A 68,331-nucleotide genomic window follows, 5' to 3' on the forward strand; every position below is an offset into this window, starting at 1 on the left:
GAGCACAGGGAGATCAGGTCTGTGATCTGTTGGTGTGATGCACTGAAGTTTGTCTAGACAAAGGGCAAGGCAGCTTTGAACTGGGTGGTGAAAGAAATGACACAAAACACACTTACACGATAGAAATGGAGGAGAAGTGCCACTTCTTTGCAGGCTGAAGGGGTGATGACAAACATTGCTTCTGCTGGGATTCAGGATGCTGTGTCCATGGACCCAGAAGGAGGCTGGGAGAAAGTCAAGACTGGATGAAGAACCAGGTCAGCTCAATATGTGTGCCCTGGATGAAGGACAGATTTGCAAACCGAAATGGGAGAAGTGGAAAAGTTCAGCATCAAGGATAATGCAGCAGAACAATGGAAGAAGGCAAAGGATGAGCTGGATCAGGAAAATGTGGGAGGATCTGAGGTTGCTGAAGTTCCTCTCCCCAGGAGAGCGTCCGAGCCATTTAGCTGAGGAAAGCTCAAATAAAGCCAGAATTTCTTCTGGTCAAGACAGGTTGAAAATGCTGGCATAGGTTAGTCACAAAGGTTTTGAAATGTAAGTAAGTATTGAAATATAAGTTCTATTTCCTAATCACAAAAGCTTCCAGAGAGGCAAAGAGGAATGAGAGAAGGCATACCGAAAAGCAGACAGCCAAGCACCAAGTTTTGCAGCTCAGTGACCAGAGACTCACAAAGAACTTGGCAGAGGGGGACAGAGCTGTCCTCACAGCTTTGAAGGCACAGTCAGGAGAACAGAGGGCCCTCCAGCACCCCCAGGAGAACCGGGGGTGAGGATATGCAGGGTACCATTGGGTGACATTCCACTGCAAAGCCAGCAAGACACCCCCATGGGCAGGTGATGAAGTGTTTGGAACAAAGCAATGAAAACACCAAGAAACTCCGGTATGTATCAGCAAGACCCTATGTCTATACCTCTACAGCGCGGCAGCGCTCAGAGCATTAACTTTATATGAACTACAGTGCTTGCTTCAAATCACCAAGCAAGGAGACACAAAATGATAGAGGTGATGCATGCTGTAGAGTGGACCTCAGGCTGATAAGCTCTCATGGGCTTGTCAAGTTGGGCTCTGTGGTACTGCTTGAGCTAGAAAATGTTGTCATACTGAAATAACCCACACCCCTGTACCTGTAGGGATGCAGAGCTAGGTCTGAAGGAAAAAGGGGAGGAAGGGTGGTGCACAAAGAGCGATGACAACATGGGCTCAAGTTGAGAAGCAGCCCCTGTGCATTTCTACACCCTGTGTGAGCCCCGGGCAGTTCTTGGCAGAGCCACAGCGTGCATCTCCTCACACTGATGCTGGTACCAAACAGAGGTAGTTGCAACAAGAGGGCTTCAGACCTGGTAGTCTTGGTTCTGCAGCAGACTACAGCTTGGGGCCACGTAATGCAGGTAATGCAGTGCTGCATGGGAGATGTGTGGGGAGGAGCTGTTTCTGGAGAAATTTGAATCAGTTCCTGGAGAACTTGAGAATTAAAGGAATAATCAGAATACAGTTCTGAATAATTTATTGGCAACCCGATAGCTTGGATTTTTACCCTAACAGACCCAGTCATGCTGAGGCAGGGTTTGTGTAACTTCAGGCTGAATGCTGGGGAAGGAAGTTGCGTACCATACCCGGGGAGCCCCAGTGGTGTGGGACAGAGGGCAAACCATGCATTAGGTAATGCAGACAAGACACAACCAAGATTTGAGGTGGTAGGATGGCTTGTGGCATCCCTGACAGGGCCCGTAGTGCAACTTCCCCACCTTCTAGGAGTGAAGCTGGCTGCTCAAGGTCAGCTCACCGATACAGGCTGTTGTTAGGAAAGACCTGGAGGGACCCTCAGTAAGGGTTCTCCCCTCTTTTGCTTGGCAACTGTTTTAAGCTGAGGCTCTCATTCCTGGCTCTTGCCTGAGCTACACTGCAGCTGTGGCCTGTACCTGGCCATGTACCCCACTCATCTGGAGCCACATCTGGTGACTTGTCTTCCTGGCTTGAACTGGGATCTGCCTCATACCCATTGACTTGTCTGATGGTCTGGACTGGTGGCTGATCCTGGCTACTGCCCACAAACTGCTCTGCTTGCTTTGCTCAGGTATGGTGGGACGGGGCCCTGGCTGGGGGGGATCCTGCCCCGATGGCTGTGTTATCACACTTGGCTCCTGGCTCCCTGTCCCTTATGGAGCAGCCGGCCCCCGCAGTGCCCTGGCAGTCTTCATTCATTTCTTATGAACCACTTCCATAACTGTGGAGACACAAGTTGCTTTACAATCATGGCTGGGAATATCTGGAACAACAAGTTGGTACACGACTCCCTTGCAGCTGTGACAGGAGACGGCCACAGCAATACTGCCATTGGGGTGGAGGTGCCCTTGGTTTGCTCAGGGAAGGCATGATATTCAACATCCGCAGCAGCCCCAATCCTTTGGCAGGCCAAGACTCTAAACCAGGATTCCCAAAGTATGCAGGACATGGCATGTGGGCAGTCCAAAACACCTGTGGCCGTCCTGGACAGATCCCACCAATTTCAGAGGTAGTTCCCAGCCATTGCTGTGCCATCATGCACCGGGCATTGCAGAGCCTCCTCTGGAGACCAGGAGAGCTTCCCCTTCGGAGGAAGGCAGGAGCCATTGGGCCTGACAGACCGGCCCAGAGGCCTGCAAAGCTGAGAAGAGGTGGAACGGGGAAATGCTTCCCCTCAGAGCTGAGGTGGCAGATGGGCTTTTGGTGCTGATCTGGAGCTGCTGTCCCACCCCAGCTTGGCATCCCACTGATTAACTGGCCACCACGAACAGGTCTAAAATCGCTGAGGACTATTTACAACTACCAAGGTACATGCTGTGGTGGAGCTGTTGCCTCAGCTGGAGTGAAACAGAGGATGCCTTAGGGTTTCTCCTAATTTAATGTCTTTAGTTGGCGCAGGGCTGGCAGGGACGAGGTGTGTGGTATCGTGCCCACGGGTGGCAAAAGGCACTCTCAGTTCCTGTAGAACTGTGTGGCTCTGACACTGTGCTCATGGGCAGGGGTGTCTCGGGAGTCCAAGCAGCTATTTCACCACCTCTGATGGCGTGAAGCCAGACGTTTCTCCAAAATCCGATGCTTCCAGCTCCACGCTTTCAAGGAACACAGCTTGGCTTTAATCCTTAGGTTTCCTCCGCGCACCCGTATCTCCCCGCTGACCCGTCTTTATCTCCGAACACGGGCTGAGCGAGAAAGCCGGGGACGCCGGCGTTTTCGGGCACGGCAGTTTTGCGCGTCTCTCCTCCGGGGCCGGTGCCCCGCGCCGTGCGCGGCCAGGCGGGAGCCGTGTTTATGGAAGCACGGATGCCTCCATCCCTCCCTAAGCCCACCTCCCCCAGCGCGGCTGGAGGCGAAGCGGGGCCGGGGCCTGCCCCGCCGGGGCGGCCCTTCTCGGCGCGGGGGCGGGCGGCGGCGGCCCCAGCCCGCCGGCGGGCACCGGCCCCAGCCCGCCGAGCAGCGGCCCCGCCGCCGGCGGTGCCGGCTTTTTGGCATCCCTAATCGCGGCTGGCCCCTGTGATTGGCTGCGCGGCTCTGACCCCGCTCGGGCTCCCGGCTGGGCGGATAAAAGGGGCCTGAGCCGGGGGCTCCCAGGCATTCCCGGAGCGGGCACCAGGGACCGCCGGCCGCAGCATGACGGGCAAAGCGGGCGCGGCGCTGGCCCCCAGCCTGCCCGGTAAGCCTAAGCCCGACGGCGCGGCCGCCGCCCCGCCGCCGCCGCCTCCGCCGCCCCCCGCGGCGGGGGCCAAGCCCAGCTCCGGGCCCACCCCTCCCCGCTGCACCGGCTTCGGCATCCAGGAGATCCTGGGTTTGAACAAGGAGCCGCCGTCGCACCCTCGGGCCGCCCTGGACTCGCTGCCCGCCGGGCACCTGCTGGCGGCCCGCTCCGTGCTCAGCCCCGCCGGCGTGGGCGGCGTGGGCATGGGGCTGCTGGGGGCCGGCGGCATCCCCGGCTTCTACACCCAGCCCACTTTCCTGGAGGTGCTCTCCGACCCCCAGAGCGTCCACCTGCAGCCCCTGGCCCGGGCCCCCGGGCAGCTGGACAGCAGCCAGACGGCCAGCTCAGGTAGGCACGTCCCCGGCCCCCGGGGACCCCGCCGCGCCCCGCCAGCGCCGCCGACCGCCCCCGGCACCCGGCGCCCCGGCGGGAGGCCCGCTGCCCGGCGGCGGGAAGGCGATTTCGTTTCGGTCCCGAGGAGGAAGAGGAGGGGAAGGGCGGGCGGGCGGGACCGTATTCCCCCCCCCGCCGTCCGGGGCTGCGGCCGCGGTGTGATGGCGCGGCCGGGGGCGCCTGGCCCGGGGGTGCGCGGAGCCCCGGCGGAGCGGCCCCTCCGCGGCCCCGGCGGCCCCAACTCGTTGCCGGGGAATTAGGGGCCGCTCGGCATCCCATTCCTAGACGGCAAGAGCCGCCCGCAACCCTGCCCGCGGGCCCCGCTCCCAGGCTGCCTCGGGTCCCCCCGGGGCGGCAGGCAGCGGCGGCAGGCAGCAGCGCCCGGCCCCGGCCCTGGCCGCGGCCCCGGGGACAACCCCCAGCCTCCTCCCGGGAGCGGCCGGCGCCGTCTGACGCGGTGCCCGGCCCGGGCGGTGCCCGCCGCCCCCTCCCGCACCACGACCCGCCGGGCAGCGCGGCGCCGGGGCCGCGGGTGGCGGGGCGCCGCGGGCAGGAACGGGGCCGGAGCGCGGGGCCAGCCCCGGCAGCCGCGGGGCACAACGGCGCGCATCGAAATGCGGGTCCCGGTTCCCTCCTTCGGCTGCTCCTTCGGGGCAAAGGCGGCGCCGCCCTGCCCTTAACACCCCCCGGCCGGGGCACCCCAGGGGAGCGGGGGGGCTGCGGACAGACACCGGCTCTTCCCGGGATTTTTTTCTTTTTTTTTTTTTTTTTTTTTCTGGTAGCTCCATGAGCATCAATTTTTCCCTCCCCGCTCCGGTGTTTCTGCGGGGAAGTCCGGGATCCCCGGGCTGGGGCTGGGGCAGGCGGCCGCAGGTGCCCGGCCGCGGGGAGGGGGCTGCAGCTCCCCAATTTTCCTACGGTTTTGTTGTGCTTGCCGGGCTCTGCATTTTAGCAGCGAGACAACAGCAGCCCGAGCAAACGACTCCGGGGGGAGAGAGGGGAGAGCGAGAGCCCGGTCCCGGCCCGGAGCCTTCCCTGGCGGGGGCGGATCACCCCGAGCCTTCCGGACCGGGACCGGGACCGGGACCGGGACCGGCGCCGGGACCGGGACCGGGAGCAGCGCTGGGGCCGCGCCGGGCTGGAGGAAGCGGCCGGCGGCGCGGCCCCGTCCGCGGCGCGATCGCAACGAAACCTTCGGCTGGAGCCGCCGGAGGGAGCGGAGCCGACGGGCCCGGCCCTGCCCGGGGGTCCCCGGCGGGGAGGGAGCCCAGGCCCACGGCCGCTGCCTGTCTCTCCGCAGATTCCGAGGATGTCTCCTCCAGCGACCGGAAAATGTCCAAATCCTCCCTAAACCAGAGCAAGAAACGAAAGAAGAGGCGGCACAGGTAAGCTAGCGGCCGCCACCCCGCCGGCTCCCGCTGCCCCCCTCCCCAGGGCACCGGCAGCACAGAGCCCCGCCGCCCCGGCGGGCCCACCCCGCTCCGGCCCGGAGCGAAATACCCCTCCCGGCAGCGGCCGCCGGAGAGCCCCGGTGCCCTTGCGGCTTCTCCCCCGGGCCCTTTCCTTTTTTCCTTCTCCCTGTCCAAAATCGGATTTGGGGACTTTAGGGAGAGAGGGGATCGGCCACAGGTGTCATTTTATTTAATTTTTCTGGCTCCGGATCCAGCTATGCCGAGCTGCAAGCCCGAGCAGCCTGTGAGCGTTTGGGTGGGATGTGGATCACCGGTGTTCAGGGGGAAAAAAAAATCATCAACCTCTCCGAAATCATCAAAAACGTCCCCTGCTTCGCACATAGCAATCTTAATATTGGCTGTCAGCAAGAGAGAATTTCTATCAATGATTTAAATATTGTATTACCTGTAAATAAATGTTTTGCCAATAGATTAAATAGTTGGGAATCAGCCACAGCCTGCGGAGAAGCTGAAGAAGGCTGGAGAATTGGTTAAAGAAATGGAGATCCACTTTGGGAGATCCGGAGGGGATTTGGTTTCCCCTCGGGAACGGTCAGGGTAATAGACCTTGCCTGACTTCTCCCACAGTTAAAATGGAGTTGGATTGTCTGTGCCTTATAAACAGAAACGAAAAATCCCGTGCTGGGTTCTGGCATTGCTGTGGCCGGAGAGTCAGGACAAAGGAAGGCCAGACACCATCCACAGAGGGTGATTTAGGAATAATTAAATCAATCCTGCCACGATGCAGGAAGGGTGGATTAAAAGATGCCCCAGTGAAAGCTTAGCAGGGTGCAGGGTGGAAGGAGACCGACTATCCCAGGAGACGTCCTGCTATGCGTGCAACAGGAGGCTTGGTCTGGGGGGCTCATCCCAAAGCCGGGATCCCTTGCCAGGCAAATTCTCCCAGTTTGGGTGCTCTAGAGTAAATACAGGTTCGTTTTCTTTGTGGACTGGACAGGGCTGGGTGAAAACACAGCAGGGGCTGGTGTACAGGTCATAGTCTGGATGGGAGAGAGGAAACGAAATTCAGATTTGTTTTATTTTCAGTTCTAGACAGAAACAGACCTCTAACGTTTAGCTGTAGTTGTATATTGTGTACTAAATGGTTAAGACCTCTAGTTGTACCAAGAAAGGACTGGGAGATGACAGGCCAATAGTCTGCAAATAGCTGCAGAACAGAAACACCAAAAGGGATGGTGGATTGTGTATTGCAAAAGGCACAGGCGCTACCCAGGGATGAGAGCTAAAAGGGGAAAACTTCAGCTGAATGTCAGGCAAAACCATCCCGCCAGTGAGCCTTGCTGGGCTTCGGCACTCTTGTCGGGAGGGTGGAGGGGAATTCTTGAAATCTAAACCAGATCAAAATTGCAATAATTTTTCCTGGGGTCCCAGAGAGAGAAATACACGAGTTAATGTGCGTCTGTTGTCCCTAGAGTTCACAGATTTGTCAGAGCTGAAGGAAAACTGTTTGAAAAGCGAATGGATTTAGGAGTGAATTTAAAGAAGGGGTTTTGATTGCAGGCAGGTCCCTTGCATTTGCATGCTGCTTTTGTTAGTAATGTTATCGATCTGGTGGAATCCTTTTGATTCTGAATAGCGGAGGATATTTCTGAGATTTTCTGTTTATGCTCTCTGGAATTGCAGGTCTTTTCTGAAATTTGGATTTTTTTAGAAAAAGATTTTTTTTCCTTTTTCCTTCCCCCTTCTGGGAGCTACATGCTTCTTAGTTTGATAGCATAGTTATACATTTACCTTGAACAAATGCTGCGATTCGTTGTTTGGGTTTTTCTTCTGCCATTGGAGTGTTGTTAGTTTTTATAAAAAATTGCATTTTGTGTAGGGGGGGGAGGGCGTTGGAGGGTGGGAGTTTTAACCCTCGGGGGAGTGGAAGTGATCCGAGACCTCTCATCCATCCCCTGGAGAAGGGCTTTCATCCGTCTCGGCTTTCCAGCTGCTGATTTTTCAATCTGGTTGTCCCGAGCTGAGAACTGGCTTCGCAGAGGCAGGTTGGGCTGCTGCCCGCCCAGGGCGGTCCAGGAGGATTTCCAGAGGATAATGGGGTAATGCAAACTGGCAGGGAGCAGCTAATGGGATATCGGAGTGGAAGCAACCAGGGTAAAGGCAGAGGAAGGGAGCTGGCACTGGCTCTCGTGGGGAAGGACTGGTGAAAAGCAGTGGGGAGCAGAGTGGTTAAAACCTTTGGAGGATTCAGCTGAGAATGGAGGATCGGGGCTCCAGGGGAGGATTCTTTACTCGTGGAGATCGAAGAGGCTAAGGACCAGCAGCTGGGGAAGGGCTCAGCACCCCTCCAGACGGGTGCTGAGGGGATGCTGCTTTATCTCAGCGTGACTATCAAAGGGTTAAGAAACCTCTGGATGCAAGAGGAGGAGGGGGAGGTGGTTTTAAGCCAGGCCAGGGGTGGGTGCGCTGTTGTAGGGGGGGTGAGGGATAAGGACACCCCCAGGATCCTTACAAGAGGCAGCAGAGTCCGAGATGTGAGAACAGCTGCCATAGCTGCTGGTTGTGGGTGCTTGCTGCTGGGGAGGGACCGTCTCCAGAGGCAAGTCCCTGAAAGGGAAGGTGATTTGTAACTGTTTAAAGCGCTGTCTTCTGGCATTTTCTGGTTCTCCTTTCACCCTGGCACCTGACCTTTTGTGCACAGAAGCACAGGAGATGAGGGAAAGCTGTGCCTTAGCAGGTTACCCAGGTTTCTCTAGCTTCTGCGTCCATTTCTCTGACTCTTCGTCATCTTTGCTGCTGCTTCTTCTGTTTTTTGATCAAAGAGTTTTACTTCCCTCAGGACAATCTTCACATCCTACCAACTGGAGGAGCTGGAAAAGGCCTTCAATGAGGCCCACTATCCTGACGTATATGCTAGAGAGATGTTGGCCATGAAAACAGAGTTGCCAGAAGACAGGATACAGGTAATCATATCTCTCAGAACCCCTTGTCCTGCTCCTCTCAGCCACGTTCATCCCTCCCTGAAGAAAAGGTAGCGGCAGGGGAAGGTTGACATTGCTCTGAATAAACCTCCCCAGGCTGTCCACTCCCCTGCTCTCGATGGGTAGGCAGCCAGATCAGCTGTTCCTGGCAGATTTGTATTTGGTGTTTGTATGTCGATGTGTGCTGTACATGGTGTGTGGTACTGGTGATTCGGGGGGCATGTAACAGAGGGAATCCTAAATCATTGAAGGGAAACTGGTGTGCAAGGGAAGACTGCAGTGTTTTGAGATCTTAGTGGTATAGGCAAGAAGAGAGCCTCCTGGAGACCGGGTCTGGTTGGGCAGTGTGGGAGGGAGAGAGCTCATCTCTGCTCTTTTGGGCACAGGAGGATGCACAGGGATGTCGTAGGCAGCTAGTACCGCTGTGGGTAGGACCGCAGCGTGGGAATGATGGGTGAGTCCCAGTGAGGTGTTTGTACCATCTCTGCACATTCACTGCATTTGCCTCCTCGAGTGAAGCTTCCCTGAAAGTTTCTGGGGATAATTTTTTGTTAATGATTTTTAATGTTTGGGGTTTAATTGCATGCCAGTCCTGTCGTGCCACTGTGAGGAGGTAGAATGAGGCTGTGTGGGGTATCACCACTGTGTGGTGAATCCTCCGGCGGTAAGAGCAGCCTGAGCCACAGGGCTGTGCCAGCACCAGCCTTTGGTGTGCATGGCAGCCAGTATGCAAGCAATCATTACAGCACAAAAAGCCGGAGAAGACTTAGAGCGGCTGTGTACAGCGTGGGAGGCACAATGTGCCTGGACAGATCAAACATGACGTTCACAAGGGTGGACTCCAGCAGCTTCTGCTGCTTCTCTCCTCCCCATGGCCCGCTCCCGCCAGGTTGCTGCATGAGGCACAGGGCTGTAATCGCCAAGCCTTGAACCCATTTTTGCTGGTGCAGGTGATGTTTCTTGGCTGTCTGGGCGTTAAACTGGCCTGGTCCCCTGCACAGTGGCAGTGGCTGACCTCTGTGGCTGGTGCATAGCAGTTTCTACAAGAGGCATTGGCCTGACTGCCACGTGGTGTTGGGAGGGTCCTGGTTTCCCTGGTTCCTCCTTCTGCTCAGTCCCTCCTGCGTGCCCAGCACCCGCTGATCTGTTCCTTCAGCCTGTGTTCTTTTTTTACTAAAGAGACTGCCCAGGAGGCTGCTCCCTCGTGGGTTTGGAAGGTAGCTCAGAGGGCATTTAGCAAGATAACGTGGATGCTGGAAGCTGCTGAGGCATGACCCTGTGCAGGGACGGGGATATCCTCCCAAACAAAAGGGCAGCCCTTTTTCCCTCAGTCCTGAGCCACCCTCACCACCCTCATTCTTGTGCTCAATCAAGAGTGACATTTTTATAAAAGCAAGTTGGGCTTCTTATCCTGTTGTGCTGGCAGGGCTCCTGCTGACCTAACAGCTTGTAGATAGCCTGCATGCTGACAGGATTTCCACTGGTCTTCAGAAATAATGGCCCATCATCTGAAATCCTACCTGACGCATTAGGATTTTGCTCTGAGCAGCAGGCCATGATGCTTTGCCTCTAGAGAGTGAGATGGATGGAAGGTCACTTCTCCACTTGTAACCCTGTAGGACATCAAGTCAAGAGAGGAGAGAGCTGTTGGGAGTTTAGTGTTGCCTGCACCCACCATCTGATGCTGGGCTGGGAAGAAGATCCTTTGATTTCCCATAAAGGGCCTTTTCGAGGAAGAGGTTCATCTAGTGGCACAGTATATGTTGAGCTGCAGAGGCACCATTTCTCTGGCCAGAGCTGAGGGCCTTCACTACACGTGAGGCGGAGGAGATGTTATGGCAGACAGCGCAGAGCTGGACACTGCATGTACTGCTTCAGCATCTGGAGCATCCTTCTAGTGCTGAGTCTCAGTGGTTTATCTGATTTGGGAGTGAAATAGTGGCTAACGTATCTTAGCTGTCACTGACTTGCTGCCAGCATGTCATTCTGCAGCTGGCTAAGGAACAACTGTCTACTCTTCTGTACTGCAGAGTCTTTAAACCTAGGAGTGCTCCTTACTGTGACCCTTCTGCCCTAGAGATCAGGTTAAACTTGGACAGCAGAAGCACCCCATGGTGTGGCTGTTCTGAATATCAGGTGTTGCTAATGGCACATGTATTCCAGGAGAAGGTGTTTGTGAGTAACACTTTTGCTTATCCTGAAAGGGGAAATGATGAGAAACAGCAAAATTTCTGTGATGTCTGTTGTGTGTGAGCATGAGCACCCTGCCAGGGTGAGCATCAGGGTCACGGAGTCTTGAGCACCACTGATCTTTCCAGTGGGTCAGCACCCGATTGTCCCTTACCACATCTTCTATGAAGTTTCCTTGTCCATACTTTTTTGTGTGTCACAAGCCGTGACAAGATGATTCCCAGCCTTGGTCATGCTTCTTGATATTTCACCTCATGTTCCTTTTCAACTTCAGCCCCTTTTGTATGACCCTAATTCTTTCTCCCTTGTTATGATGTTCACACTCTTTAAATAAATCTAAGCTATTTCTTCTGGCTGTCACTTCTGGTTTTCTTCATCACTTAAGCAAGCTGTGAAGATCTTTTCTTAAATCATTCTTCATAAATCACATGCTAGTCTCTTAATCATGTGGTTGTTCTTCTGTGAAGCCCATCCTGCCTGTCAGTCTTCCTGGAGATAAGGGACCACACGCCTACAGCTGCACACTGGCTGTGTTCACACCAGTTCAGCTGGACTTCTGAGTCCTTGCAGAAGCAGCCTTGGATTAGCACTGGTCTACTTGCCTCCATATTTATTTCTTTCTATTTATCTAATTCAGTCACTTCAGGTTTTTTTAGACAGATTTTTTTTATCCTCAGGATTTTCCCTTCAGTGTTCTGGGTTTCATATGGCACTTAACTTTGGCTAACAAGCATAACACAGCCCTACCTGCTCTGGCACTGGCAAGAAGTGGATGTTAAAGAAGAGTATGAGAGCAGGGCATCTGTCTAGTGATACTTACTGAGTACTTTGACAGCCTCCTGGGATTTTGGACACATGTAAATATCTTAATATCCCTCAGCAAGACATTCTGCAGCAGAATTGCACAAGTGAAGTAAATCTTGCTTTGAATCTATTAGCATCATTTAATGCCCCTTGAAAAAGACAGCTGACAATTAATCTTTATTCCCTTCTTCATAATATTTATAATTTCACATCATTGTATTTTTTTTTTCCTTGCATAAGTTTCTATCTGCTCAAGGGAGCTCTATATTTTTACATTTTCATTGTAGCTTGCAGTTCCTCCCATTGTTCAATATTGTTCTCTCCCTCTTGTAGGTCATTAATGAAAGTGTTTTCTAAGATTGTTGTGAGCATCACATACTGTGGACTTTCACAGCATTTCATGTGGGTTCCCACTGGATCCACACCTAAGAGTGATATCTACCCCTTATTTTCATTCATGGAATATTTCTCAGGAGGTAGTAGTCAAAGAGAAAGTAAATCACCTATGAAATTCAATATGAAAGTGAAATTCAAAGAGTACAATTGAGAGAATGATATATAGGAACTGCTTGCATGTAAAACCTTCAGCAGAAAACTACAAATAGCCATCAGAGGCCAAGAAAGTTATTGGTTTGAGAGAACATTGAATTCAGGAAAAAATATTCAAATCCTCCATTTAAAGAGAAGATGAACGTGTATTTTTTTTTTCAAGGCAGCGCTCTTTCACATTGCATGCATCTTCCTTCTGTATTGAGCTGGCTGCTCCTGGAAGGAACATGAGCATCCTCCCATTGGGCAATGTGGGAAAAGAATTTAATTTTCCTAGTGAGACACTTTGCACAAGTCAGACCAGATGTCACTGTGGCCATTTGGCAAGATACTTGAAAAAGACTACGTTAAGTAATGTATTTGAAAGAATATTCAGAAGAGTTGAAGTGCTGCTATTACAATAAACCCAGACTGTTCTGTAAAATCCAGTTGAGGTAAGTAGATTCCTGTGGGGAGGTATATCCTTAATAGACAACTCGAAGTACTCAAAATGGCCTCAAGCTGACAAGTATTCTGACACCTGGCTTAAATCAGTGTGTTTCTCGTAACATAAACTCTTAGGTGTAATGGGTAGATTTTAGATAAGTTATACCTATTGAATTTATTAGTATGTGACAGTTCCAGGCTTTAAAGACCCAGTATCTACAATATTAAAGCTCAGTAACAGTTTGATTTGGGATTATTGAAATGACTGTGTATGTTTGTCATTACAGTATGTCTCTTACTGATCAAACAAATCAATTAATCAGTTCAGTATTTTCAAAAAATAAGATCCTGACTGCCATTGTGGGGACACTAGATTCACCTTTTAAGGGAACTAATCAATTAAAAATGAGAATAAAAGTGCTAAAAATTGTCAGTTCTTGTTGTTAAATGATTGGATGGTAATTACATGGATGAAGAATTTTGGGACAAATAAAATTGCTTACGTAAGCAAAAGGAACCCCAAGGAGATGCTGGTGCTGTATGTGAGGAGTGGGGATAGTCTGTGTATCCAGCAAGCTTTGTCAGGCAGCCAAGAGGTACATTTTGGCTAAGAACAAAGCCAACTAAAAGTCTAATTGAAAATGTATTGTTTTAGCTGCTATCAGATTAACACATTTCAGTAACACTGTGTGGCCTGTTTAGGAGTTGAATGGGGATGGAGGAATTGGGAGGGGTGGTCATTTGGAGGGAAGCATTTGTACCAAGATTATTTTTCCAGAACAAGATGCTTGCCTCAGTTTTGCATAAATGTTCTGTATTTAGAGGTGAACGTAATTTGGAAAGCCCTGAGGAACCTGTATTGCACTGAGCAGGAGCTCAGGAGTGAACCTGCAGGGTCCCCTCAGGAACAATGATAGAAAGTATGAAGGAAAAATTGGCTTTATGCAGCTTTAGCAGCCCTGGCTTCTCCCCCTCCTGTCAGCTTTTCTTGCTTGCTGCAGAGTGAATTGTAGTCCTAATCCCATGGTGTAAGTGTGGAATGGGGATGATTGCTCCATGCAGTTGCTGATCTTTCCTGAACCTGTGCCTGGAATGGCCGCCAAGGGATTTCTTACTGCTGCAGAAAGTAGTGGTGGTGTTGGTTTTTCTAAGCTTATGCTTGTCACTATTACTCTCAATAAGAAGTGAGGACCTGTCTATTCTAGCTAAAACTTTGGGTGGCTCTCACACTTGGGAGAAAGGGCAGCATGAGGCACAGTGCCAGCGACTTCCCACCTGTATCTCTATACAGCATGTTCATGGAGATCATGTTGCTGGAGGGAAGTTACCAGAGTGATTAGTGTGGTTGGAGGTAGATCACCAAGATTACCAAGGTGATGGAGAAGCTGAAAGTGTTGCTGCTGTCTGAGCCAACCATTTCAATATCTTAATTTTTTTTAAGAACCCTGCAAGCCCTGCAAGAAGTTAATCATGAAATAGAGCTGAGCAGCTAATGCTGGCTACCTTTGCCAATAATTCCTGAGCACTGGGGCAGGCCACGGCAGTATGATACCAGATAAGTGTCATTAACTTCCCCTATGCTTTTAGAAATGTAGGAAGTGTACAAGTGAGAGTAATAAAACTAATCAAACTTACTGGCTTGATGAGAATATTGTTATGAGTGTTTCTCATGGCGTATGGTGCGTCTCTGCCTCCATGTCTTTAATTGGTATGTGAGGAGTTCATCCACTTTGCTGCCTCTTCAATAACGTGCTTGTTTAGTTGATCTAAATTCATATTAATTTCCATTTTTCAATTAAGAGTTATTTAATTTGGCCCTTTCTGTAATGGAGTGTTTTCATTACCCTTTATCTATGGCCCGTTTTCAGTCCATGTGCTAGAACTTTGTTTACAAGTTAATTACCAGAGCTGCAGACAGAGGGGCTGGGTGATGGGCAAGAGCAGGGGCCCTGGCAAGCCTTCCCAAAGGGATTACTGTCTGAAAAGTCTTACACTGCACGCCTTTGGACAGAGGAAGAAAATGTGGCAGGAGACAGGAAGGAAAATGGAGGGCCGGGAACATCTCTTCAGCTTACTGTGAAGTGGGGACTCTCCTGCTCGTTGCTAGACCATGCAGGTTGCCTGCCCAGCTTGTGGGATTTACCCTGCTACAGCTGGGGCTGTAGGTGCAGTTTAAAAGGTGTTTTTTAGTGCAGAGATGGAGGTATAGAGTTATGAGTATTTTGTATACCCAGGTACCGCTTTATCCCTCTATGTTCAGTCCCTGAGTTGCTTCAGCCACTGACCAATTTTCTAAATGGGACAGGAAGAAAAATAAAACCAAACTTGACTGTCCTTGCCTTCTGCTCTGTTTCTTGCAAGATGTTTATGGCTGTCACAGCATGTCCCCATGAGGGACAGTGTGGTTTTGGTGTGCTCCTCCACAGTATCTGGAGGGAAATGGGGCTTTGCAGTGACAGCTCCTTCCTTGTTCTCTCCATGGTTTGGGGACACCATCACTGAGGGTCAGATACCTTCAAGTGTTGGGGCACTCAAGCTCCCCGCGAGAGGAAAGACAGGCAGGCAACACAATATGCCATAGCCCACTGCTGGGGAGTGCCTTGTCAAGGACTTTCCCCATTGTGGCCAGGACAATGAGGAATGGCTCTGCAGGCTTAATGCCAGGCTGTGACAACTCAGACTGTCTTCCCCTCATTTATCCCCCTGTTTTCTTAACAACAGTAGTTTAAGGGTAGCACTTCTCTGAGTTAGCCTAGGCACTGGGGTTCCTTGATCACTTAAGCTCTTCTGGAAATGCTACCCTAAATCTGTGTGCTGGGAACACTTGCATTCACTCCTTCTTTTAATGATGAACTTTCTTTTCTCTCCCCTGATACTGCTGCAGTTTTCTACAACTGATTTTTAAAAAAATAATTGGGCAGCCCAGCAAGTTCAATAGTTAATTCCCCTCCAGCCTTAGGATGCCTGACAGAGGGACCAGCTGAGTGTTGTGTGTTCAGGTTTTCCTTTAATGACCCTTTATCATAAAGTTTTCCTCCTTTCCTGATTTTGAATAGAGATTTTTTTAACAGTTCAATAACGCAGGCACTTTAGAGACACGGTTAATTTACTCTCCCCTTTATTTCTTAATGGATCTATTTTTCTCTGTACTGTTTATCTTTTACCCTGATAGATCTCAAGAAGTTGTTCTCATTCTTCTCTGGCAGCACGAACCTCCTCTGCCTTTTCATTGTCCTTCTTTGCGGGTGTTCTGTGAGCCAGGTTTTGCACAGGCCTCTGCAGAAATATAAAATAATACTACCATCTCCCTCATGCACCAAGCTGTTGAGAAGTCTAGTCCTCAACAGACTTACAGATGACCCTGATCTCCCTACATGCGAGGCTGGCAGGTCCTTCTGTGGAGCAGAAAAGAGAAACTGAGTTGGAAAACAAACTGTTGCTACAATATCCTACAGCAAAGGTGGCTTCCAGAGACCACCTTCATCAGAGGCTGTGAGAAAGCATTAGGCGCTCTTCTGTCTACTCTGAGCAGCACAGCCCTAAGAGCAGCAAGAGATGTTCAGTTTAGGACCTGCCTGGTGTGAGAAGCACGGTTTTCTCCCCACTTTCTGTTTCAGTGGGTTTCTGTTAGGCTCCTGACTGTCTGAGCAAAGGCAGAGCCGAAACTTTGGCTGGTAGTTATTAGAGCTTTCAGCTGCAGCTTTCTCTCCAAACTCATAGCAAGGGAATGCAAGTGAAGCATTGCTTATACCTGGTCACCTTCCTGTGACTTGTATAAGGGCCCATGGCACGCATGGTGCGTATTCATAAACACGGGGATTATGTCCCTTTCGTGGTCTAGAAGTAACCTACTGACTGACTCCTGCCTGGCTGTTGGAGCCGACCTGCTACAATGTGGATAAGCAGCAGCACTTTGCAGGCTGGGTTAGCCCGTACCAGTGGTGTTCAGCCAGGCCAGTGCAGCCAGGCTGCCCACCCATGCCTCTGGGAAGCTCTGGCTCACCTGCAGCTGTGGGGTCTGCAGGGTATGCCACTGGGGGAAATACCTTCTCATCCATGCTACCCTTTCCTCTCTAAAGGCACTGCTTGGCTCACCCAGAGGGAGGCTGAACTGTGAGTGTTGTTGGGAAACAAACCCTTGGAAGGATCTAGCCAACCCATCCATGTAAATGTACATGATTAGTATGTATGCTAGTCACTCCTCTTAGCCAGACGTGCCAGTGATGTCCATTCCAAGATAATTTGTTTTATGTCCATCAGGTATTTCTGTTATCTCTAGGTCCCTTCGCATCTTTGGCTTCACTGCCATCCTTCCAACTCAGAGTCTCCCATGACTGTCACTACAGCACCCCACCATTTGTTAGTTGGTTGGATCAACTTGTTGAACTTATTTGATGACCATGACTGAGATCAAGGCTTCAGTGGCTAAGTGACAACTGAGGGAGGGTCCCTGCCTGGGAGATCTTAGCTTGGGTGGGCTAAGCATACAGGATACCTGGGAATGTGCTGGTGAGCTCAGATGTACTGCCCTGGTGCGAGCAGCATCCACGAGCATGTTGTGTGTCACCAGATCTGCAGGTCACACCATTAGCTGTGCTGTGCACTAGCCCGAGCTGACAATGTTGGCTGCAGGCGTCAGTGGCACAGCAGCAGCCAGTGCCTGGAGCATGAGTCTTCTGCAGCTGTAAGGTGTCGTATGAAAACTCCTGGAGTCATGAATTAACCAAAGAAGGTTAAGGGTACAGAGAGCTGAGGAACATTTAGAGCCAGGAGTGGACACATGGTAGGAGTAGAGTGCTGAAGGGCCACCCCAGTGCAGCCAACATAACTGCCAGTCCTGACCTCTTGGGTGGTGGTCAGGGGACAGACTGCTATTCTGGCCTGCTCTTTGGCTCTGGTGGTCCTCCTCCTTCCCCAGATTCAAGAGAGCCCAGTGAAGGATTTGCTGAGGTTGGGTGATTAGATACCTCTTACTGCATGAGTCAAGGAATTGGAAACACCGTCCTTACCATGTGTCTTCCTACGGGAAGATTGTAAAGGACTGCAACTTTCTCCTTTTGATGCTCAGTCCAAGCTGCTGCATGGAAACTTCCTACAACATGTTACAACATTTTACAATACATAACACATTTCCGTAGATATCTTCCAGCTAATGCTTCAACGCACCAAGAGTTCCCGTGCATTGGTGAGCCTGCACTGTAGCCTTCAAGGGGGACTCTGCGGGCTGTCCCCACGCACCCAGGGATGGGCTTGAGCCTTATCTTGGGAAATGGTGGGCACCAGGTAGTGCTGCAGCCACCATCTCCTGCTGGGGCACGGCCTCTGGCTCCTGCGTTTTTTTTGTGGAGAAGGCCAGAGTGCACCTTTGCCCTTCGCTCTGTGTGTACTGATAAACGAAACGGCAACATGCAGCTGCTTCTGGCATGTAAGGGACAGCCCCAGAGCACAGGCAATGCTCCACAGCCTTTGAGGAAGGCTGGCATCCTAAGCTCTGATTTTGGTGCCCGTTGAAAGGCATCATGAAGGGGATGTTACATTTCTCCTCCGACTGCCCTGACTCACCTTGCTTTAACACAAAGGTGATAATATGGTGTGTCCCCGCTTGTTCACAGAGTGCATTGCATATGGATGTTTATGAAGACCTATGCTAAGGTTTCCTCTGTGCCAGAGGACCTGCAGAACAGTGTTAGAGAGGGAAAAGGAGGCAAAATGAAGTTATACAGGCAGGATAGCAGCTTGGTTAATGGAGCCAGGCATTGTGAGCACTCAAAGGATGGATGTGCAGTATCACGCTTTGTGATGATGACAAATGTCTCCCTGGGTTTGTGTGGACTAGGATGATGGGAACACTCTTGCCAGCTTTTCTGTGACTATCATGCACCCACAACCCTGATGTTTTTCCTGTTTTTCAATCAGCATGTTAGGAAAAGAGGAATTTGGGTGTTTATCTGCCTTGTCCCAGCATCTGGCAGCCTATATGGGGCTGTAGCTCCAGCTGAGCTGCTGGTCAGCTGGCATCATGGTCTGACCATGATGAAGTCAATGTCTCAGGGATGCGTTTGCTCTGCAGATGTGTTGCACAGATCAACTGTGTGCTGAACCACTGATCTCGCTATACCTATCATGCACATCGTGTGCACACTTGTTTTATTTTGGGAACATGGGAGCTCTGCACCTGATTAAGTTCTCCACTTTTTGAAGGTAACAAGTGAGAAAACATGTCGCCATGAGGTGGCAAGGCCAGGTGAAAACCCCAGATTGGCCAAGGGCACAGAGTTTAAGACAGGTTGAGAGGGGTTTTACAGCTTTGGCTACGTAAGTCAGATAAATTCCAACAAGTAGCTATACTTGGCTCACATAGTGCTTTTAAGAGCAGGATTCAGAGGCAGGCCTCACCTGCAGGACGGGTGGCATGGTAATAGCATGTACATTTTTGCTGGGTGCCGTATTGAACCCGTATTCAAAGTATCCCCTGTGCTAGTTTAGCTTAGAGGAGACCCAAGCTTGGATGAACCATCATGTCTTTGCTCGAGAGGGGTGAGTACCATCTCACAGCTCATCTCGGTACGTCTGGTTGGACCTGTTAGCTGAGTAGGTCAGACACGACTCCAGCTATTACCAGGAAGGGCTCTTGCCATGCTGTGTATGGGAATTGCTCTTTCTAATGTGAGCTCAGAAAGCTCTTTCCCAGTGTTTAGTAAGAGGAGGGATGATGAGTCCTGCGATCAGCCATGCAGCCCATGTGCAATCTTTACTGCTCTCATTTAACTTCATACCCACTTTACACCAGCCATAGAAAGTGATGCCACTATAAATGGTGCCAATAATTTTGACATTACATTTGAAAAGACAGCAATAAACCATTTCCAGGCATACACAAGTGGTGCAGTCTCTACCAGCAGCCTGGGGACAGGAAGCTTTCCTGGGGTGATTGCTACAGAGGAGGTGTTTGGGGAAGCCCCAGGACCTGGTCAGACCCTACACTCCTGTGGCAATTCATTATAAAGCTCCAGGGCCCCTGAGTGCAGATGGGGACATGCTCTGAGGAAGATATGAGGCTTTTCTTTGCAGTGCTAACATCCTCTGACTGAACCCAGCCAGGGCCACTGGCCCTGTCCCATACGAAGATGAGGGCATTGCTTTTTTTTCAGAGGAGGTTTTTGTTTTGACTACTCTCATTGTAGAGTCTTGGGTTGGGAAGGAAGAAGGTAGAAAGGCAGATGTGTGGTTGTAAGGAGGAACTGAATGTTGAGACAGCAGCAGGGCCCTGGGCATGGAGGTGAGCTGGAGGTGTTCTCTGGTCTGCAGCTGGACCCACCAAAGGGCTTCAACTGGGGAAGTGACAGGTATGCTACTGGGCATGATTTTAGGAGCAGCGTTCTGCTGTGAGAGGGATAGCAGGTTTTTCTAGTCCAGGACAGGGGAAACCAGTATGCAGGCAGAGGTGTGAAGAGCTTGCACTGAGAAACAGAGCTTCTCTGTGCCAGTGCTTTGCTGTGCGTACAGTGAGGTGACAGGATCTGTCCAGAGCAGCGCAGTGGGGAAAGGAACATAAGCAACTACAGCGTGTTGGTGTAGATGCCTGGATGTTTCCCATGGCAGTAAATGCCACAGAGGGAAGAGATCTGGTGGATGAACGTGAGAAGTTCAGCTTCTGCACAGTTCAGCCCAAGATGGCTGGATCCCTGGGAGAAGAGTGTGGTGCTGGATGGACATGAGTGTGTTGGATCAGAAAGCCATTAGCACCATCACATCAGGTGGGACCATGACAGCAGATTACAACCCAAGGCAGTGTCACAGGAGAAGTCCAGAAAGCTCCCAGGCTGCCTGGCTGGGCAGCACAGGGTTTCTCTGCTGTGTCCTCACTTGAAGAGCTCAGTATCAGAAATGGCTTCTTTGCAGGGATCATACAGAGTGACAGTTCAGCTCCCCAAAGCTGAAGGTTTGCACCACGGGAATTGTCAGAGAGCAAAGAAGATACGCCTGTTAGTCCATGGGCAGGGGAGATAGTCTCAGTGTTGCTGCTGAGTGGACTTGGGATTTTGTCCCTTGCCTTAGTTGCTGGTTTGCCAACAGCCGTGTGCAAAGGCAAGTGCTGGTGGGGCAAGTGCTGGTGTGTTCATGTGTCTGTGCATGTGTGGACGTGCATTTGCTTGTGGCCATCTAGCGGACATTTCAGCATGCACTGCTTTGGGCTGGGACCATCTTGTGCTCCATAAAGCTTGTTACTTGAAAGGCCCCTGTTGAAATGCTATGTCAAAGGCAGTATGTGAGATTTAGTGAAGCAAAAATTCCCCATTATCTAGCTTGGAATCTTCCTTTAAGAGATGAGGAATGCTTGGGCAGGGAAAATAACATTTTTTTATTAGAAAGACAAAAAAGGCCACTACCAATTCTCCTGTCTGTGTGCCCCAGCTTGGAAAGTAGCAGCCAAGAAAATGAGTGTAACCAGTGAAAATTTTAGGTTGAAACAATACAGAAACAATACACAGTAACACCCTAGATGCCTTAAAAGATCCCTTTGCTAATTCAGATTCCTGGCTCATGGCCAACCTCAGGGAGATTTCTCTCTTTAGCGGACAATGTTTCAGGAGCTGATTAGGTAAACAAACTAACTAATATGATGAATGCGGATAACAAGGACACATTGAGTCTCACATCCCTTTGCAAAATGAGAGATTCCTCCTACTACAATTTGCTCTTCTGCATCATCAATAATCCGAAGAAGTATCGGTCATCATTTGTGATTCAGAGGAGGAAACTGGCAAGAATAACCTTGCCAGTCTTGACTCCGAAACACTGCAACCCTGCGGTTGAGCACAGAGTGCCTCAACTTTTACTGGTTTGGGCAGCGGGCACTGAGGGTGAGAATTAGATGATGATTAAGGTTAGAAACATCCCCATTTATAAGGCTTTGCAATACTGATTTTGGTGAGGGGGCCTCAGAAGAACAGGCATATGGAACAAGGATCCAGGAGATGGCACTGAAGGTGTTGGTGTTTGCTGCTATCTTGGTTCATAGGCTGTGGCTGCTCTTGGAGGAGCCAGTGTCAATGTGATGTGCCCAGCAGGGTTAGAGTGTGATGCTCAGCTCTGACCAAATGATAGGGATTGAGTTGATGGGCAGATCCTCTCTGAGCGAGGTGTTATGTTATCACCCTCTATTTGCCTGCTGCATATTGAGAGCAGGTTTTGCAAGGTGAGAAGCTTTGGTCTTGCAGCTTTTCTATGCCTAGAGGACCAAAACCCATGGTTATAGAAGAGCCTGCAGTTTCTGCAGGCATACCCGACTTGCAGCATGCAGTGTGCAGTGAGCATCGTCTTATCCTGCTGCCAGTGGACGGAGGGAGTCTGGCAGCCTTGTCAGAGGCATGCTTTGGCTGCTGCCCCCAGCTCAGCCATGGCAGTGACCACCACAGATCCAGCCCTTGGTGTGCCAAGGGTGGCACTTGTAGAGCCTCAGGAGCAGACCAGGAGAGGGCTTTGGGCTGCTAAACAGCAAATATGCATGCGTGGGCTGAACTTAGATGCTAACACATCTGGTGGATAGCAAGACAAACCTGTCCTCTGTTGTCCATTTTTTGAGGGTAGGGTTCCTGGAACAAGCTTCCTATGTTTCACAGAGGGTGCTTGTGTGATAATAAAAAGCTGTAGATCATCTTAAGATGTAGCACATTGGTCCAAAAGACACCTCTGCACATCAGATTGTGATAACTTTGCACAAACATCTGACGTGTTTCAGTCTAAAATTACTCGGGGGGTTTCACCACTGCTTGTGAAGTGTGGAAGCACAAACACAATCTTTTCATCGTACCCTGAGGGGCTGTGCAATGGAGAACCAGATGAAAGCGAGAAGGAAGGTGCATGGTACACAGCCACGTCAAGTATTTCACAAAGCTGAGCCGATCCACATAATGCGAAGGGGCAAGAGGAAACATGGACAAACCTAAACATTGCTTGAAGCAGACTGAATTTTACAGAGCCAGAGGAAGTTGTAGAGTAGATATCTCCAAGCAAAAACAACAAGCAGCCAAAGAAGACACGGAATACCATAACCACAAGTAAATGTAAGTGTAAGGGTGAAACCCTCTTCAGGAAAAGTGAGGTGGCAATAATAAATAACTGCCTATTTGGAAGTTGTGGCCGATGTACCAACACTGCTGAAAATACCTCAGAATTACTAAAACTGGTGTGTAATTCAGCTCAGAATCAAAGCACAGGAAAATTTTGGTAACATGTCAAGAAATTTGAAGAAAGCAGTGAGATATTCTCCCAGAAGAAAGTCCCGCTGATGGAGCCATCTGAATGAGGGCAAAATCCTGAGAATGGACCATGGGGAATAATTCTGCTGATCTGAAATGGCATGGGGACTGCCAGTGCTGGAGCTCTTCCCTCCGTGCTCCTTGGGATGGGCTTGTGGCAGAGGTGCTGGGCTGGGGTCTGATCCCAGCAATACTCAGTGCTGAGCACCATTGATTTCACTCAACTTCATGCCTGAAATGAAGATATGGCTCCTGGTATTAAAGCAAGATGGTCAGTCCTCCTGATTTCTGTTCTGCTAGAAATTCTCAGATCTCAAACTTTCCTTTTTCCTAGCCAAAACTAAGAGGAAATTCCCATCAAATGACAAAAGTTAGTTTGGGAAGTCTCAGAATGATCTTACTGAGGTGTTCCTGTCATTTTGATTTTCCCATTTGGCTTTAAAGCATAGATTTTGCATGTCTTAGGCGGCTGAGATTAAAATACAGCATTCAGAAGAAAGTCATAGATAATTTTGATTACACTTCCACTGGCCGGAAGCAGTTTTTCCTGTGCGATTGAATCAGCATTTTTTGATTGAAAATTTTCCACCAGCTCTAGTCAAAATTGGACTGCCAGCTGGCAAAGCTTCTGCTGGCTCCGGCATTTGCGTGGCCCTGCCACAGGAAAGGGGATGCTCCAAGGCAGCAGGTTTAGTGGCAGTGGGCAGCGCTGGGGCAGGCTAAGACCTGGCCAGGGAGAAGGGCAGGGGAGCATGAGGCATGGGGGAAGATGTTTGGGGCATCAAGGCAGGATCAAGGGGAAAGGGAGAGGTGGTGAAAGCATTAGTGAAGAGGCACCTGGATAAAAGAGGATTGAGGAGAGTTTAAAAAGTTGCCCACTTGGTACTTGATGGAAAAACCTATTCTTGGCTGAGATCCCAGGTGTGGCAACTGGTGACAAAAACAGCTGTGCAGAGCCCAGCCCTGCAAGCCACTCTGGGTACATGGAAAGGTATCACTGTAGCCCCAAACCAAGGCAGATTTGCAGGCGCCGGCCCTTGGGTTGTACAGGAATTTCTCCCTGAAGCCAAGGGAGACAGAGGAGCTCTGCGGTGAGGGACGTAACTGTACTGGTTTATCGAGGGCAGAACAGGCAGGATCCCTCTCCTGACCCTGGTGGGTCAAGCTGCCCCCTCGCAGCGTGGAGGTGTTGGGGGTGGCTGCCCCACCACCCCGGTCTGGTGGGTGAGAAGGAACCACAGGGGTTTGTGCTGCGGTTGGAGAGGGAGTGCACCAGTCCCCTCTAGGTCTGCCCACTGGGCTCTGGGAGTGGGAGGAGCGCATGGCCTGGAGTGAGAGACCTTGCCAGCATCCTGCTGACTGCACGACCACCGAGCAAACCCATGTGTCACGCAGGCATGGAGGAGTAGGCAGAGGGAGGAAGCTGTATGCTCCTGAGGGTCCTTGCTCAGGCCCCGGTGCATTTGCAGCCATCCATGGTCCAGGGGTTACATGTCGGCAGTATGGAAGTGTAAATCAGACTGTTTATCATGCAGAGGAGGTGACGTGTGGTGAAGCAGCCTTGCTGTAAAATCCCCTCAGACATGCACAGAGTGTCTTCTGCTGGGGGAAGCTGGGATCACAGCCACTGGGACCACCACCCCACCCACCCTGCAGAGCTGTCTGCCAGGCCAGGCTCCCAGAAACAGCCAAGGCTGGCTGTCACCAGCACTAGCAAGCCACCTGCCTACCCTGCAGCTCTGTCCCCATAAGGTTTCGGTGCTGGGCAGTTCCCCTCTGCACAGGTGGAAGAGGTGAGCTTGCCTTGCCAGCTGAGAGCAGGATATCACTCTGCAGCATCAGTCTCATGGTCCCTACAGCAGAACTGGGGGTGTGCACCAGTCCCCCAGTGCTCCCCACTGCAGCCTGAGCTCCCCCACGGCTATGGGCGTTGGGGACAAGAGAGGGTTAAGCTGTCAGCTCTGTAATGTTAAACAGGTGTCAAAGGCACCTCCATATATCTGCAGATTGAAATCAAATTCTTTGCAGTATAAAAAGATAAATTACCCAGGCGATTCCCGCCTCATCCCACTCATCAGGCCAGTGCCAGACGGCAAGCAATTTTTTTTTTTAATGTGCTAACGACCTAATCAAGCAATCAAGTCGGAGAAGATTGCGGAGTGACCCCGAGCATCCATCTGCCAGCGAGACCCCGCCATTCATTTCCATTCTGCCGTACTTTCCGGGAAAGGGAGGGAAAAAAAAAGAAAAGAAAAAAAAATCCTAAACAAATTAACACCCAATTTTCTGTGAGTCTAATTAGTTAAATGAGGAGGTGTTTGGGGTGTCCGTGGGGAGGGAGGGGCTGCCTCTCCAAGAGGGGCCTGGTAACTCCATGGCATTAATTAGCGCAGGTCAATGGCGTGGTTCCCTGGGGACCAGCTGCTTTAATTTCCCGTGATATTTCAGTGCCTGAGGCCCATCGATTCAAACTGAAATTAACTTATTTTTCAATCAGGCCTGGGCTGCCCCTGGGGCTGACTCTTCCTTTGCCTCCTTCTGAATAGACCTCGAGCAATTTTTCATCTAAAGCTGATGCCTCTGCTCGGCAGAAAGGGAGGGGAGCCAGGGAGGGAGGAGGACGAGGGAGACAAGAGGAATGGAAATCAGAGAGAGAGCGCTAATAGATTTCTGCGAGCATCCCCCCCCATCGCCACCCGCCTCTCTGCTCGCTGCCCCCCGGGTCACAGCTCAGAGATTATTCTGCCAATTTTCTGAGAAGATGAGGGGCTTTTCAAACTGGGAATTCAGGGCGAAGCACACAGATCAGCTTCCCCCTTCTCCCGCCTTTCCCGAGCATCCGCCCCCATCCCAGCCCTCCCTGCAGGCACTGCTGCCCACAGCCCCGTGCCGCAGCTCAGACACCCAGTAAATAATGAAAGAAAATCCCAGGCATGAGAGCCAAAAGCCGCTAGAAAAAGACACTGCGATGGCAAATTAATTACATCCTGCGGAGAGGGATGGGACCTGCTCTCAAGCTTGGCCCTTGCCGCTCCTGTAAGGGAGGGAGGGAGAGTTACCTGGCGGCTGCTGCATGGGGAAGAGGTCGCAGTGCTTTCGGGATGAGCATCCATGCATCTGCTTTCATCCCGCTGCACGACCATATGTGTGTTCCCATGCGGGAAGGGGACTGAGACACCTTCTCTCCCCAAAAACCCCATGTCCTGCCTTGTCGCCCGCCCCAGGTTTGGTTCCAGAACCGCCGAGCCAAATGGCGGAAGAGGGAGAAGTGCTGGGGCAGGAGCAGCGTGATGGCTGAGTACGGGCTCTACGGTGCCATGGTGCGTCACTCCATCCCACTGCCCGAGTCTATCCTCAAGTCTGCCAAGGATGGCATCATGGAGTCCTGCGCTCCTTGGCTCCTGGGTAAGAGAGCAGCCACCTTCGTGAGGGATGGCAAGTGGGTCGAGATGAAGTGGGGGGATGCGAGGAAGAAACTGGAGCCATGTCAAAAACACGGATGGAGGGCAGCAGGGTGAGGTCCCCCCACCCTGCCGCCCTCCACCCCCCCATCCCCCAACAGCCGTTGTCAATAGGGTCTCACCACTCATCCCAAATCCCTGCTGGTCCTTGGATCCTGACCTGCAGTTTCTGGCTGGGGCAGGAATTTGCCCCCCATGCTCAGGCTGGTGTTAGCCTTCGACTCCCGTGGCACGAGCATCCCTCATGCCCAGCCCTGGAGCGGGGGTTCCCACCCTTGCCCAAGGCAGGAGGTCATCCCAGTCTGACTCCCCCAGCCCCATGATGCTGTGTGGGGTGCCGGGACCCCCAAATGTACTCTCCTTGCCCCAAATCCCAGGGGGAACACGCTGCTGCCTCCTCCTGGTCTTGGTACCTGGGGGAGCTGCATTTCTGCCTGTTTTCGCTTGGTTTTCTGTGCAGACACGGAGGTGGCAGCTACCCTACCACACTCCTGCTCTTTGCTTCCGACTTTCTGACCTTTCAGACTGGTTCTGCCCCAAAACTAGTGTCTGGCATCTTGATGACGGGCTGTCCTGTCCTATCTGTGTGAAACTGCGAGAGGCAGAGGGAAGGGTTGTGTGAGGAGCAGGTTGATACAGAAATAGGCAATGGGGGATCTCCTTGCCCAGCCTTGGTGAAGCTCAGGCAACTGTGCTGCTGTCTGAGACTCTCATCCCCATGCAAGGACAAGTTAGCTTTATGTTCACACAGAGAAATGAAGGGGAAAGTAATTATAGACCTTCGGGGGCAGCCCCGAGGCCACGGATGCTGGGCTGCCCCAGCAGGCAGCTGCCTTGCCTGGGCTGCCCTCGCGTGGGGGCCAGAGCGAGCGGCTCGCCGTGACTGCTGCATGAAGCGAGGGTTTCTGCTTTTCCTTAATTCTGGCCTCTCTTTATCTTTGCTGTTTTCAGTTCAAGATGGCTTTCCCATGCCCAGGCGCTTTTCTAAACCCGAATACCAACAATTCTTTTTAGGGATGCACAAAAAGTCTCTGGAGGCAGCGGCTGAGGCGGGGAGGAAGACGGAGGTGGAGCGCCAGGCCCTGCCCAAGCTTGACAAGGGTGACAAGGAAGAGAGGGGCCCGGATCCCAAAACCACCATTTCCCAGGAGGAACTGAGAGAAAACAGCATTGCCGCCCTCAGGGCCAAAGCTCAGGAGCACAGCACCAAAGTCCTGGGGACCATCACTGGGGACACCCCGGCCCCAGGCAGGAAGCCGGAGACAGGGGAGGAGGCGGCAGCGGCGGAGGATGAGAGACAGACGGAGAAGTTGAACTCGTCGCAGAAGGAGGAGAAGCTGATCTAGGGGGGGGGAAGAGGTGGCGGAAGCCAGCCCCAACAGACACTGTGTCCTCTGGGGGACGCGTTCCCCCTTGGACTGCCAGGTCCCCACAGCCGCCCCTACCCAGGGAGCGGGGCCTTGGTCTCTGAGTTTGGGGCTACCTGGCAGGGGTGCACCCCGCCTGCTCCCCTCGAGCATACCCCTGCCCCTCGCTCCTCTGCCCCGCCGGGCCTTCCTCACCCCTCCCCTTCCTTTTGGGGGACCAGGAAGTGTCTCATCATTGTCGGCACCTGAGAGGACACCGAGGCTCTGGGTCCCTCCAGCCTCACGACCAGCTCTGGGGCTCTCTCCTCCTGCTCCAGCCCCAGCCCCTATCTGCCATCTTGGAGCGAGCCTATCCCCTGCCGCCATGCCCCTCCTTGGTGCACGTCTCCCCCCAGTGCTGCCCAGGCCTCCTCCCCTGGCACCCTGTCCCACCATGCTCCAGGCAGACCCTCCACCTTCCCCTGGCCATCATCTCTGCCTCTGGCCCAGGCCACAGCAGGACAAGCCCGTGGCAGTGTTTGCATGAAATGGCGACTCTCTGTCCGGGGTGGTTTGCACCTTCCAGCCGTCTCTCCCTGCCCAGTGCTGGGGTCTGCTGGGAAGGGGCTGCAGCTTTAGAGCGGTTGAGTTTTGCCTCCGTTTGGCAGGGAGAGGCAGGTTTAGCCTATGGGTGCGACACCCTGGTCCCACCTGGCACCTTGAGGTGACCCCAGCCCACATTGCTGGCTCCCGCAGGGCTGGCCACCACAGCCGGGTCTGACTCTGCCCCAAATGCCAAAGCCCTGCACCCCTGTGGAGGGGCCCAACAGTGAATTTATTTACTGAATACATTATTCCAGGCGAGACAACAACATCCGCCTAATGTATTTATTGAATTAAATTTGTCCAGCTCGCCCTCTGTGTGTTAAAGGGAATGACAGCCATGCACATCCACCCCAATACACCCTGTAATGTGTACATACATCTCCCAGCCGGCCCCCACACAAGCACACGCAGACCCACACAGCCAAACCCACTCCATGGTACCATCACCTTCCCATCCCCGTAAGGCGCTGTTCCCCCCCCAAAAGCCATAGGACAGTGACTTCCAGGCGACCCTTTCTGTCCTGCTTTCAGCTGTGAGCACCCTTTCCCCAGAGCTACTGTTTTTCTTCTGTCAAAGGTTAGGCCCCTCCATCCAGCCCCTGTTTGTCTTTGTCCCCCGGTCGTTTGACGTGTTAGATGATAGCCCATGGTGTGTAAATAATGTATATACAGTGAGAAAAGAATTCAGTATTGAGGTGTTTGAGATATGGAGCTGTAACAACTTCTAGTCATCCAGCATCTGTGATTTATGTGCCATTTTCTGTAAAGATATGAACAAGAATAAAACTAAACGGGAATACTATGTATGAGTCTGGTCACTGATGTTCAAGGAGGGTGAATTCAGCCAAAGCTGAGAGGGGGTTGGACATCAGACTGTAGCCAGAGAGAGGTGGGAGCTCCAAAGCAGCACGGAGAGACGTCTGCACCTTCCTCCCCACCCAGGCATGGGGAAGACAGGGCTTGGGTGCTGCTCTCCATTTGTGGTGAAAGACAAAGCTGAAAGGGGTGTGCTTGTACATGGGGCAGAAGTTAGGCATCATGGCATACAACCGGTCAGAGAACAAGTCACTTCGGCATCCAGAACAGCTCTGGTGCGTTGGGTCACTCCATATCATATGCACCCTGACATTAGAGAGCCAGGCAGACCTTTGGGCAGGCTCAGTCTCTCTGCCAGGAGCAGGCTGCAGGGCCCAGCCGGCCTGAGGAGCAGACGTGGCAGCCAGACACTGCAAGTGCAGGGGAGCTTATTGAGAGGGAAGGGCACCAACAGGTATTTCCAGCAAGGCGAGCCCCGATTTGAGAGTAGCAGGAGCCCATACTGAGTTATCAGAGAAGGAGCTGAGATTTGCCTGCCCTGCTGAGGGCATCTGGCAATGGTCTGATGGAAAAACCTGGTGTCTTATGGGGGAAAAAGGCTGAGGCACAGCAGATGTGCATAGGGAATGAGAGACTTTGCTTGTGGAACAATGAGACTGCTTGGGCTTGACTTTGCGGAGGGCCTGTAAGCCCACAGGACTATGTTTCCCTGGGGGGGACAGAGCCCTCGTAGGTACTCAGCTAGCTCTGGGAACAGCTCTGATACAAACCAGGTGTGTGGTCTGGGATGAGTGCACCTGCCATCAAATAGTGCCTGTCTCCCATACCGGTGTCCAGCCTGTTCACCAAACATATCAGCCCTGCAGACCATGACTGGTGTTGCACTATGAAGAGCATGGAGATCTACTAACCGTCTCATCTCTGCTGTTGGTCCCATCGGTGCGCCTGGCTGAGAACAGCCCTGCTTGCAGGCAGAACCTTTTTCTGCTCTTCTTTTGTGTCCACTAGGAAGGGAGGGGAACCTGGTCAATGAAATTAAGGAAACCTCCAAGCTCTGCCTTAAAAAACACTACCTGTATAGGGCCTGAAGGAAAGGAAGGCAGAAAAAAAGCTGTTCGGAGGCAGGAATGCAGCTTAGCTCTCCTACAGTGGGTGGTGGGAGGTCTCGGCGCGAGGAGATAGGCTGTAGTGTTTCATGCCAAACCACCACCCCCTGCTCCACCATGGCCTCATTGAGTGCTCCCAGTCCACCCTGTGGTACAGACTGGTCTGAAGTGTCTGGGAGGAGGCAGAAAGCCCAGCTCAGCTTGCTGGAGGGGACAACTCTGATAGCTGCCCAGCAGTGAGGTGGGATGGGATGCAATATCCCCCTCCTGCGGCAGACAGCCGCAGGAGAAAAACCTTCCCTGACCCACCAGAGACAGCACAGCCTAGTGCTCTGCAGGGAATGGGCCTTAATTCAGGGAAGGGGATGGTCCCATGCTAGCATGGAGGGGACCCTAACTTTTACAGGTGAGCTGCCCCAGGCTGCTTTCATGGCCAGCAGAGGACCAGGGGGCTGCGGGGGGGGGGGGGGGGGGCAGTGGGGAGCAACGGTATAGGGACAAGTAGAGGGAGGTGGGAGGGAGGCGAGTGGGAGCGAAGCAGAGGGGTCTGGGAGCACAGCACAGCCCCGGGAGAGCGTTGAGCAGGAGCGGGCTGGTAGATCCTGGCCCGGGCACCTCGGCCCCATGGGGAGCCCAGGCACCCGCTGAACCTGGCTCCCATTCAAGAGCAGCTGTCAGGACTCAGATTAGCATGAAGGTTATTTTCAGTCAAATATTTCTACAGCCCACCCCTTTCTCCTCCCTTGAAGGGATTGAATTTCTTTTTCCATGTAGTGCTCTGGAAGAGAGGAGGAGAGGAACAAGGCAGAGGAGAAGGGGTGCCTGGGCTCCCTGCGCGGCAGAGCTGCTTTTTGTACAGTCAGCCGAGGGCAACTTAGCCCCAGCTCCCACAGGGGCCCATCTTGCCCAGGCCAGGTGTCCCAAGCATCTGCAAGGACTCCAGGCATCCATCTCGTCAGTGAGAGGCAGGCGCCCTGCAATGATGGCCAGGCTGCTGGCTAGGGCTTGCTGCCCCAAAGCTCTTCCTCAGGGTCCCAGATGCCCCCCTGGGTCAGTGACTGCCCGAGCCTGGAGCAACGGGCCCCTCACCGCCTACATGCCCGAAGCCGTCGCCTTTCCCAGACCCAAGGACCACCAAGGCTTGTACAAGGTGTCAGTGGAGCAGGGGGATGCCTTCTGGGGAGCACTAGGGAGGAGCCGGCTCACCTGGATCACCCCCTTCCACTCTGTCCAGGACTGTGACCTGCGCCAGGGCAGGGTCTCCTGGTTCCTGGGTGGGCAGCTGAACGTGTCAGGTAAGGAGGGGGGGGCGGGCATGGGAGCCCACCAAGTGCCTGCAGGTGCCTCTCTGTGAAGGGCTTTGGCCCTGGGAGCAGATTGGAGGAGTACAGAGTTAAATGGTTGGCATGAGGGGGATTCCCAAAAGGTCCAGCTGGTCCTGCAGTGGCTGTAATGTAAGGATGTGTCTGGTCCTAAGAGAGCAGCTGGGTCTCGCTGGAGGGGCTGCAGCTGGATTGGGGCATGCTGTGGGCCAGGCAGCTCTCCCTCAGCTTCTATGGATCCCACAGCAGTGCAGCGGCTCCGTTCAGTAGGACCATATGCAACAGCACCGAACCCAGTGCATTCAGCAGGCAATGTTGCACTAGGTTATCCCTGCCCAGAGAAGGCAGTATGTATCTGCAGAAAGCAAAATACAGGAGCAATGAGCGGTACTGGAAGTCCCCACAGCTGTGGGAAGCTCTTCTTCTGTGGGCTGGGGCTACTGCCTTAGCGGGGCTACTAGGGCAAGACATAGGGGCTGGTGACACTGGGTCCTGCTCACAGTGCTCTTGATTCCAGTGTTCAAAATCTGAGACAGACCTCTCAGAAATCAGGTCTTATGTAGTCCATTTGGGCAGGACAGAAGGAGTTATTTACCTTTGGGATTTGAGATCTTACTGTTCCCCCTTTCATGTGTGTTTCTTCCTCTCCCGGAAAACTACAAATGGTCAGGAGAAAAAGGCATTTTGGTATGCAAACTAGGGCTGCTGCATCATCCCATGGCCTCAGTAGCAGGTTTAAGGAAAACAGAGTGAAACAAGGCTTCTGAGGAAACTGCAGCTGCCAGCAATGCGGTAAACTTTTCTCAGAAGAATTACAGCCAAAGCCACAGCCAACCATGTCCCTGGAAAGCCAGAGACTGTGCACTCCTGGCCCTGGTTCTCTTCCAGCTTGGACAAATGCACCCTGCAGACTTCCTGCACAGAGCTTCGCTTCATCCTACGTTTGTTATTTAGGAGCACCACCACCAAAAAACTGCCCTACTCCACCCCAGAGGCAGCTGCAAGGCAGTGCTGGGTGGAATGATGGCTGAGTTGATGTTTGTCAGGCCCTCTGAGGGCACTAGGGATGTGACCTCCAAAGGGACTTCAGGCAGTGTCTGCTCTGGACTGTGTTAGGTTGCAATTAAGAGGGAAGGTGATAGTGGGGATTGGTAGGTATTAGAGTGGTAATGGACTTGGGATGGTGCTTGTGATCTGCTGTCTGGTATCCACAAAGGTTGTTTCAGTGGATGCACAAGGCTAATGCTAAGAAGACTCACACACAGCCCTGACTGTTCTGAAAACGGGACTGCCAGTGCTGGCTTTATGGGAATTAGGAGGTACTGAGGGTTGCTCTGGCAATGAGACTGGGTTGTCTTTTCCAGTGAATTGTCTGGACCGACATGTCCATGTAGCCCCAGACAAAGTGGCCTTAATCTGGGAGAAGGATGAACCAGGAGAGGAGGTGCGGGTCACGTACAGGTCAGTACTTACCTCTGAGTGTATGAGAGATGTATTGCAGTGTGCATGAACACTGCACAGGGCTGATCTGCTGATGTGCATCATGTGAGGGGGTACAGCATCCCTTCACATAGATAGATCAACAGTATGGTGGCTGTTAGCTTGCCTGGGCTGATCTGAGACTTCAGCCTACCTCCTGATTAACCCTCTGGGGCCTGAGGTGTCCCTACCCAGCTGGGGACAGAGATGTAAGCCACTTGTGGCAGCACTGCAATGCTTGTAGGTAAGACCACATGGGAAAGTCACACGTGTGCCTTCTCAGCAAGGTTCCTGGTGTCTAAACCTGCAGGTAAATGGTCTGCAAGAGAGGCCAGATTTACAGCCACATGTGTGTTGGGAAGTCCCATGCTCATCTGCATGTCAGCAATGCTGCTGGGTTTGTCTCTCTGGGGCGACTGCCTGTCCAGCCCTGCTAGGTTGGTCTGGAGCCCTCCACCTTCCAGTTCAATTTGCCTGCTCTCTGAGTCTCCCCTACAGAATCCATTTAAATCCCTCTGCACACAGAACAAGTCCCTGTGTGCTCTCTGGCTCCAGACTTCACACGACAAACACGACCATCCACCGCTGCCAATCTCCCTGCATGGAGAGCCCTTCCATGAAATGAGTCACTGACAGCCAAGCCATGGTTTCTGGGAGGGATGCTTCTCGGGAGAGGCATTGTTTTGCTCACTGCTTTCCTACAGCTGTTGTTCTCTCTGGTGGGCCCAAGCTGTGGAGGACTTGACCTTCCCAGCTTTAGCAAAGCACGGGGCCCTTTTTTCATGGTGGAAGACATCTATCTAACTCCTCACGTGTAGCTTCCAGCCTTGCAGGGTAGTGTGTCGCTCCAGTTGTACAGGCTGATAAGAAATGTGCAGGCTGCCATTTGGAAAGTCAGCTGAGGTGGTGTGGGCTTGCTGAGCCAGAGGAATTGCCAGTGGCCATTGCTGGCCCAATGGCTTGCTCCTCATGCTGGCCGGTGAGAGCGTCAAGCTCTGTACAGAGGCCATTCTGTTTGATTTTTTCCATAAATAACGGCCCATGTTAGTGACTGTCTTCTCCTTTCCTTCCCACTGACATTTTACAGCTCTCCCATGGACTTCCAGCATGGGGGGTTAGGGTGCATAGGGATGTAAGCTGCATACCTGTAACTCTGAGGCCCCCCAACTTTATGCACACAGGTAAGATCTGCAAGAAAGTCTCTAACTGTGCCATTGCTTCTTTGGGCAGGGAACTGCTGGAGCTGACGTGCCGCCTGGGAAACACCTTGAAACGGCAAGGGGTGAAACGGGGTGACAGGGTGACAATCTACATGCCCCCATGCCCGCTGGCGGTGGCTAGCATGCTGGCCTGTGCCCGCATTGGGGCTGTGCATGCTGTGGTGTTCGCCGGGTTCAGTGCAGAGTCCCTAGCAGACAGGATCCAGGATGGTAAGAGCCAGTGGGTAACAGGAACATGTGTTTTCCTTGGGGGACAGTGCTGAGCTTGTTGGTTTGGCAGCTGGGGGGCTCAGGGTTGTGCTGCTGGCAAAGGTTTTCTGAGTAAGACTCCCTGGGCTAACTGAGGGTGTCCTGCCATGATGTATGGCCATGGAGCAGGGATTAGCACCCCAGGAAATGGCACGGGCTCACTAACACCACATGAGATGGACTGGTTCTCTCCTTCATCCAAGGGACTGAAAAGCTGGGATACAGCATCTTCTCTGAGGGGATGCAACACAGGCAGGATGAATGGTAAACAAAGATGCAAAGCTGCTGGTTTTGCTAAATGGAGGACATGAGTAACAGGGGTTGGGAGACAGAGGGAGAGGTGCAGGGTCATGGTAGAGCCAAAGTGCTGTGTGACTGATGGAGAGGGGCAGAGCTGCTTATGTGGCTCTTCTGCATTCTGCAGCCCAGTCGGAGACAGTGATCACAGTGAACCAGGGCCTGAGAGGCGGCAAGGTTATTGAGCTAAAGAAGACAGTGGACCAGGCTGTGAAGCAGTGCCCAGGAGTGAAACGGATTCTGGTTTCCTTGAGGACCGACAGCAAGGTTCCCATGACAGCCCTGGACGTGCCGCTGGAGGAGGTGAGAGGCTGTCCAGTGCTACTGCCGCCTCCCCTGAGCAATGTGCCCACTCTGGGAACAGGGACAGGGGGTGGAGAGAGGGTGCTGGCTGGCCATGACAGTTTTGCTGGCATTGACACAATGTGGGGACATTGTCCTGCAGCAGCAGTGGCAGCTGGAGCTGCATATGAGTTCAGGACAGTCCCAGGAGCTGTCAGGATGGGTAACTGGTGGCTCTTCCCACAGCAGCAGCCCTGTACTGTCAGGGGTAGGCAGTGCAAACCAGGGCTCATAGCAGAGTGGAGCAGGGGCTAGAAACACCCCAGACATGGGCTGACATGTTCTGAGCCCAGCCTTGGACTGCCACTGCACTGTCACACATGGCTCTGCTGGTGGACCTGGCACCCTCTGTGAGCACCGCTGGCAGCTTGTGTGCGAGGAAGCAGGCAGTGAAGTTGTTCGTGTGCCCGTTATTTGTGGCACACCGGATGGCCAGGCCGCCAGCATGGAGCACTTTTTCTGAAGAGGTAAGCCCCTGCCGTGCATTTCTCTTAGCTCCCTGGAGCTGCACAGAGGTCTCCTTGCCTCTGCCCATCCCATCTGCAAGCAATTCGTGCTAGAAAGGCTTCTGTGCTGGTCAGAGCAGCGGCAGCTTAAAAATAGCTGTCTCTTACTCAGCAGGTCTGCTCTGGCTGAGGAAAGTGTTTGCTAGCTCAGCAAGGCGAAAGAGAGTTCAGGCTGGCTAGCAAAGGGAGGGGAGGTGCAGAGGCAGGGAGAACGGCATTGGGGGAGCAGGGTAGCACAGGTGCTCAGAGGGAGGCTCAGGGGAGAGGTACTCAAGCGGGTGTAGGGACAACACAGGGAAGCCTGTGAGACCCCAGGAGAGAACTGCTGTGCTCTCTCCTGCAGGAGATGATGAAGGAGGATGCGTGCTGTGAGCCTGCTGCCATGGACAGTGAAGACATGTTGTTCCTTCTCTACACATCAGGCAGTACTGGCAAACCCAAGGGTCTGGTTCATTCCCAGGCTGGTTACTTGCTGTATGCTGCTCTTACGCACAAGGTAATGGATCCCAGCCACAGGGTGCTCATGAGCTAGCAGTTCATAGGCAATGCAGGGAGTAGACGTACTGCCTTGTTGCACCATGAGCTCATCTTTATCCAGAGCAAAGTCGGCCTACAGGTAGTGGGGAAGAGCAACACATGCTCTGGAGCAGGGCTTCCCAAACACGTAGGCCTCTGATCTACCTTCTTGGCTTTCTTCTTTCACTGCCTTATCCTAGACTGAATCATTGGATGGGATGCTCAGCCTTGCAAGGGTCATTTTATATTACTGGGTGAGGAGGAAGAAGCCAATTTGCTCCTAAAACCTCTGGCTTGCTTTCCCTACATGTAACTACCACAACTCAGGTGGGAGATCGAAGGCAGTGCTTCTGGGAGGGGCACATTTGAGGGTATCTGTAAAAACTGGTGAGTGCCCTCAAGACAAAGGGTCTATACCTGAAGAGTGTGGGTCATCTTTGGGAAGAGGAAAGCCTTTAACCCCTAGCATGCCCAAAGCAAACAACTGTAATAGAGCTGGATAAAAGGGCACTGAGCACAGCATGGAACTGCACTTGGCTGCAGGAATGGTTACAAGGGACATTTCCTAAGACATTATACAGAGTCCTCTGGAAGAGGGAGTTCTTCTCTGAACAGTCCCTTAGCTTTGGGTCTGGTTCTCCCTGTGTGTGACTGAAGTTCCAGTAGTGCCTCAGACCACACACCCTATGATACAGCAAGCTAAGTGCTGACTGGGTCTTCTCTGTCAGCCATGAGTACTGGAGGCCAGACCTCCTGGGGTGTGTGCAGGGGATGTGTGGAAGCCCTTGGTTTTCCTGTGAGCTAAGCTGTCTGTACAGCTGCACCCAGCATGATAAGTGACCCTCTCGAGACCATCAGAGATGGTTTGCGAGAGCCAGGGCTGCCATCCCAGAATGGTAATGCAGGGAGCGAGCAGCATGTGGCCATGTTAGCACTCAGGAGCACTGGAAACTGCGACACAGGGCTGGCATGCTCAGATCTCTCAGTTGGATGGGGTAGACCGCTGCTACCATAATTCACCACTCGGTTAAAAAGAGACAGAGCAAGCAGGGGAAGTTTCCATTACGAGCACCCTGGAGCACTTGAGGCCCTGGAGTCCCCAGCTGGCAGCCTACAGACAGGGAGCTGCAGGAAGAGACAGGAAGGTCCTAAACAGCAGATGCCAGAGCGGAAGGCGAGAAGTGATGGGCTAGCAGGAGACTGGCCCCTGGGGAGCTTTCCTGGTACTGAGTAAAGGAAAAGAAGGAGAGTGCTTGAGGAAGCTGGATGTGTTGCTGCCTGTCTGACGGCACCCAGTTCTACCCTGCACAGGGCAGGCTCGTTCCCTCATACTCCAGCCTTGCAGCGAAGGGTCTCCTGAGGAATAAATGGGGCAGCGGGAAGAAGAGCTTGTTCTGCTTTCTGCCTGCCTGCAGGCGCAGGGCTGCGCTCACCCAGCTGAGGCAGAGAGGTGCCAACTCCTGCGGGCAAGCTGGGGCGACTGGGCCGAGGCATCTCACGGTCCATCTGCTTGCTGCCTCAGTGCTCCTACGCTGGGCTCCTTGCTGAGCTCAGGGTTTTCCTGAGTCTTTACTGTGTATTTGGAGCCCAGCAGCACCTGGGAGTGGCTCATGGAGTCCTTCACCGCATTGCCCTTGCTTACAACTCCTCTCCTTCCATGTGGTCATGTAGGTGTGGAGGGAGGGACCATCCTCACCCTGAAAGTTCTCCTGTTTTGATGTGACAGGATACTTGGATCAGCCTTGTCTAGATACCAGCAGAAGGAAGGAAAGGCTGTAGCTCTCTGCTTTGGAAAAGAGCAAATTTGGCTGTGTTGGTTTTTTTTTTTTTAAGTGTCTTTCTCTCCTCCCACACCTTCATAAAGCACCTGACATTTTATTTTTTTCTGATAATGTTTTAAAAAACTCTTTGCGGGAAGAAGGTGTCCCTGCAGGGGTGGTGGGAAAACGGAAGGATACCATAACGTTAGGGTGGAGGAAGGGTATGCTGCTCCCGGTTGTCCCCCTTGCCGGGAGGGCAGGCCCAGGCTGTACCCCTCACTGCCTCTCCTCCCTTGTGCAGTACGTGTTCAACTACCAGGACAGGGATATCTTTGGCTGCGTGGCAGACATCGGCTGGATCACAGGGCACACTTATGTGGTCTACGGTCCCCTCTGCAATGGTGGCACCACAGTCCTTTTTGAGAGCACTCCCATCCATCCTAACCCTGGTGAGTGAGAAAGTGTCGTGGGAGCTGGGATATGCCACAGCCACCCTGCGAGACCCGCAGCAGGCAGGGAGCTGGAGGCTTGATGCCAGGACACAGGCAGCAATGGTTCTGCTGCCGCAGGAGCAGACCGCGGACTGTGCCCAGCAGACAGCTGCAAGGCCAAGAGTCTTTTCCTCCGGTTAGGAAACCACTGCTGCATCTCCAGGGGTGAAGCTGTTTCTCCCCATCCCTCCCTGCAGCATGGAGAGTAGCAGAGCTAGGTGATGTGGAGGAAAAGGGGCCACTGCTGCTTCTGGACTGCTTTAGTCCTTCCCAGTGTGGGATTAGCTTGTCTGAGGGTCCAGGCACTGCTCTCATCTCCTCTCCCTCTATCTTGGTCTCGGGCTGGGAGGATCTGTGTGTATGGTTACTGGCCCTGTTTCCATTCCAGGCCGCTACTGGGAAACAGTGGAGAGGTTAAAAATTAACCAGTTTTATGGAGCGCCCACTGCCATCCGCCTTCTCCTGAGATATGGCGATGAATGGGTGAGGAAGTACGACCGCTCTTCTCTCAAAGTGCTCGGCTCAGGTAACTGCTAGTGGCATGGGCTGGAGCAGCAAATCCTTGGGCATCAGGCTGTGCCTCTTCCCACAAATGCTAAGAGCAGCAGCACATGAGAGTGGAAAGTCAGGAGACTGCGCTATTTGGGGGTGGCTCTGTGAGCAGGCCCTGGGAAGCTTTGTCTTTGACCTGCTCTTTCAGCTTTGTCCCTTTGTCTTTCCCCTTGCAGTGGGGGAACCCATCAACAAGGAGGCCTGGGAGTGGTACTTCCACGTGGTTGGTGAGACACGGTGCCCAGTAGTGGACACATGGTGGCAAACTGGTGAGATGCGTACGACCCCTCGTTCCAGCTTCTGCTCTCCCAGGCTTTAGGAATGACCTGCTGCTTTGTTGGCCAAGTGGGAACGGTTGCTATTGACGCTCTTGTAGGAACAATGCCTTAAGGGGCCATGGACACCAAAACATGAGAGAGAGAAATGGCCTTTAAAGCTAACCCAGAGAAACACGGGGGAATTGATGGCAGGGAGCAGATCTCTGCTGAACTACATGAGCAAGATCATCCTTCTGCAAAGAGCCTTCCTTCCCCAGCTCTCTGGCAAACCAGCCCCAGCCTGTTGTCCAGCAGGGTGCAGTGAGGGCCAGGGCAAAGGCTGTTGGCCAAGCAGTGCTACCCAGCTTTTCTCTTGTCCCTGACTTTGATGAGCATTACAGTTTCTTTTGCTTTAGAAACAGGAGGCATCTGTATCTCACCCCGTCCTTCTAATCCTGGAGCGAAAATCCTTCCAGGCATGGCTATGAGACCCTTTTTTGGGATCAGCCCCTCCCTCCTGGATGACAAGGTACTTTTATAACCTGCAGCCTGGGCACTGGCTCGGCCCGCTTTCCCCCAGGCGCTTGCAGCATGTACTTGCTGATGGGAGCGGAGGTCTGTAACCGCATCTTTCCTGCTCACCTCTGCTAGATGGTAACCTTCTTTACTGGAAGGGGATTAACAGTGAAGCTGTTCTTCCAACTAGTGCAGAAGTTGAATTGTTTTTGCTAGCTTCCTCTGTCCTGACAAGACAGGCTGTGCTTGGGCTCCCTGGCACATGTCCTTCCAAGGTGAAGTAGCTAGGCAGGGACAGCCAGCCTCCCTAGAGGGACCCAGTGTCCCACCATGGTAGTCAGGTAGTTGCAGATATCTGCTGGGAGACACTGAGCCTGTCCCATTGTAGTTGGGGACACAGGACTCTCCCCACTGCCTTCCCTGACATTTCCATCACAGGGTTGTTAAATAGGCAATGACTAAACATCCCAAGTACCCTCAGCCATGGTTACTAAAATGTTAACTATTTTACAGGGAAACGTCCTTCTGGAAAACAACATCTCTGGAGCCCTTTGCATCTCGCAAGCCTGGCCAGGTATGGCACGAACCATTTACAATGACCACAAGAGATTTCTGGAAACCTATCTGACTCCCTATCCAGGTAAGGAAAACAGAAAAAAAGACAGGTCACAGCAGAGGTGTTTAGTTGGGTACAGTTGGGTCTGCTTGCTGGTTTTCTGCATGGGGGCAGGACTCAGGAGAGCTGGTACTGCTACTTTGTTCTTCCACAGGCCCTCCCGTGGCATTGAGGCCCTTCATCTCCCCATGCCTGATACCTCAGCACTGCCCTGGGAATGGGTCTCTCTCACCAGCCTTCCCCATTGGATCACATGTGGTTTTAGGGCAATGGATTTGTCCTTCTGCCCCCAGTCCCCTTGAGCACAGAGAGGCCTTTTGGTGCAAACCCTGTCAGCTTCTGTCGCTCATCCAGAGTTACTGAGCAAGCCCAAGAGTGTGTGTCTTGAAGCAAAGGGGAGAACCCGCACGACCACGTGCACCTGCACTGAAACAAAGTGCTCCCAGCTTGTGGTGATGAGGCAGGCTGGGCATTAGCCAGCACACTGCAGAATGAGGGAAGGAGCCCCATGACAGAGCAGGTACCAACAGAAGCAGAAGACTAACAAGGAAGGTAGTCACCTTCACTCTGAGCAGCTGAGGAAGGAGCAGAGTATGTGAGCCCTGGTGCCAAACGAGAGGAGAAGGGGGTGAGGCGAGAGTGCAGCTGGCAAGCAGCTGACATGCTCACTGCAACAAGTGACCATGGCGCGGTTCTGGCCACTGCAGGGTTTTTCTTCACTGGGGATGGTGTGTATCGTACCAGTGAGGGCTACTACCAGCTGACAGGACGGCTGGACGACATCATTAACATCAGCGGACATCGGCTGGGCACTGCAGAGGTGGAGGATATTGTGGTAAGTGGTGTGAGTGGGAGGTAAAGCCATCCAAGGAGACAGCGAAGGCACACTGGTGGTGCTCAGGGAAGTCTCTTTGAAATACCTGGACAGAAACATGCTGCTGCTGTAGCAGCAGGGAACAGCGTTGGACCTACAGCCTGCCTGTGGGAACAACTGCCTGCCCTCTCCCTTGCCATTCTGGCGCTCTGCAGCAAGGGAGGGACAAAGCCTGATAAGGTTGATGCTGTAAGTGGGTGAATCCCAAAGCAGCAGCCAGGCTTGTTAAGGAGGAGCATCCACAGGCCAGTAGATTGTGGGACCTGGTGGAGCAACCTGGAGGCACAGAACAGGGTCTAGAAGGTACAAGCCTAAAGCAGCCAGGGGAAAGACTTGTGTTTGCAGACAGACCTGCTGAGGCATGAAGGAAAAAGGGCAGAGGGCATATGAGGCCCTTCCTTATCCCTCCGCATTACTGTGGGCTGCAGCAGCCAAGCTGGGTCAGGACAGCTTCCAGGTGGCAGCCAGCCAGCTGAAAGCACTGAGCCAAACCCCAGCCCTGTTCTCTTCCAGAATCACCACGTAGCAGTGGCGGAGTCTGCTGTCATTGGCTACCCACATGAGATCAAGGGAGAAGGTAAGATGCTTTCCTGCCCCTGAAACATCTCTCATGGGGCTATTGCACTGCAGTGGGAAGTGGCACTGCCACACCCACCCCTGGCAGCATGCCACGGCAACACCATACAGCATGTTAGTGGGGATCTTGACACAGCCATCACAACCTACACAAGACCAGCTGGGCTTTGCATAAGGTGCCAGCAGTAGCACCATGGCAAAAGCACTTACAGCTCAGGCTACAGAGCATCCCCAGAGGCTACCAGCAAAGAGGGACCACTAGGTCCAGGTAGGCTCTCGGAAGCATGCTGTGCAGAGTGCTCAGTAACCTGGTGGTCCTTCTGCCAGGAGCCTACGTGTTTGTTGTGCTGAAGAAGGACAGTGGCTACACACAGGAGACTCTCACTGCTGAGCTACGGGAGTTGATCTCAAAGAAGATCGCTAAGTATGCAGCTCCAGAGTATGTTCAGGTAACACGTGAAGGATAGTCCAACACCCACCCTAGCAGCCTGGCCAACCCCTTTCCCTCAGCCTTAGCTCTGCTCTTCCCTGTCATAGGTCACACACCGGCTGCCCAAGACACGCTCGGGGAAGATTATGCGTCGGGTGCTAAGGAAAATCGTGGAGGACAAGGCCAGTGAGCTTGGGGACCTAACCACCCTGGACGACCATGAAGCTGTGCAGCAGATAATAGAGGGACGCAAGCTCCTGGTGGAGGGGTGGAAGAGCTGCTAGCTTGGCTCTGCCAGCAGCCACCTCCTGCTCCTCCACTGCAAAACTGGAGCCACATTCAGAAATGTCACTAAACAACTGGTGGCCAGTAAGTGCTCAGAGACCGTACCTCCACTGCAGTCTCAAAGTGACCCCTCTGCAACACAGAGATCCTCAAAACCTCTGTCTCTACACACCTATGAGAGGCATAGGAGACAACATGACTCATCACAGGCAGAACAGCAAGGGGAGGTGAGCTCCGTTTCCTCCCCTAAAAGAAGAGGGCCAAAAGACCTCATTGGCATTCCTTGTGCCTTGCAGTAGCTGTGAAGGTAGCAGCAGGGCAGGATGCCCAGCCCTGGATAGGTATATTACTCCTCCCCCTGCTCTGCTCTTCAGCAATAGTCTAGTCCAGGACCATTGCCAATATACAAGCATCTCCTCCAAAGCAAACCCCAGAAAGAAAAGATGCAGCAGTCTGGTTAACTACTGACTCTTCTCCATAAAAATCTTTGGAAAACAGGCCCCAGATTTTAATACAGAAATGTTCCTTTGACCTGTAACCCTGTGTCATAAGGAGCGCAGAGACATGCCCCTTTTCTGTGCCAGCATTCTCTTCCCCTTACAGTGCATCCCTTGGCTTCTGCTGGGGAGCATAACCCTCAACAGAGCCACAGGTACAGAAGTCTGTTCTGCAGAGCTGTGCATCAAAGAGACAGAGGTCCCAGCAAGGCACAGAGGGCAGAACAGAAGGCTGCATCCTAGCCTTGCACCACTGCATCCTGGACAAGTGGAGGTTTCTCTTGCCATTGCTTCTACAAGCCCCATAGGCAGCATCTTCTCTTTGGGCAGCCTAGCAGCTCAGCCCTTTCCCCCATGAGAGGGAGGGAGGCAGGAGAAGGGGGTAGGAGAAGGATGGCATAGAGGTATCTGCTCCTGGCAGAACCCCACACCATGAGTTCAGACTTGGCTCTGTGTCCCTCAGCAAAATCCAGAACTGGTCTTGCACTGGATGAATCCCTTGTTGACAGCCGCTGGCTTGGCAGCTCCATGTCTACTATTCAGAGCTCTCCCACGCGTGTACAGGTTCTGCGGCTGACCAGACAAGGGCTTGTTTTTCAGCATCCTTCCCCCACTGGGAGCCGCTTCATCTTCTCGCGCTGAGTGAGCTCCCATCTTCCCTCCCCATGAAGTTTCAAAATCCAGCTGTGGAACTGCAATTCAATAACACAATGACTGAGGGATGTTTCTATGAGGGTATGTCCTCCCACTGTGAGGCTTGCCAACCTCAGTCACTCCCCTCTGCTTGCCAGGGCCCCTCTCTACCTCCCCTTTCTTGCCACCACCAGGCAGGCGTGGAGCACTGTCTCCCTGTCTCACCTTTTCCAGGCTGGCCCTGTGTCCCACGCTAATCAGCGTCATGCCCAGCTGAAGGCACACACGATACAGTTCATGCTCCACCTCTTCTGTGAGGGCGCTGGTGGCTTCATCTAGCACTAAGAGAAAAGTCATGAGCGCCACAAATCCCCTCCCAACCAGTCATCTTCCCCTAGGCAAAAGAGCAGCAACTGCAGAGAACATTTCACATATTAACCTGAGTTCACCAAGAGCATCTGGAGAAGCCCAAGGACTCTGATTTTCCTGTGGTACAGCTGGTGTCAGTCAACTGGGAAAGCTGCCCTTCCCCACAAGCCCTTGAATCCACCCAAGCAGCGCCATTCATTCCTCTCCCTCAACAGCTGCCAGCCACTGCCTCATCCTCACCGTTGTGAAAGCCAAGATGCAACCTTCTCAAGGCAGGCTGTATGTGAGAGCACCAGGCTGAGCAGCAGCCTGTGCACCCCTCTGGCCCAGGTCCCACCTGGAGCATCCAGGATGGCCTGAGGCACCTTCCTGTCAGTTAAGGGTAAATACTACAGATCTGGAGCAGAAAAATTTAATTTGTTTTACATCATGTCTACAGCTTTTAGTTTGCAATCCACAGGTTCCTTCTGCCCAGACAGCACCGAAACACGCCATAGGCTTCAGGGGAAGAGAGGTACTTAGATGTGGCTACATGCTACCGACACTGGCTCTGTTCACCCACACCCACCCTGGCCCTCATGACAAGTCCTCCAACAGCCCCCGCCAGTCCCCAGCAGTCACTAGCAATCTATGTATGCAAAGGAATTAGCCCCATCTGCTAACAGGAGCTGCTTCTGTGATCTCTCAGGACCGTTTCTTCCACTGCTCCTTCTCTTCTTTTGCTGCGTTACAGCTAAATTTCCCACATTCCATCCACAACCCTGCAGAGGTTCATGAGCTTCAGATATGGCAGCTGATGCCATGCTCCCTAGCATGCACACTTCTTTACATGGCAACCAGTGAGCATGCCAAGAGGGGCCTTCTTCAGGTGCCACTGGACCTGGACCAAGAATATTAATCACTAGTTCCCCAAGAAAAGAATGTTTTATATACAGCCTCTTGATTCACCACCCTCCACACAGATAATGAAATGTTTTCACCCTGAATCCTCTGTGTGCTACGCTGGTAAAATAACGACGAAGACGCAGCATGTTCCTAGCAAAGAAGGGATTTCATAACCTCTCTCTGTACCAGCTTCTCTTTACACCAAAGGCCTTTCCCACCCACCCCCCCTTTTCTGTTGCAGTCATTCACTCACCCGCATATTTTGGCTGGAGGTAGAAGAGCCGTGCAAACGAGAGCCTCTGCATCTCCCCTGGGGACAGGATGTCATACCTGCAGCAGGGTTGAGATTCAAAATCTTCCTCAACAAAAAGAGCTCATTTGCCAAAGAGCTTATGGTTGCTGATATTGGATACCCCAGTGTCGTGGTTTAACCCCAGCCAACAACTAAGCACCACGCAGCCACTCACTCACTCCCCCCCCACCCAGTGGGATGGGGGATAAAATCGGGAAAAAGAAGCAAAACCTGCGGGTTGAGATAAGAACAGTTTAATGGGACAGAAAAGGAGAAACTAATAATGATAATGATAACACTAATAAAATGACAACAGCAATAATAAAAGGATTGGAATGTACAAATGATGCACAGTGCAATTGCTCACCACCTGCCGACCGACACCCACCTAGACCGACACCCAGCCAGTCCCCCGAGCAGCAATTCCCCACCCCCACTTCCCCGTTCCTATACTAGATGGGACGCCACATGGTATGGAATACACCGTTGGCCAGTTTGGGTCAGGTGCCCTGGCTGTGTCCTGTGCCAACTTCTTGTGCCCCTCCAGCTTTCTCGCTGGCTGGGCATGAGAAGCTGAAAAATCCTTGACATTAGTCTAAACACTACTTTGCAACAACTGAAAACATCAGTGTGTTATCAACATTCTTCACATACTGAACTCAAAACATAGCACCGTACCAGCTACTAGGAAGACAGTTAACTCTATCCCAGCTGAAACTAGGACACCCAGCAAGCAACTGTCCCTGTGTGTCCCCTGTGTCCCCCTCCATGCTGGGACTGGCTCTGCACCCCTGTGCACAGTCAGGTGCCTGCAGAGCAGCATGGCTGGTGATGACATTGATGCTTGGGGCATGAAGGCTTTGCCCCTGTATACTGCCTACCTCCTACATGACACAGCTGGACACAGATATTCCTAAGTCCAGGAGCAATGTGCATCTGCTTAGAAGTGTTCCCCACCCAGAGGGATCACCCAAATTCACACAGACGGCAAGCTCCCTTACCAGTTCCAGTCCACGTGCTCGTCCAGTCCTCCAGCCCTTGCCAGCAAATCAGTCTGCAGAGAGCACGGCAGACTTGTAAACACAGCCCCCAACCCTGTCAGCCCATGGCCGTGAGCATAACCACCCCCTTCCTGCTACTCTCTCTTTTCCCACTTGAGCTGAAGTTGCTCTGTATCCCTCCTCCTCTGCCTGTCCCATGGACAGTCCTGCTCCCAGCTGCAGACAATGTCCCTGCATGTGTCCAGCACACAGTCACGCTGTTCTGCCACAAAACCTCATCCCTTCTTCCCTCGCTGGCAGCACCAGCAAAGGCGGCAACAGCACTACCAGGGACTCACCAGCCCAGCCAGCTCCAGGAATCGCACAATTCTCTCATCATCTGCAGACCCTAGGGGAGAAAGCAGTAAAGCATAAGCAGAGGCAATATGTGCTGAGGCCACAGCTGCAAGGAGTCGGTGGGGCAGGAGGGATGGATTGGAGGATCTCCTGACATCCAGTATAGCTGACTCAACCACTTAACTATATCAGGTCCTCAGCTTTGGCACAGAGAGCTCCCAAAGACTGACCTTCCTTAAAAACATTAACCATGCCTGTGAGCAGCATGCCAGGAGGTAGCTGGGTTCCACAGATACACCTGAGACTTGGCTCAGTCCATGGTCACAGATGGACACAGCCAGAACACAAGGATCCAGGCTTCAACTGCCAAGGCCCTGCCCACCAGCTGCTCTCTTATGGCTGACTGCCCACTGTATGCTGCAGGTGGTGGGGTCATGGGAGCAAGGCTCTGGTAACAGCCAGCGAAAGGATCCTATGTGGGATGGAAAAACCTTAGGGTGAACCAGCTGTGGAACAGAACATACACTTGAGCTGGTACAGTCAGCAGATATGGAAGCTGAGCAGAAGGGCTGTGCATCAGCCATGGACCTCTCTGAAGCTGCTGAAGAGCCACAACAGTAGCTGACGGCTGCAGTTGCTCTCTGCAAGACTGTGACTCCCAAGTGTTTGAAAGCAGCATGTAACACCGCTTCACTCAGACAGAAACTTAAACCTGGACATCTGCAAGCTGCAGCAGACCACATGTGGTCTCGCTTGGGAAAAGGGCAGGGGAGAGAAAGGATCCATGTAGTCTGACCTTGACAGCATGCAAGGCCCTGGGACATCATTTGAAAAAGAGGAACAGTGAAAGATGGAGGTGGATGGAAAATGAGATGAAGGCAAACATAGCTTGCCCAAAGGCAGGTTGTACCAGACAGATCAGATGTATCCCAACAGCAAGGTGCCTCAACACGTATCACATGTCTAGCACAACATGCAGAGCGTGGCCAGCTTTTCCTCATTGCATCAAGAGAATATGTTCTTATCCAGAGAATATGTTCCCTCCCAAATGGGAGGGAACACAGAGCTGACCTTAACCTACACTAAGGTAAATCTGCCAGGGAAAAGCAGAGGGCAACAAAAGCGAAATGGATGAGTGCTCCTGAAGGGGCATGGTAGGGAAGAAGCTGCACTATGTACAGGACAGGGAGCTGACACTGCTGGGTTGGCTAATTGCTCTAATGAATTTCCATTAAAATACCTGAAACTGGATAGATCTCCTTCAGGGGATAGATCACCTGTTTAACAGAGCAAAAGAAGCCATGTCAGAGGGAGCTGGACACAGTCCATCAGAGACACAATGGCGGTGCCATGAACTCAGGCACAAGGGAAGGAGCAGCGACAGGCATCCTCCCTCTTGCAGGCCTTTCTGCGGCACACAGGTTTGCAGGGCACAGCTGGGAGCAGAACTGGGGACAGAGCAGAGGCAGCCCCTGGGCTCACCTGCTCACGCAGGCTTCCGTCAGTGAAGAAGGGCCGCTGCGGCAGGAACACCACTCCCCGAGGGCCAAAGCAGGTCAGCATCTTGATGCTCCCTGCACAGAGACACACTCATGCCAAGCCTGCAGTGCCAGCCAGCAATTACCCCCCCCCCCCCCCCCCCCCCCCCGTGCAGCCCTGCCCCATGAAGTAGCCAATAAATTCCAGAAAAGGTGTATTCGCAACACAGGGCAAAGCCATGAGAGCCAGAGCAGAGTATGCAATAGAGATGGGTGGCTCCAATGCATCAGTGACACATTCACCATTACAAGGTGGCACTGGCCTTACAACCCCACAGAGCCACCTTCCAAACTCAGGGCAGCCCTGGTCAAGAAAGAGAAGGCTGCAGTGAGCAGCAGTCCTTACCCTGCGTGCTCTCCCAGAGTCCTCCAAGGACCCTCAGGAGAGATGTCTTCCCTGTGCCAGTGTTCCCCACAATCATCACACTGTTTCCTTGTGAGATCCTGAGGCTCAAGTCCTTGATAAGCAGCTTGCCAGAGGATGGCACCGAGAGCGTCATTCGCTCCAGAAGGAAAGCTGTGTCCCTTGGCACTGGGTCCTCCCCAGAATGGCTGCTGGGCCACCACCAAGACAAAGGAGGAGAGATCTGGGGGTAAGCGATCACGCTGAGACCTCCTGTGCCTCTGTGACACCAGGCCCGCCCCATGCACCCCGGGAATGACAAATCACAGTGAGCACTGCCTGCTCCACCAACTGCACGCAACAGGCTGTGACACCAAGGGCCACTTCCACCCCATGACAGCCCCACACTCTGGCACGTAAGCTGCAAGCCAGCCAGTTGCTGAGAGGAGACTCACCCATCCAAATCCCAGCTGGCTTTGGCTTCTGAGTAGCTGTTATTTTTTTTTCTGCCAAGGCTCAACAAGGTCTCCTGTAGTTCACCAATCCTAGACAAACAAGAGGTTGCATGAATGCCAGGGACAACTCCAGCAGCCTCCTCACAATATCCAAACTTGTCTATGCTTGCTCACAAGCAATTGTTTCTTATTTATTTTGCACAGACCTGGGCATATTCTTGTCCCGCATTTCCCTTTCCTGCAGAGACCTGCCCGCAGAGAAGCTCACCTGTGCGTGTAGCCAGCTACATCGGTCACAGTGCTGGAGAGATCTATGAGCTGGCTGAAGCAGCCGATAAGGTAGATGGAAACAAAGGCATTCTGGGGAGAAATCACACGCCAGAGGAAGGGTCAGCGCTGAGCTGGGGCACTGCCCCTTCCTCCATGGCTGCAAGGAGGCAGCCAAGGAGTCCAGACATTTGGCCATGTCAGCAGTCCCAGCAAGATGAAGGAGGGTTGGAGAAGTCACCCAGCGTGGTGGGAGTGAAGGAGAAGATGACCATGTTTGGATGGAGCAAGGCTTCCCTGCTCAGTATAGCAGTTTTTGCCAGGTGGACACATCTCCTGCCACCCAGGGATGGTGTCTGCAGAGTGCCTGCTGGCCAGCCCAGGGCCAGCATGCTCGCCCTAAGTCATGCAGATGCATGCCACCAGCCCTGCCCCAGCACCATACATGGTTCAGAGCAGGGTGTCTCAGCCTTCAGTGCCCACTTAGCTATTTTTAGCTCTGCATTCTGTCACAAGCCAGTTTTGAGTATCTAGGAACAAGTCAGGTCAGGAAGGCAAATGCAAGCCAGGTCAGCCTCACAGGTGGCCAGGCTCACCACATGCAGCAGCCCAGGGCATAACCTGGACCCGCAGCACTGTGCAGACCCAATCCCCACCCATACTGCTGAAAGCCAGAGGCTTTCTGACCTCCTGGTTTTTTTTAGACACAGAGGTCTGAGCTAGGAAATGCTTACGTAGATGTGTCCTTGACAGATCTCTCCCCCAGGTTAATCACACACCAACTGGCTCCAAGCTCCCATTTCCACGCCACCATGGGCAGGGACATTCTAAGCTGAAGGTCAATTGCTGCAGGTTATCCAGCCTCAGTGCCACCAGCCCCAAACGCAACCTCCATCCTCAGTGCCCACACACCCTTCACAATGGGGTCTGGGAGATCACCCTTAGCTCACCTTGCTGACAAGGGCGCTGAGCTCTGTTGGACTCAGGTCACCGTAGACCCCAGAAAAGATGGGAATGGCAATGATCACATAGCTCAGGATGCTGCCCAGGTAGTCAAAGGTGTTGATCCCAACTTGTCAGAAGCACATTGAGAGAAGACAGTGAGTTAGGGTGAGAACCTCTGTCCCAGCCAGGCTCAAGTGCAGCCCATGAGCCCAGTCAGAGGAAGACCCTTGGTCTTGCCTCAGCCCTTCACAATGCACCAGAGCAGAACCACCTGTTTCGCATGACAGCACAAGAACCACAGTGCAAATTCATTTCCCAAGCAAAGAGCACTTTGGGGCAGGCCCCTGAGCGGAGAAACATCATCCAGACACACAGCTCAGGAACCACTATGGGGCAAAAGCCACTTTGCCTGCTTGTTTCTACTCTGCAGGGGCCTGGATAACTCACAAGAAACAGGAGGGAGGGCAAAAAGGAAGCTCTGGGGCAAGATGGTTGGCTGTGAAGTCTGTCTTGGAGCACAGGAGAGGCAGAAAGACTTAAGACCCCAAACTCCCACAGATACAGCTGTGTTCAGGGCTCTCCCTCCCTTTAAGCTGCTCAGAAGATCATTATGCTGGTGAGATGAGGAAGAGCTGTCTTGATAGTGGTCATTTAATGCCCAAACCTGGACCCAGTGACAAAGGCAGAAGGGAAATTTTTCCAGGGACAACTATGCTCAAGTGACAGGCTCTATAGGAAAGAAGTTTCCACAGCTCCCAGCCACATATACAGAGTCTTCTCCTTCCCCAAAGCTCAAGTCCTTCCCTCTCTTCTTGGCCATTAAACACCTGCCCCACAAAAAGCACAGTTTTCTGCAGATTCCCCTTTTGGGGCCTGCATTCTCTGACTTCACTGGGTCCTCCACAACTTTGCTCTCCGAGGCTTTTTCACAACAGGATTCCCATTTAGGACTGCAGGAGGCACCCTCTGTTCACCCTCAGGGCTTTCATGTACCAGCAAGAGGCAGGAGAGGAAAACCCAGCACTGCTGCTCTAGCAGGAGGGTTCCCAAGCCTGTGGACCACCGCAACGGAGCTACCACATGCCCCACTTCACACCCCAAACTCCCCACTCACTGTATAGCCACAGCTCCTTCCCTATCAGCTCCCTCTGGGTCTGCAGCAGGCTCTGCAGCCTCCGGTCCGTGCGCATGTGCTCCACTCGCCCGGCCCTGTAAAATAAGATTGCAACATGCCACAGACATCCCGCGAGCACCACAATGAGGTCAAAGCATGGGCTTTAGGACTGAGGCTTGGAAAGCGTCTGGCACCTTAGCCTCCAAGCAACAACCTCTTGGTTGAGCAGGAACTGAACAGCCAAGAGCGCCTTCCTGAAGACCTTCACCAAGAAACTCTGGCTGCAACAAACAACCCTGCAAATCTCTCCCAGAGCCCGTGGATGCTGCTGTTGCACACAGGAGAAGGTGAGGCAAGGCCAGACACTGTCAGTGAGGCCTCAGCCTGGAACAATGCACACCCAAGGTCACACACGCTTTCCAAGCAGAGCCTGGTCAGAAGAGAGGGACGGCACTGCTACACAGCTGGAGCCAGGAAGGAGAGGGCAGGGTTGAGTCAAGAAGGTGACAGCAAGCCAACACCACCTGCATGGCCAGCAGCCCCAGTCCACCTCTTCCTGTTCTCCACCCCAGAGGAGTGGGACACAGACATGCCCCGGTCAGTGCAGCCCCCAGTGCGGGTGACCCCAGCCCCACAGGCCCCCCCTTTCCCAGGGCTATCTCCGCGGGCACCAGGGGGTCGCCCACCACCTGAGCTAGCTGCGATGCTCCCACGGCCAGGCTGAGCCAGTAGCAAGGAGGCACATCTCGGCTCTAAACCACCACCTTCAGCAAGCATGGCAGCTCCTTCTGCTCCTTCGCAAGGGCTGGCCTGCCCTCAGGTGGCAAAATGCAGACAGAGCTCCACTTCTCACTCCAGGCTCCCACCTGCCACAGCAGCTATTGAGCCTGCCACCCAACACACACTTGTGCCCAGCACACACACCCACACTCCCACTATGGTCCATGCAAGGGGGGAGTCACTAGGGCCAGAGCAGATAGGGCCAGGAGCTGCACAAAAAAAATACAAATTAGGATTTTTGAAGAGTCAGTTCTAAAGATTCTTGGTTCTTAGAAAAACACATTTTCTTTCTCAAAAATACATCCAGTTAGACTTCAGTTTGGCATTACTGCCTCACAGCCCATTTCAGGTAACCACTGAGCTGCAGTCTTTGCTGCTGAGTATTTGGAAAGGACAAAGCCTTGGACACAATGAGTTAAAAGCGAGGAAGGCACTGGCAACCAGAGCTATTATTTCTTTTGCAGACAGATAGATTGCTGTAATGGTTTCAGCTTTTCCTCCAATTTGGTTCACTTTTAAAGCAAGTTTGCCAAAGGCTTAGAAACACAGAAAGAAGTAAAAAGGTGACAGTGCTCAGGTTTTGTTTCTTCGTTTACCAAAACGATCATTAGGCAGGTGCAAGAGGACAAGATCTCACTAACAGCCTCTACAAGCTACAGAAGTCTGGCAATCAAAACCAGCCACTCGCCACGTGTTCCTCCTCTTGCAGAATTCTAGGAATGCAACCTTTTAAAAAATTCCTTCATTTTTAATTAAGATTCATACCATGAAAATGCCTGGTTTTGTGCAATTCAATTAAATTCTAGCTTCCCACCAAGTGAAGCTTTTCTATATAATGAACTGTACTGAAGTTAATACACTCCATTTTCTGGTATAATAATTCACTTTCCATTTTCTACTTAGTAATAGAATAAAAAACTTCAAAATTGTGAGGAAAAGTACCGCGGCTTAAATAAGTGCACATAATTAGAGTATCTTCTCCATTAAGAAAAATTATCATCAACCAATAAGAATCAACCAGTCCACAAAGAAATAACTCAAACTTGCCAATACAAACCAAGATTGATTTCAGTTATTTAAATCAGAGTTTCATGCCTGTCAATATAAATATTTATGAAATTGGTTATTTTGAATGAAACCACTTTGGGGACAGCACCACAACACTTGAAATGCTCAGTCATTACAGCATGAAGGAACCAAATACAGATCACAAGCAGGGAAGACCAGGGACAGGACAGCTGCTGCTTGCTTAAATTCCTGGAAGAAATGCTATTTCACAACATGCAGGGCTACAGCAGACACTTGACAAGAGAGGAGCAATGACCTCCAACCAGGCACCCCAGCACAAGCTAGAGTAAAATCGTGGCCCTTTTTCTGGGTTCTAGCCGTTTCTGTGAAACACCTTAAAGGCTCCAAGCAGCAGCTCGAAAAGACTTCAGGGCATCCCTAAGAGGGGAGGTGCTGCCAGGCTCCCAACTGTGTGCTCAGCTCTGGGGTGAACAACACTGGGCAAACTCACAGAGTAGCAGTACGGTGTTGAGAGAGTCAAGGCACAGACTGACCTAGAGGAGCAACAGAAGTAAGGAGGCCAGGCAACAGCTCGCACACCCACAGAAGACATGCAGGTTAGCAGCAGCAGGATGGGGCCAGAAGCAACCTGCAACAAGTCCCCGGGGGAACATCCTGACAAGATGCAATGAGACCTTGAGCAATCTTTCAGGTAAGGACCTGGCAAAACATCAGAAATGGTCTCTAAGCCAGCACCAAATCTGTATCAGGCCTCTGGGGATGTCAGAAGGGAGGCAGATAAAAAATAGTTGTCTCCAGCTGCTGTGGAGTATTTCTGCAGATGATGTGCAGAATGCAAAGGAGAACAGAGCGTCAGAGCTGTATGATACTTCAGCGCGACAGAGGGGACAGAAAGCTCCGGCTGCAGCAACAGGACTTGGACTCCTCTGCGATACATGAATACAACAAGGATGCCCTGAGCTGGGAGGATCCTTACAAGGACGTAAAGAAATGAATGCTACCAACCTGTAGAAAGCAGCTGGTTCCGCATTGACACGAATCTGCATGTGCTTGAACCTGGACAACCCAAAGAAACATCATCAGGATTGTGCACAAATGCCCCGTGAATTATGTAGCCAACATCCTTGCTAAAGGAAACTTGTCTTGCATCTGACAGAGCACTGATATGAGGCATCTCTTGACAGAAATACTCAATAAGCTCAAAAAGGCACCAGAGACCAAGGCTTAGCACAAGATGACATAATTCTGGGCCAGCTCAGTGGTGCATCGGTTTGGTATCCTGTTCTCTGTGCACATCTTCTCAGCCCTTGGGCCTCCCGTTTGCTAGCCCAGCATCTCCACCATACAGAATCACCACAGCCAACCACCCTGGTCTGGGCTCCCTGTGCCACACCAGCTTCTGCTGCTGTCCCTGGATGCCCTGAGCCCCAGGGAAAGCTGCAAAGCCGCCTGCCACACACCCAGCCAACCCTGCAGGGGAAGGGGAGGAGACGAGTTACAAAGCATATGGAAAGACTGTGCTGTTTTGGGCACTTCATAAAGGTGGTGGTGAAGCAGAAACCTGATTTCTGTCAGTAGATGCAGTTCACTGAACTTGCATCTGCACCCAAGGAAGCTCCATGTGCAGTTTTCTTGAACACATCCAATGCCCAGCAGAGGCACCAGCAACAGCAATGACCAGGCAAGCAGCCTGGAGACTGAACCAGGATACTGAAGCAAGGGCACTGCCTGCCATGACACAGGGCAGTGAAAGGGGTGGTGGGGGCTCAGTACACGGACTTTGGGGCAGCACTGTGCAGGTAGGTTTCTCTGACTGTGGGCAAAGTCACGGACAAGAGAAGTAGCTGCGTACACAGCACTGAACAAGGACAAAAATGCAGCTTTCGCAGGAGCTGCCAAGAGGCAGTGGAAACACTGCCCTGCTGGGACTCACCTGAAATCCCCCTCCAGTTTTTCCTGCTGCACAAGTTTAGACACAATTGGGCTCATCAATACCTTGTTGACGATTGTCCCAATGATGAAATACCCAAAGATGCTCACCGGGCCTAGCCAGCCTGTGCTACAGACGAGAAGGAGAGGTCAGCTAATAATCCAAGCAAAAGTACACCCTAGCACCCTTGGGCTCAAGCAGTCAGAGCCCTCAACTGTCACCTCTCTTGGCTTTCACAGAGGTTTGGGGGCCAGCACTGCACACCCCAGCATCCCCAAGGCAGAACTGCCTTTGGAGTGCAGAGACCACTCACCCACATGTACAAGTGTTCCTCTGGTGAGTTGTAACACGGGTGCCAGGCTTCAAAAAAGAACATAAGAAAGAGGTGTGAAAGCAGGGCCAGGATGGGTCCTTACCTGTGGAAGCACTGGTACATGTAGTAGGCCAGTGTGAAGGGCGAGATGATGAGTTTGCTGGCCATGGAGCTGAGCTGCCTGCAGAACCTCTCCACATCCTGGCTGATGCGCTGGTCCCTGCTCAACACAAAGAGCCATTGACGCTGTTAAAGCCCAGGAGCAAGAACCAGTACTAACTCCCTAACAGAGCACAAGCCAGGCTGTTTCATTGCCTGAACTTAGAACAGGGTGCAAGTGAACAACCCTGCCTGGGAAGGACCTGCAGCTGTGACTCCTGTTCCCCCATAGGAGACAATTTCCATGGCCCAAGAGGACCCACCCAAGGGCCTTCCTGGCACCCAGGAAGAACAGCTCCTTCTGTTACTTTCACCCTGTTCCTTGTATTAACCCCTTGTTCCACTTGCAACTTTGCTCAACTCTGTGCTAAAGGTCTCTGCAACCTTGTCCTTTACTCCTCTCCTGGACCCACCCCTGTACTACCAAAAACTACTGACTCTCCCCCAAACCTTCAGTACTTGTGCTGCATCTCAGGCACCAGAGCCACAAGGACTGGCTAGGGCACAGGCCGGGCCTTCGCCAGCTGTTGGACATTTGCAAACGCTTCCATCAAAGCCAACCCTTCTACAGTAGCTGGTCCATTCACTCTGCATGGAGTGCGCTCCAGTCCCTTTGCTGCAAGGAAGAAAGTGCTTCCACCCACCTCCATCCCACGAGAGCAGGCAGCAGCGCACCCCATCGGCAGCAGGCACATGGGTGACAGACCCTCAAGTCCCATCTGTCCCACTGCTGAGCAGGAGGTGCATTTGGGGTAACTAGAAAGGATTTCAGCATATTTACTCCCTTGGCACCTCATCTGTCCAGAACACGTGGATGAGGGCTTCAGTCTGATGCTCTAAGTACAGGTGGAAAGGCCACAACTGTGAATGCTAGAGTCCAGAATGAAGAGCAAGGCTGGACTCCCGCTTAGCCATCAGTGCAGATACAACCACAGGGACATTCATCTCTCAACTCTTTTTACAGTCCTGGAACAGCAATGGATTTAATTTTGGGGCAGCTCTCACCCTGACTGACCTTACAGTCATCATTTTTCCTTTTCCTCAGACTGTAATTGTTCCCATAAAGTTATAATTTAAGTCATGCTATAGACTCATGGCAGGATATTGCTTTTTATGAGCTATTAAGCAATATGTAATGATAACACATAAACATCAACTCAAATGCCCTGCTAGGAGCTGCAAGTGTTTGTATGCCACTCATAACCCACTCTTCATTCCTTCTAGATGGATGACACCATGCATCTAACACTCAGTTTGTTTTGCACTGCATAATGGAGGTCACTTCGTTGCTCTAGTTCATTCTCTAAGTACCCGGTGCAGGGAAAAAATTCTTACCAAGGAACTGCAAGATAAAGAAAATATTTGTAGTGGCACCAAAAAAGACGCTGAACAATAAGATTGGATGTTTGAGCAGAAGCAAGGTGGTAATGAAAAATACTCTGCAGCAATCCCACACATTCGGTCTGCTGAGGTCAGGAGAGCTGGCTCTATCACTGCAGAGCAGACCGACCCAGTTATCTCATGCATTTCACTGCACAATGTGAACACATTCCCTGGTTAAAAATAAACCTGAGCAGGATAGTCAATGTGGAGAGGGGCCTCTGTCCTCCCCTTCCCCACCCCACCCCCACCAAAGGAAAAGACAGGCATGCAGAAGCTTCTAGCCGTGGCCAATGTGCTACACTGCCTGGGAAGCACTGCATGCCTTGGTGCCAGGCATGGCTTTTTAACCTCTCCTTGCAACCCCATACAACTGCAAAACACTATCAGAAATGAACATTAACTAGGGTGGGAGTAACCCCAACAGTGGCTGGAAAGTGCATCAGCATCATGAAGCTGTGATTTCATGTTTGGCAGTAGGGCTGTCTGACCCAAGCTAAGCCCTCTCCTTGCTTGCTGCACCCCTGGCGCGCAGCTGATTGCTCTTACTCAGGCTGTCTCCTAGCACTAGGCCAGCAGAAGCAGCCAGGGAACGCATCTGGCTGAAAAATGATACAGACAAAAAAACATCTGAGATATCCAGCACGATTCCATTCTGCAGCCACACAAACCACCACACTGTGCAACAAAGAGGCAAGGACAGGCAGCCAGGAGCACTGGGCAGCAGAAGCACGGCAGCTGCTTCAGTTCCTTGAGGTCACCACTATGGGCAACAGTTAGGAGTCCCTGCAAGACAGCCATTTCTCACAGGGATCTCAGGCCTGGTCTCCTCTGGTACCATCAACGTGTGACCAGAATTGTCCCCTCCAGGGGAGGAGAGCTTAGGGTCTCGAAACAACTGTATAAAGCCACATAATTTGGCAGAAGTTATCCCCTGGTTTCTAGTTTTTCAGCAAGTATTTAATAACAACTTCTTTAAATTCTGGAGGGGAAAAAAAGCCTCTACCTCTCACATGATATCTAATGTAGGATCTTTAACTCTTCAAAGTGAATAACTACAACAGCAGTGTCCAGCAAGGACAGGCTGGAAGGCCAGGGTCAGCACGCAGTTGTGAGGAAGGAAGGCGTTCAACCTTCGCTGCACAGCCTGGGGTAGATCAGCAGCTCTGCAGTAAGCACGACAGTGCACAAAGCAAACTGGAAGGGGATCTCGAGGTGGGCTGAGATAAGCAAGGAGGGACTGAATGCTCCTCCTTCTCTCATATTTCAAGTCACCTCTGACATTTCCTTCCCAGGAACAGGAAAGGGGAAAGGCGGCCCTCATACAGTGCAAAACAAAGCCCTTCCTGGATGTAGCTCCCATGGGTTATCGAAACCACTAAAAACCCAACTAAAAAAAACTGTGTTCAGCTGGAGGCTCTGGTGGTTGAAGTTCAAACAGAACAACGGGGACTGTCCTAACACACTGGCTGCATGAAGGCAGGGAGAGGCGGTGCTCTCCGACTCCAGCCAGGCCCTTTGCAACATCACACTGAGTGTCAAGGGTTGAGTCTGCAGACAGCATGTTTTATAGCAGCACCAGTTCCCTGTTCTGCTGGGCCTCCATTTGCCTCGCAACAGAAGCATCCTACTCCTAAAACCATCTCATGACCAGCAGTCATGGGAGATCCCAGCAACAGGCACCACCTCCCACCCAGGGCAGAAAAGGCTATTTGCGCCCAGATGGCAAATGCTTCTAGGGCTCAAGCCCCTACCCAGAGAGACAGAGAAGTCAGGAAAAGGTGCAGAACAGCCCAGGAGAAGCCAAGCAAGAGGCTGAGAGAAGCCGCAAGCAGCCTACGGGTTATCGATGTCCTCGTGCAGCACATGCAGGCTGTAGTAGACCTGGCCTTGGAAGTAGCAGCTGTGGAGGTATTCGGTGAGGGATTTCCTCCAGCTCACGTACATCATGTTGCAGATAAACTGGTCGAAGCTCTTTAGCTGGAATGAGGGCAAGGAGACAGACGGGAAGAGATGAGCGAGAAGAACAAGCATTTCCCCAAATGAAACAAAAACTAACAGTTCGTACCAGTGATCTGTCCCACAGGTAGCTACCTAACGGGGCAAGGGCAGACCTCGATCCTTCGGCACCAGGATCACGCCGGGGGCCAGGGGCAGCTTTCCCTTTCCCTCCCAAGACACGGGAGCCTCTGGCCTGCCTTACCGTGGAGTTCGCTACGATCAGAGTCAGGGCAACCGCAGTCAGCGTTTTGAACCCGGAGAAGTCCTTGTTCCCCAGGACCTCATAGTACTGGCTGGGGATGACGCCAACCTGGTAAATAACCAGCTGCTCTGGAGGAGAGAGGCAAACGCGGGTGGGAAATGAAGGCCAGCGGTGGGGGGGGGGGAGCACGGGGGAATGGGGAGCAGACGCGGGGTGCGGCCCCCCCTCCCCACCACCCCAGGCTCACCCAGCAAGGCGACGCAGAGCAGCGTCAGGAACATCAGGGCGCCAGGGGAGGGCCAGCCGGGGAAGAGCACGGCCTGCAGCCGCAGGAAGCGCCGCAGGAACAGCCCGTCCAGCCGGGGACCAGGCCTGCAACGGAGGAAGACGCGGGGGCCGGCACTCAGCTGTCGGGGGTGCCCACCTCCCCTCCGACCCGCCGAGGCACCCCCGAGCCCGGCCCCCCTCCTCACCGGCCGCCGGCCCCGGCTCCACCCGCCCCGGCGCTCCCTCCCGCCATCAGCACCCGGCCGGACACGGGCGGGCGAGGCCCAGGCCCTGCCCCCGCGGGCGCTACGGCATGAATATTCATCACCTCGCCTCGCCGTCCATCAGCCCCGCGCCCCCCCGCCCCCGGGCAGGGGCGCCCGCCGCCGCGCCCCCCGAACGCTTCCGGGTGCGGCGTCACCACAGAGATCCCGCCTCGCCCGCAGGCGACTGAGCGGCAGCGCCCCCTGGCGAGGCGCCGCGCTGCCCGCGGGACACAGCGCCCCCTGGCGGCGCCGGGCGGAGGAGGGGGGGAGCGGCCGGCCCCGTGGCCTACCCACGCAGCCGCGGGGCCCGGCGGGAGCTCCCGGGGCCGCGGGCCGTGCTCGCGTCCCTCGTCGCCTCCTCGCCGCCTGCCTGCCTGCTTGCACAGCCGGCCCGCTGGCTGAGCTGCGGCGCGGTGTCCCAGCCGCCCGCGCTGGGCGCCAGCCGGGGCAGAGGCCCAGAGGCCGTGGCTGGGCAGGGCCGTGGCTGCCGGGCAGGCTACAGGGCCGATCCGCGTCCTGGCTGCCACAGGCTGCAAGGCCGGAGAAACAGGGCACTGCCGCCCCTTCTCCTGAGGAAGGAGCTGGACAAGGGCGAGCTGCTCCCTCTGGGGACCCCAGAGGCTGAGGGACGGTCCCCATGGGCAGCGGGCATTGCCCACTTGTCACAGGGGACGTGGGAAAGAAGGAGCAGGGCTGAGCCCGGCACATTTGGGTCATTTTGGGGTGGGCAGTGAAGTTTCGGGTTGCTTCAAAAGGACGTGCAACTTGTGGTGGCCACTGTCTGCGGGGGTTTTCTCAAGCCAGGACCTCGGTATAAGGCAGCGACCCCCGGTGTGACGGTGAATGGCAGCGTGTGCTCCCCGCTGTCCTGCGCCAACGGGAGCCGGGCAGTGCGAAACTGCGGGCGGGCGGAGGGAGGGAATTCGAGAAAGCAGCAACGGGCTGTGTCAGTGAATTGACCCTCTCTGGCTTCTCAGTGATCCCAAGTTTAATACAGAAACCAACTATTTTTTTTCCAGATTCGGGTAGTCACCCGAACTCTGGGTTATGAAATGTTTCGGCACAAGTAAATTTCTGGACAAGTCTGATGATAAGAGGTGAGGGATCCTACGAGCTGGAGTCCCTTCCTTCCTTGTGCGTCTCTCACACCTACCGTCCTGTCGATACCGTTTCTTCTGCAGAGCTTCTGCACATACCCTGTGGGTCCCTCTTCTCATACACCAGGTAGCTTCGTTCTCTTGGCAGTTTCTTGCCTCCCAGCCCTCTTTGTCTTCCCTCATCCTCATCTGCCTCGTCTTTGCTCTGCTGCTACCTGCTCAGGGGTCCAGGCACTTCAAAACACGAAATCAGAATATATGTGCTCAGGGATGAAAAAAGATGCATCAGGCTGTTTTCTCAGCAAACGGCCCTGTCCCTAAGCAGTGTCCCTTTCTCCTTGCCCTCATCTCCCTTCTCTCAGCTCTTTTACTGCTGGAATTCACAATGCTATCAGTCATACCTAAAGGTTAAGCTCCAGAGGGCAGAGATCAGCCCTCTGAAAACCTGACCTCAGCGATGACTAATTTTTATGTTAAAAGGATCGGGTTTTTTCTCAGCTGTTGCATCAGACCTGGGTGACGGTTGCTCCTAGGCAGTCACATCCTTTCACGATGCAGTATTGCAGCTGTGGCAATTGTGTGTGTCACCTTGTCAGTAGTTACCGGGACTGAACTGACTCCTTTGCTCCCTCGCCCACCTTATGGTGAGTGGATATTCCTCCCCTTCCCTGCTTATGAAATGGCTTCCCAGCACCGAGGGAGTCAGGGGATCTGACACAGAGATGAGATGGCCACAACTGTCTGTCCCAAACCCTTCCTCCTACCTCCTCCTCCTCCCTACCCTTTGTCCTGTCCCTGTCACCCCACGACCACCACCTGATAAAGCACATGCTGTGAGCTCGCTTTAGTGAATCAGCTCCAGGATTGTTCCTGGGACCCCTCCTAAGGCAGCCAAGATCAAGAACAAAAGAGAAGTGCCTTCTCGGTGCCTCTCCATCCCCCCGCGGAGGCTGTGCCCTAGACACTCAGAGCTGCTCTCAGCACTGAAACATTTACATCTTTTACAGCACTCCGGCTCTACTTCTCACGTTTCTCCCCCAGCAAACACCATGGCCATTTCAGAGTGTGCCTGGGGGCAGGGCTTGGGAAAGGACTGGGGAATCACAACTTGAGCAGGGTTGTATAGCTCTGTTTACACTGCAGGGCCATATCTCAGCTCCCTGACTAGCTACAGACCCAAGAGAAACCCCCTCCGCATTGCTAACCCATCACTAAACAGTCTGCCTTGGATCCAGGGAAGGGAGAGACGGGCATGGCTTTACTAAGTCCTGGGCTCCCTGTGGCAGTGCAAGTTAATTCCTTGTGGTGTTTAACCCCAGCCCCATCTGCTCCTGCTTGCTAGGTGTGAAACATCCCATCCCCCGTCCTCCCCTGCCTGCTGTCCGATGCATTTTCCCCCTGGCCGGGACCGATGGGGGAAGCCCCGGTCCAGATCCTCCCGCACCCCCGGCCTCCCAGCCCCTGCCTCCCGGCGGTCCCCACTGCCCCCCCTGTGCTGCCACTTCCCTCCAGTCCCTCTCTGCCTGCTGGCCTGTAGCTGGGATGTAGGGAGCAGCCTGACAAACCCATCTTTCAGTGCCTCTGGGGGGCAAGTGGCCTTGGGTGCTCTCTGAAACAAGCAGCAGCTGCCGTGACCACCAAAAGAAACACAAAACTGCAGCCTTGACTCTGCAGCTTGCTTTCCCTCAGGTTTCCCATCCCAGGTCTCTCTTAATGCTACTGGGTTTGTGCGATGTTGCATAATGAAGCACTGCCAAAAGAATATCACCTTCCCGGGCTTTCCAAAACAATCTGCCGTTTCCTGCCCGTGTTTCCAGTCTCCAGCCTCTTTGTATGTGCCCGTCCTCACCGGAGCTTGCAGCTTCTTCGGTTTGGGATCATCTGCAAGCTTTAGCCCTCTTTCTGATCGTTAGTAAGGAAGGGGTAATGGAGACTCTCATTCTGAGGTTCAGCTCTGTCTGTATTAGGGTATGAACTAAAGCAACTCATTTTCAGCTGGATCAGCAACCTGAACTGACTGAGTCCCCCAGACTCCTGTGCCACACCAAAGCAGAGGGTGGGAATGGAGAACCGAGGGGGAGCGAATAGCAGAGGCCAGGCTCAGCGTGGCTTAAACCTCCATGGAGCCGCACCACCGGCTCCTGCTGTGATATCTTAATGATTCTGCCTTTTCTTCCTCCATGCTCTGTGCCTTAATTAGCCTTTCCCCCTCCTGTGGGCCAAACTGCTCTGCTTTCTTTTCAATCCTCCTTCCTCGTGCTTTGCCTCTAACAGTGTCTTTCTACTGTACACTTCAAAGGCTTTGCTCGCTGCATCTCCCCTGTGCTGGCATCGGCTGGTAACACCCCAAAGCAGGCCAGGTCTGCCAATGAACTCACTTACAGTCGTTGAAATGGCTTCAGGCCCTTTGGATATGGGCAAGAAGCAGGCGTGGGGGAGGAGGGGTGGAAGGATTTTCACCATTTCACCTCTGGGAAGAGTTATTACTAACACAGGAAAAGCGAGGGAGAAAGCAGCCCCCTCCTCCACCCACCCTCCCCAGCGGAGAGCCTGCTGAGGGCAGAGTGCTTTTATGTGCAAGTGGGAGGGAAGGAGAGTGTTAGGGCTTTAGAGGGAAACGCTTTGATCTTGACTTTGAATCTCCTGCAGTTCCAGGCTCTCCCCCACCCTTCCCACCTACAGCCAGGACCCCAGGATGTGGCCAAGACTCCAGGTCCTCGCCCGGTGCTGTGGTACTGTGCTTGGTGCTTCACATTTAATTCCCTCCTGTGTGCCCGGGAGCCTTGGGGACCAAGGGCACAGTGCCGGCACCAAGTTCAAACCTTCCCTCCCATCTCACAAAGCGGGAAGGAAGAGGGAGCCCAGCTGGACAGAAGCCAGAAGGGAAAAGAGCCCTGTGCCAGGCAGAGGAGAATTAGAGGTGGGACCTACTGTCAGGGTTTGCTACCCCAGGGCAGGGGACAGGCAGGCCTGGCTCTTCTGTGCACTCTTGGTGCATTAGACTGGTCAGTCCTGAACATCACCCAGAAGATGAACTGGGAGGCAGCCACCGTTAGGAGAGGGACAGGGTACTCTGGGTGACTCTCAGGCGACAGCACTGAGATCCCCTGGTCCTACAAGGAGGGATCTTAAGTCAGAGAGAGGAGAACAGCAATGGGGGCCCTGGGTGTTCTCTACGGGATAGGAAGGAGGTGGCACTGAGGGGTGCTGGAGGAAGGGGAACGACACCGAGCTCTGAGTCACTGCAGAGGAAGAGGACGGCAGGGTATGGGAGAGCCTTAGGAGCCTCTGGTCTCTTGTCCAAAATGGGACCTAATGCCCAGGCCAGCTCCCAGCTTCCCTTGGGAGATGAAACTCCTGGCTGGGCCTTGCTGCCAAGCTGTCCTAAAGTTCAGGCCACATTCTTCTGCCCTCTGTGCCATCCCTCTGTCCTGAGTCACACAGCTGAAGTCATCCCTGTTAACTGCTCTCGCTCGCTGAGGTCGATGCACTCGGATGTCCCTGCCCACCAGTTCTCACTTCAGCACCAGTAAATAGATTTTGCTCCTTGCATCATCTCTGATAATTCAATCACTCCAGTGCCGTTGCTCCTGGCTGAAAACTCCTTATAGTTTGTCACTCTCCCTCTCGGTGTGATGTGAGCAGAACTGAACAAAATCGTAATCGTCTGTCTGCTGGCACCCAGCATCATCCCGGGGCATGCACAGACATGAGGGTGCCTCACCGCAGAGCCCAGTAGTCTGTCTATCTGAGCATTCCTTTAAGGGCTCCAGCACAGGCGCGAGGCAGCGGGTTCAGAGATGGTTTCAGGGCTGGGAATGAGAAGTACCAGACAATGTGAACCCCAAAACAGGACTTCTGTCATTCAGTTTGAACAAGTTACCATGAAAATTGGGGCAGACTCCATGTTTTCCAGGTCCCTGTTGGGCATAGTTACACCAGAACCGCTTGCCCTTCCTTCTCCCTAAAACTGGTGGGCAGACTGCAGCTGCAGCAACCCTATTTCTGTTGCCATCTCAGGCTGCAAGCTCTGCTCTTTCCTTGTGGAGCAATGCCAGGCACAGGGGAGAAACCCAGCCAAGACAGCAGATGCTTAGGACCCTCCTGGAAGCCCCTGTGCCCTCAGTCCTGCCAGCCCCTCAGCAGTCCCAGCTCTCCCAACTTCCCGGAAGGAAGATTCTGACTCTGCAGTTCTCTGGAGGGAGAAAGATGGAAAAAACAGAAGCCAGGACACCGGTAATGGCTTTGAGGGGATGGACATGTCAATTTAGCCCGTTTAGGTCAACCTGTTCCAATTCCAGAGGTGGTTTTGGCAACCGGTCCATAGTCTGACCTGCCCTGAACGGCATTTGGCTGCCCCAAGTGCTTCAGCCGTATCCCATCCTGTCTGAATGGTCTCCTCTGGTCTAGGCATGGACAGTGCTGCAGTGGGTAGAGTGCTCTGACTCCCTCCACTCCTGGAGGTCCCCTAGGTGGGAGTGGAGGTGGGACTGGGGAGCTTTCCTGCTGGGTGGGATAACCGAGTGTTTGAATCTTGTCCCTACGTGTGGCAGTGTCAGGACTGTCACATTCCAGTGATAGAGCCAGAGGAAGCCTTACCTTATACAAGAACCCAGCACAAAGTCCTTGGGACACCCTTCCTCATCAGGTTCAAACCAACAAGAATTTTAACTGCTGAACATGGAGGTTGCTCTTGACCTGAGAGAAGACTCTATGCCCAAACTTGGAGCAGTAAAGCCTGTCTTCCAGCATGGCTGGAAACACGGTGCCCTGAGACCCACGCGCAGCTGGACATCTTTGCCTTTGCTCTGGGACTCATCTGAGAGCGGATGGGCTGCAGCAGGCAGGTTAAAGCACAACAGGCAGAAAAGCTTCTAGCAGCCAGAGCTAAACTGCAAAGGTCTCCACGGCCTACTGTCATGCTGAAGCATCCTGCACTAAATCAGGGATCACTCTGGTCCCCCACCAAACTCCTCCAAGGAACAGAAAAATGCTAACTACTTGTTTATACACTGGAAGCCGGTGTGTGCAGTCATCTGCATAACAGAACTGCCCAGGCTGTCTCTTTGTGTGTTTTCCAGCTCCTATGTTAATCACTGACCCTGCTGACTCCGGCATTTACCAGTGTCTCACTGCCCTGTGAGCACCGCTTTGCATTTGCAACCAAAGAAGTTAAAAGGATGAAGGATGAGAAGGGGAGCTCAGCAGCTGTGTATATGAACACCAGCCTGCCGGGGAAAAGATCCAGGACTGGCCAGGTTAATAGCGAGAGTGGAGCTGGCTTTGGAGATAGGAAGATTGCCTGAGGAGGAAAAAAGCTCACCAGGGGATGGTTTAGGTCTCTCTTCCTTGCGCTGTAGCTTTTCTGTGTCCAATGAGAGTGAAGTGACCCCTGTGAGCACTGAAGGCCGGGGTTCAGTGTCAGCTGGGGTGGTGGCTCCTAGCTGAGGCTGGGAGGGCTCACAAGCAGCCAGTCCACAGCTTCCAGGGAGCCCCTTCCTCCTGTCAAACCCTCCTTGCCCAGCCTCCCCCTGCGCTCCTGGGCTCAGATGTGAGACAAGAGAAGTAAGAAACAATGCTCTGGGGTATGTGCTTCTGGGGGACGTAGGACACACGGCAGCGAAGGTGTGCCTTGATGCGTGCTGCGATGCTTGCTCCCTGACTAATGTGGAAGGGAGGGCAGCAGGAGAGGGAGCTGGGCACACTTCCCCTGTTTGAAAGGTCCGTGTTTAGTGTTCTTCCCGAATTGCACAAGAATCCCATATGTGGTGTTTCCACGAGCCCTTCTGCCCTCTCCTTGCCAAATGCTGCAGCAGAAATGAGCGCCACAGTGGGGCTCTGCACGGGTGGTGGCATGCAGGGAAGGAAGCCCTTGCTGTTTCTGACATCAGGAGTTACTTTGTGTCCCTCACTGGGTGGGGGGGTTGTGGCCAGTCTCGGGCTGATCCCCGAGGGTAGGCTGGGGAGAGGAAACCAGATGCTGCTTGCAGCTGGAGCTACACAACACAGGGGACATGAAGCACTGAGACCAGTTGGTGAAGAGCCCAACTCTGCCCTGTTGACCAAGCTGTGCCCCCTGTCATTAAAAAGTACCCAGCCCTCACACCCAAGAGCAGATGGGCTCCTCAGGGACCTGCTTTGGGATGGTGTAGATTGGCATGAGGCAGGTCCTGGAGGAAGCTCTAGGGGTTCTGGACTTGTGAAGAGGACGCAGGGTGGAGCTGGCGTTGGCAGCTTAGCGATGCCGGAGTGATGTGCCTCGCACACGGGCTGTTTGCACAGCCTCACGTGATGCCCGAGGGACGGGATGAACCCATTGTGTGAGCAGGAATTAAGGAGGGGGACCTCGGCCCTGAGATTAGGCTGGGGAGGCAGTGGGGCAGCGATAGTGGGGAGGAAGGCTGCTCCACCAAGGGCCCAGGCATGGGCAGGCAGACGCAAGCCTGTCCAGGAGGCTTCCCAGAGCCGAGGGCAGGGAAAAGGCTGCCGTCGTTTGGGTGCCTCCCACAGATAAACGGGAAGGTTTTGAAGAGCAGGGAAGGTTTTGAAGGGCAGCACCGCTGAGCTTAGTCAGCCCTGCGAGCGCAGGGGTCCCACCAGCCTTGCCTTGCCGCGGGAAGGACGGGCACCGCTTGGGGAGGGGAGAGGAAAGGGTAACTATCTCCTAGCCAGCAGCACGGAGGGAAGACCACGGCCTCGGCAGGAGCTGGCGGGGAGAGGGGGCAGAGACGCACGCACGGGCTGTGCCAACCCCGGGGGCTGCAGTGACACCCACTCGGGACCTGCCTGCTCCCCGTGCAGGCACCCAGCTCCCACCCGGCAGCCCCAGTGGGCTCCATTGTCTACCGCGGGGCTGCAGGCCCGGGCAGGGTACGGGGCAGGAGGATGCTGCGGGACGGCGGGGCGGCAGGGTGCCGGGGAGCACCGGGGCGCAGCGGGGCAGGGCGGCGGCGGGCCCTTTAAGCGCGGCGGCGGCGGGACAATGGCCATTATCACTTTAGCTTTGGAAGTGACCCCCGGCCCGCTCCGCTTTCATCTGGGCCGGGGCCGCGGGATGGCCCGCTTCCTGCCGGGGGAGGGGAGGGAGGGGGCAGGCGGGGAGGGGCGGCCCGGCCCGGCCCGGCTCGGCCCGGCGCCGCACGCGGCCGCCCGCTCCCGAGGGTCACTGCGGGGCTGGCACCGGGGCGGCGGCGGCGGCGGGTCCGCGCCGCTTCCTGCCGCCGCCCTTAAAGGTGCGGGGCGGCCCAGGGCGCGGGTGGGGTGCGACCCGACCCGCGGAGCCAGGTGAGTGCGGAGCCGGGCCGGGCGCCGTCGGGGCTGCGGCTCCCCGCCATCCCTCCTAACCCTGACCCCGCGGGCTGCCCCGCCGCGGCGGGCACCTTCACCCGGCGGGCGGGCGCCCTGCCCTCGGTCCCAGCTCGGCGGCTGCCCGGGCACCGGCGACCTCTCCCCCGCCCCGGGGCTGTTCGTCCCTTTGTCTCCCGGGCGAGGGGAGCGGCCGCCCGTGCTCCCACCCGGGGCGCAGGGCCGTCCCCGTCCCGGGGGCGGCCGCGCGGAGCCGCCTCCGCCGCGTTCGGGAGAGGCGGGAGCGGCCGTGGGGGCAGCCGCGGGTGCGCGCTCACGGGTGGACGGGGCTGGAGGCGGCTGTCAGGCGCGGCTTGCACTCGAGCAGTCAGTGCCCCTGCCCGAGGAGACGGCTGAAACCAGGCTTAGTTGCAGCGCTTTGGCCTAGGTTAAGGCGGGTCCGTGGCTTTTCTCTCTCCAGGCGAGCGTTGCCCCGTTTCTGGGCTTCGGTGGAGGTGTGGGTGTTGACAGACGGAGCAGGCTTCTCCCGTTGCTAGTGCTCCTCACCCACCAGAACCCCCCTCCCTGG

General features: G+C 53.5%; 3 protein-coding genes across 14 annotated transcripts; 2 read left to right on the top strand and 1 right to left on the bottom strand.

Annotated features, from left to right (window-relative positions):
• Positions 1 to 3,477: 3,477 nt before the first annotated feature.
• VSX2 (visual system homeobox 2) lies at positions 3,478 to 28,540 on the top strand. 2 transcript variants are annotated; one of them, XM_052782712.1, is made up of 5 exons: positions 3,478 to 4,067; positions 5,413 to 5,497; positions 8,364 to 8,487; positions 25,961 to 26,141; positions 27,149 to 28,540. In XM_052782712.1, the coding sequence occupies exons 1-5, from the start codon at positions 3,635 to 3,637 to the stop codon at positions 27,541 to 27,543; spliced, it is 1,218 nt and encodes a 405-aa protein (XP_052638672.1). In that variant the 5' UTR covers positions 3,478 to 3,634; the 3' UTR covers positions 27,544 to 28,540. The 2 variants fall into 2 exon arrangements, with proteins under 2 accessions (XP_052638672.1, XP_052638673.1); XM_052782713.1 differs by having other exon boundaries at positions 3,486 to 4,067; positions 27,212 to 28,540.
• Positions 28,541 to 30,871: 2,331 nt separating this feature from the next.
• LOC128139790 (acetyl-coenzyme A synthetase 2-like, mitochondrial) lies at positions 30,872 to 42,739 on the top strand. The gene is made up of 14 exons (XM_052782699.1): positions 30,872 to 31,366; positions 32,758 to 32,854; positions 34,103 to 34,302; positions 34,766 to 34,941; positions 35,830 to 35,982; positions 38,064 to 38,211; positions 38,642 to 38,779; positions 38,982 to 39,074; positions 39,479 to 39,591; positions 40,092 to 40,218; positions 40,902 to 41,029; positions 41,582 to 41,645; positions 41,972 to 42,093; positions 42,182 to 42,739. The coding sequence occupies exons 1-14, from the start codon at positions 31,051 to 31,053 to the stop codon at positions 42,356 to 42,358; spliced, it is 2,052 nt and encodes a 683-aa protein (XP_052638659.1). The 5' UTR covers positions 30,872 to 31,050; the 3' UTR covers positions 42,359 to 42,739.
• Positions 42,740 to 42,843: 104 nt separating this feature from the next.
• On the bottom strand, positions 42,844 to 59,455 carry ABCD4 (ATP binding cassette subfamily D member 4). Of its 11 annotated transcripts, XM_052782704.1 has the most exons (19): positions 59,302 to 59,417; positions 59,076 to 59,200; positions 58,829 to 58,956; positions 58,466 to 58,605; positions 55,190 to 55,306; positions 54,777 to 54,902; positions 53,849 to 53,899; positions 51,035 to 51,129; positions 49,926 to 50,047; positions 48,977 to 49,068; positions 48,709 to 48,798; positions 48,257 to 48,465; positions 47,855 to 47,946; positions 47,613 to 47,649; positions 46,375 to 46,424; positions 46,037 to 46,089; positions 44,997 to 45,073; positions 43,715 to 43,830; positions 42,844 to 43,548 (listed from the first exon to the last, which is right to left on the bottom strand). In XM_052782704.1, exons 1-19 carry the CDS (start codon positions 59,346 to 59,348, stop codon positions 43,453 to 43,455), a joined length of 1,863 nt encoding a protein of 620 aa, XP_052638664.1. In that variant the 5' UTR covers positions 59,349 to 59,417; the 3' UTR covers positions 42,844 to 43,452. The 11 variants fall into 11 exon arrangements, 10 of the variants coding, with proteins under 10 accessions (XP_052638664.1, XP_052638670.1, XP_052638668.1 ...); XM_052782710.1 differs by lacking the exon at positions 54,777 to 54,902; XM_052782703.1 differs by lacking the exons at positions 42,844 to 43,548; positions 43,715 to 43,830; positions 59,302 to 59,417 and adding exons at positions 44,464 to 44,738; positions 59,424 to 59,455.
• Positions 59,456 to 68,331: the final 8,876 nt, after the last annotated feature.

Source organism: Harpia harpyja, chromosome 3 (genome assembly GCF_026419915.1).
Source record: "Harpia harpyja isolate bHarHar1 chromosome 3, bHarHar1 primary haplotype, whole genome shotgun sequence".
In the NCBI taxonomy this organism is placed as follows: Eukaryota; Metazoa; Chordata; class Aves; order Accipitriformes; family Accipitridae; genus Harpia; species Harpia harpyja.

Bases quoted from the DNA above. Each gene is read 5' to 3' on its own strand.
- ABCD4 (XM_052782701.1), bottom strand. From the start codon at position 59,348: ATGGCGGGAGGGAGCGCCGGGGCGGGTGGAGCCGGGGCCGGCGGCCG. The intron at 47,650-47,854 runs GTGAGCCCAGGG...TCTGTTAAACAG, and splicing joins ACGGAAGCCTGCGTGAGCAG to GTGATCTATCCCCTGAAGGA. The intron at 46,090-46,374 runs GTGAGTCCCTGG...TGCTCTCTGCAG, and splicing joins TCCTGGAGCTGGCTGGGCTG to ACTGATTTGCTGGCAAGGGC.
- LOC128139790 (XM_052782699.1), top strand. From the start codon at position 31,051: ATGATGGCCAGGCTGCTGGCTAGGGCTTGCTGCCCCAAAGCTCTTCCT. The intron at 34,303-34,765 runs GTAAGAGCCAGT...TGCATTCTGCAG, and splicing joins AGCAGACAGGATCCAGGATG to CCCAGTCGGAGACAGTGATC. The intron at 40,219-40,901 runs GTAAGGAAAACA...TGGCCACTGCAG, and splicing joins CTATCTGACTCCCTATCCAG to GGTTTTTCTTCACTGGGGAT.
- VSX2 (XM_052782712.1), top strand. From the start codon at position 3,635: ATGACGGGCAAAGCGGGCGCGGCGCTGGCCCCCAGCCTGCCCGGTAAG. The intron at 8,488-25,960 runs GTAATCATATCT...CGCCCGCCCCAG, and splicing joins TGCCAGAAGACAGGATACAG to GTTTGGTTCCAGAACCGCCG. The intron at 26,142-27,148 runs GTAAGAGAGCAG...TGCTGTTTTCAG, and splicing joins CTGCGCTCCTTGGCTCCTGG to TTCAAGATGGCTTTCCCATG.